At 49.2% G+C, this 72089-nt stretch overlaps 2 long non-coding RNA genes across 2 annotated transcripts; one reads left to right on the top strand and one right to left on the bottom strand.

The window, feature by feature from the left end:
* Nucleotides 1–10572: 10572 nt before the first annotated feature.
* LOC142254996 (uncharacterized) lies at nt 10573–12442 on the bottom strand. Its single transcript, XR_012727332.1, has 3 exons — nt 11762–12442; nt 10737–11069; nt 10573–10658 (listed from the first exon to the last, which is right to left on the bottom strand). It is a non-coding gene; the product is annotated as an uncharacterized LOC142254996 (long non-coding RNA).
* Nucleotides 12443–15253: 2811 nt separating this feature from the next.
* On the top strand, nt 15254–16517 carry LOC142254200 (uncharacterized). The gene is made up of 3 exons (XR_012727193.1): nt 15254–15328; nt 16021–16353; nt 16432–16517. It is a non-coding gene; the product is annotated as an uncharacterized LOC142254200 (long non-coding RNA).
* The last annotated feature ends 55572 nt before the right edge of the window (nt 16518–72089 follow it).

Genomic DNA, 72089 nt, shown 5'->3' on the forward strand with positions numbered 1-72089 from the left:
GTACAGGTCAAAGCACGGTAACAAGGAGTCAGATCAAACAGGAAATCTCACTAGAGCCAGTCACAGGCTGCAGAGCAAAACTATAACCAGCATTGGAAAGCTGGTACAGCGCCCAAATATAGTGTCTCCTGAAACTGGAACAAGGCTGATGGGAGTTAACACCTGACATGACCAGGCCGGATCTAGGAAACTCTGGAGCAAAGAATACTGTTCTGGATCACGACACCCAGCAGCTTCTCCCGCTTGCTGCCCTGGAGTGACAGGTCTCTCCCTACAAACCCATACAGGGAGAGACCTGGCAGTGGGTGGGGAGAAGCTACCGGAAACCCGCCTGTCTGATTAGTCTACCATGAGCTGTTTCCAGCGGCTTTTAACCTTAACTTTCCTCTGAAACACTGCAGTTGGGTATGACTAAGGGCCCTCTATGGGCTTGAAAAGTGTAGGAAAAGTATTTCTTTTATTTTTCTTGTCCTTGAAATTTAGCATGACCAAATAAATATTTTTTTAAGTTTTTTCAATTGCAGATGCTGGAATTATCAACTTTACCATATTCACATCCTTAAGAATATGTACATATCATCAGAAAATGACCTATTGTTTATTTTTCATACACCAATTGCAATTTTCACAATACTTCCTGTGCTTTCAGGAACATTTTTCAGCAAGATCTTTATCATCAGAGTCAGAATTATAAAGACAGGTAACATCTTTTTACACAACTGATAACACAGGATCCACCAATCACAATAGGTGGTCACGGGTGACCATGCTCTCCCTCCCTTCACAATGACCTTTGCACAGACTCATTAGATGTTTCAATATAAAAGATAGAATCAAGTTCTGACTATTATGGCTATGTACACTAATGATCAAAAGGGTAACAATGTTTTGAACTTTTGACTTTTAGTCTCTATATTTCACCATCCACTACAGCTTTGAATGTGAGATGACCTTCATGTTATAAACAATCATTTTGATTATCTCAGACATAGATTTGACTTGCAGCTACTTAGCATATGATTAGTTATGCAGATTATTGAAATGTCACTGCATTGTTATGGTTTTGCTCCTAGTGTTTGAAAACTCTTTTTCTTCCTGTATATTACAAATTACAACCTGTTCTCAGATTCCCTACTAGCTCAGTGTGTTACTAGGTTAATTCCCAAGCGAAAGTCACTTATTCAAATAGAGGGACAGCCATGAAGAATATTTCCCAAAAACAGAGAAACAGAATCATCCAGCTCATCGAGTGAGGTCTCTCACCCAAGAAAATTGCCAAACTGCATCATGTTAGTGCCAGGACAGTTGGAAGAGTACAAAATGATGTCCGCTCATTTATTCAAAAGCCAAGAGGTGGACGTCCAGGCAAAACATTGGAGTCAACAAGTTGGCTCATCACAAGGTCTATCAGTTCTGGAGCAATAAACACGGTGTTGGAAGCAGCTAGCATGCTTCATAATAGTGAGATCACAGACATCCATACAAGCATTGTGTGACGCGTGTTACATAAGTCTGGACTGGTGGCCAGAAAAATGGTTAAAAAGCCTGAACTTCAATATCATCATAAAAAGCATTGACTTAAGTTTGCAGAAAAGTATGAAATGTGGACAGTAAAAGATTGGAAATGATGGATTTGGAGTGATGAGATGAAAGTCAATAGACGGCTCTGATGTGTGCAAATTGGTCTGGAAGAAACAAGGGAAAAGGGGCTAACGAATCGAGAAATTGAAGGAACTGTCAAGTCCAATGGAGGAAGCCTGAATATATATGTTACCTCACCACCGGAGTCTGCTCCAGCGACTTCTGCTCCGATCGCCAGGCGACGCCGTGTTCCTGCCGTGGATGGTGCTGGTGATGGGAGAGGAGTTGATGCCAGCGGCACCGGTGGGCGCAGGCTCCGATCATCCACTGGGCTGGGTTAGCTTGGGATCTACAGTACCACTGGCTGACTGTGGGTGGCATGTGTCTTCCAGCTGAAGTTGCCAGCGTTCAGCTACAGCCAATGGGAAGACACCACACCCTTCTTATTCCCTCTCCTGTCACATGACCACTGCCAGAGATAGTTCTGATTTTCCTGGCTCCTGTTACGTCCTATTCTGTTTGGTGATTCCTGTGTGTTGACTTCTGCGTGTTTTCTGACTACCCTCCTGCCTACTGTTTTTGTACCTCTCTGCCTGATCCGGATTTGACCTCTGCTACGTTTGCTGACTACGTCATTGCCTGCCGATTCTGTCCCTATTCCGCAATTCCTGGTTTGACCCTGTCTGACTACTACTCTCATCGGACTGCAGCCTTCCACAGGTAGTGATCTCCAGGGCCCTGTGTAATTTTAAATCCCTGTATAGGGGTTAAAAGGTTTCAGGGTTCTGGGGGTCCTGCTTGGAGAGTGGCTTCCCTCTAGCCTCTCCTTTACAGCCCATCTGAGTCTGTGGATCCAGGCAGGCGTTACAATATTGGGTTGTTTCACAGACAAAGGTGTTGCATACTTGATCAGGATTGATGGTGGTCTCAATGTTGAGCCATATATGAGTATCCTACAAGAAGAGTCACTTTGTACACTCGAGTATTATTGGTATGAAAAGGACGACATAATGTTGCAACAAGGCAATGACCCGAAGTATATGTCAAGATTGGTGAAGAAATGGTTCAATGACAATGAAGTAGAGGTACTAGATTGGCCCCCACAGTCCCCAGACCTCAACCCAATCAAACACATGTGGGTAGAGTTATAGAAAAAGCTGTATACATACCCAAGGTTGTATGCAGGGGCAGACATACTATTGGGGCAACCTGTGCGGCCGCTCAGAGACCCAGGAGGTAAGGGGTCCATTTCCAGCAGCAGGTGCAATTTTGCATTTTTTGGAGCTCTTGGGCTCCCAGAGGCTCATATTCTTCTTGCACAGGAGCCCTTTTCTGCCTGTGTCCGCCAGTGATCTGATGTGTATAGCAAACTTCAGTGTTAAGCCATCCATTGTCTAAGTATTGGTTATAGTGATACGCTTGTTGTTGTTAATAATCAACCAAGTAGTGTTGGAACAACAGTATCTGTTGATTGACCATCTATAGTCCAATTAGTCCAAATACAATAACAGAAAAAAGTTACATAGATTGAGTTAGGCGGTATATCTGTCCTTCTCACCACTCGCATGAAGCGCTCCGTCTCCTTGTTGGTTGGGTGCAGCTTCGCCCAGCACTCCCCATGCATGTGAGCTCTGCTCTGGAATTACGATTCAATATCCGTCCCATTTCTATAACAAATGAATGTACCCAAACTGTGAGCAGCGCCATCCAGTGACACCACCTACATTATCTGTGAAGACTTCAATGGCCAATATGTTCCACGATAATGAAGCTAATAGGTTTCTGAACGTTTTCTATTTCGTCGGCTTATACGGGACAGAACCAGAACATTTGACTTGGATTGACATTATGTTACCCATAATTTACATAAATCCCAAAAATGGAATATATACCAATGTGATTCCTTATGGAGAAAATAATCCAGCTCACCTTTGCATGTAAGTGCTGTGATCCAAGGCACGGACAGCGTAATCCACCTGTACACTACAAATCAATGGAAGTGTGGCGCCCTGGACAAGCCAGGTCGTCACAGGTACTACAGCAACACACCCCACACCCCGGTTAGGCACACCAGTCACACACACAAATCCTTGTTGCCTCCCTCCAGGGGCTGATGTCCACACCACGTGGGGTGGAGCCAGGCGGTTGGCTCCACCCACCGAGGAGTTCACAGTCCTGGAGGCGGGAAAGGAAGAGAGAACAGGAAGGGAAAATGAAGTGGAAGGAGAAAAGTGGTAGTAGAGGAGCAGACTGACCGTGTCCGGCTACGTGTCCCGGGCACATAAAGCAAGGTTGGCAAACGGTGGTGACCGTCTGCAGGAGAGGCCGATTGATGCACAACTGTAAGGACCGGGGACGGGCGGTGGCCCGCCGGTACCGGACCGGGGAGCGAAGAGAAGCCATCACCATCCGGCAGTGCTTACGGACCCCGACCAGGCTTGGAGTCGCCGTTAAACCGGTCAAATCTATCAGTAACGAGAACCTCCGGGGTTCCTCAGCAGCAAAGACCCGACTGAAGGCAACTGCTCAACCGTGAAGGGAAATACAGCTACCACCACAGCTAGAGGGGCTCCTCTGGCAAACACACCGCTGGGGAGCGGGCTACCGGTGGGAAGCCATCGGGGCCGAAAACACACTACAGGTGCAGGGAGAGACAGTCACCGCCAACCTACCGGGAGTGACCATCGCAGCCGCCTGCGGGACCCGTCCATCCAGCCGTTTGTTTTACCAGAGACTCCGTGTACGTTATTGGCTGAGTGAGTACTACCGTGCCGTCTGGCACTGCGCTGCCCCCGCGACCCTGCACCTCGCCAAACCCCGTCATCCACTTTCCAGTCTCCATCATCGGGCCCCGGGACCACCAAATCCCCCTACCCACGGAGGGGAGAGAAAACATCTCGGCTGCTCCCTGTCATCGCTCCCGGGATCCCCGTCCAGAGCAGCGGTGGTGTCCCAACCTCACCACAACCGTGGGTGGTGTCACGGACAACATCTCAAAACCCAAACCATCCCCTTTTCACTCACGGGTGAGGAGCGCCGCTCGGGTTCCCGGATCCGGCCCACCGCTCGAGCCACTGAGCAGCAGCAGCGCCGGACCCGAGCGTTGGAGAGCGCAGCGCCCCGCCGCCCATGACAGAAGTAACTATCAAACTCTGACAGCGACATTTACCACACACTACTAGCATAGGGGACGCCATTCTATGCACCCATCAACGTGCCCGTGACATGATCGTGGGTTGACAGCTGGCAATCTGTTAAAGACCCCTGTACTCGTCATAGCAGCACTCATTTGAAACCTTCCTGTGGCCAGGCTTCAAAGAAGACTGTGATTTTTAATATATACAGCAATGCTATAGCATTGCTGTATATGGCACAAGCGATCAGATGATCACAGGTTATAGTCTACTAAAGGAACTATTAAGAACAGTAAAAATAAAAAAAATTTATAAAATATTAAAAAAAAACACAAAATGTAAAATCACCCCCTTTTTGCACCATTAAAAATAATGAAAAATACACTTGTAGTATCGTCACATTCAGGAAAGTCTGAATTTATAAAATAATTAACCCAAATGAATACAAATATTAAAGAACACCAAAATTACATTTTTTTTGGGTCACTGCAATGCCACAAAAAATGCTGTAACAAGCAATCAAAACATCATATCTATCCAAAAATAGTATCAATAAAAACGATGCATCCTGCTTCAAAGAATAAGTTAGCCATCATGACCTCTTATGAAGCTGCACACACTATTTAATCTTAATACGCGAAACGTACGTTATGTCTTTTCTTTCGTCTTTCCTGTGACCTGACGGTTTTTGCTACTATTAGACCTTGGAGTATGCCTTATGGGATTGCCTAATGTTCTGATTTCTGGTCAGTTCATTCCATCTTATGCGCACAATGCATTTGTTATTTTGTATTGCATTTTTTGGTTATATATATATATATATATATACATATACATATTATATATATTTATAGATATATCCGACTACTTACAGTTCAACAATATTATGACCCTTTAATATACTCTACTTCTATACCATGTAGTTTTGTGCGGCTTTAATGAGTCTACCTTGACCAGCAGTCAGATGGCATATCTACAGGTATTCACTAACTTCTCTAATTTGTATTATTTTTGGATGGTTTGCCTACTCTGTATTTCCAATTGTAGGTGTGACAATGTCATAATCGTTCAATCACCGTACTTGGTCATTTCTATCCTTATATCTTTTGATCAACAACTTCAGTGGTGATTTTATTGCACATGTATTTTATCAATAAAAATATTTTTGTAGTTTTTCACTAAATTGTTATCTATTTAATTTGTGGTTTTACACTCCTGTTCTCCTGCTAATCATTATTTGGAGTTTTGCCACTCTACATGTTTATTTGATTATCACCTCATGGCTTTGACATATTAGTCATGTATGTGTGGAATTTTGTTGCATCTATAAGGAGTTTGTATGTTCTCGCCGTGTTTGCGTGGGTTTCATCCAAGTTCTCCGATTTCCTCCCACACGCCAATGACATACTGATAGGGGATTTAGATTGTGAATAAATATTATTTTTATTATTATTATTAGAAGGAATACAGTGACCTCTTGTGGCTGGCAGTTAGCACTACAGACCACATAGCAGATACATCACAATACTACAATACAATCATGTGATCGATGTCTTCAGGGGGAACATGCAAACCGGATCACCTCCTTACAAGCTGATCATCCGGGGACTACTGGATATCGCATTCCCCTCACATCAGATATTGATGTGAGGGGAATGATGATGATATCCTAAGGGGTACTTTGCACTCTGCGACATCACAGGCCGATGCTGCGATGCCGAGCGCGATAGTTCCCGCCCCCGTCGCAGCAGCGATTTCCTTGTGATAGCTGCCGTAGCGAACATTATCGCTACGGCAGCTTCACATGGACTCACCTGTCCTGCGACCGTCGCTCTGGCCGGCGACCCGCCTCCTTGTTAAGGGGGCGGGTCGTGCGGCGTCATAGCGACGTCACACGCCAGGCGGCCAATCGGAGCGGAGGGGCGGAGATGAGTGGGATTTAAACATCTCGCCCATCTCCTTCCTTCCGCATATCCTACGGAAGCCGCAGTGACGCCGGTAGGAGATGTTCCTCGCTCCTGCGGCTTCACACACAGCGATGTGTGCTGGCGCAGGATCGAGGAACAACATCGGACTGTTGCGTCAGCGTAATCATGGATTGCGCCGACGCTGCAGCGATGATACGATTACGACGCTTTTGCGCTCGTTAATCGTATCATCTAGGCTTTACACACTACGATGTCGCATGCGATGCCGGAAGTGCGTCATTTTCAATTTGACCCCACCGACATCGCACCTGCGATGTCGTAGTGTGCAAAGCCCGCCTAAGGATATGTCAGCAATAAAATAGTGGCCAACCTTTTCAACCTTTTTAGATTTAGTCAGCATACCGTCCCCTTGTAGCATACTGAAAAAGTGAGATTGTTGGAATGTTTTCTACATGGTTAATTTTTAGGTTTCTATGCAGAGGCAATTATTTTCTATCCCTATTAGGCATATTTATTGCTAGACTGCTCACTATAATATCCACATTACTAGGTAGAAAAGATAATGTAATTGTTTTTATTGTAACAATGTGTTTGTCTTTAGAATAATGTGTTTATGGCGTATTGTGATAATGAGTAAAGAGAATGAAGGATTCAGGAGTTACAGTAATTTGTTTCAGATTTATTAGATCTACGGAAATCTCCTTTGTTCATGCCATGATTCAGTTCCAGAAAACTAGGGTAATAATCAGACTTTGATAGATTTCTGTTCTTTAAAGGGAACCTGTCACCAGATTTGGCAAATATAAGCTGCGGCCACCACCAGTGAGCTCTTATATACAGCATTCCAGAATATTGTATATAAGAGCCCAGGAAGCTCTGTATAACATAATAAAAAACACTTTTATAATACTCCCCTAAGGAGCGGTCCGGTCCGATGAATGTCGCTGCTCTCCGATCCATTGCCTCCTCTCTGCGGCGATTGCCATACTATTTCTTCTGAGGCCTATGTGCATGATGCGTCCTACATCATTCACACTGGCCGGCATTGAGATCCTGTGCAGTCTTTAACCTTTCCTCGCACCTGCGCATTACAGTACCTTGATCTGCCCTCAGCGGGGCAGATCAAAATGCGCCTGCGCCGGAGCGCAATGGCGTCCAGTATCCTGGGCTGGGTAGAAGGAGGATGGCGATTGCAGCAGAGAGGAGATGCCGGACCAGAGAACAGCGACACCCATCAGACCGGACCAGCCCTTAGGGGAGTATTTTAAAAGTGTTTTTAATATTATACAGAACAACCTGGGCTCTTATATACAATATTCTGGAATGCTGTATATAAGAGCTGAGTAGTGGTGGCCACAGCTTATAGTCACCAAATCTGGTGACAGGTTCCCTTTAAATAAAACAGGTCACCCACTTACACCTGATAGTCATCCAATTGATTGAAAACAATGTAACCCTAAAGGCTGCTTTACACACAACGATATCGCTAGCAATCTCGTTAGCGATGTGACACACCCAGATCATTGTTACGATTTGCTGAGATCGCTCATAAGTCGTTTTGTAGCAGTCACACATACACATCTCACAAACGACGCTACATCGTTCAGCAATATATTGTTTGACCAAGGTGGTTGTGTGGATGTTGTTCGTCGTTGGCAGGGTGTCAAATGTAGCAATATGTCTGCGGTGTTCCAAACGACAAACAATATTTGAAACTGAACGACGTGTCAACGATCAACGATTTTCACCCTATTTGCGATCGTTCGGAATCGCACGTAGGTGTCACACGCAACAACGCCGCTAACAATGACGGAAGTGCGTCACGAAAAATGTGACCCCGACGACATATCATGAGAGAAATCGTAGTGTGTAAAGCGAACTTAAGGCTATGTGCCCACGGGACAATGTACCCACGGACTTTGCCCCAGGTTTACCGTAGCTGCTCCCCAGAATCCGCAGCTATCCATTGCTGCGGGATTCGAGCATTTTTGTTGCGGTAAATCTGCGGGACAAGTGCGGAAATACCTGCGGACGTCCCGCCCTCTCTCTCCATAGTGGAGAGGCGGGACAGCCGCAGATATTTCCGCATGAATAATTGACATGCAGTTACATGCAGCTGCAGGACATCCGCAGCATATTTCGCAGCAGCACATACCGCAGCATTGATACAGCACTCCCCAAATCCCACAGGGCAACATGGGCAGTGTCTGTGTGACGCCCTGGACTAGCCAGGTAGTCACAGATAGACCGCCGCACTACACCTGTCTCCCAAAAAGGTGTCATCAGCCAACCATTAAAACGTAGTCACCTCCCTCAGTGCTTGATGAACACACCAGGGGGCGGAGCCTGGTGGTTGGCCACACCCACCAAGGAGTTCAGAGGGCCTGTGGCAGGAAACACAGGCAGATCAATTTTAGTGTTGAGCAGTGGAGGAGGTCAGGTCTGTAGGACAATAATTCGTATAGACCTGGCTCACTATGAATGCGGGTGCTCTAGGGAAACAGTCAATACTCCAAAAATACAAAATTATCCCCGGCACTCCAAGAGAAAAAAGAAACAATGTCTGGGTATTTTTGATGTTTTTTATTGTGAATAGTCTTATCTCGACGTTTCGGTCATACCTTGACCTTTATCAAGAGAATTAATCAGACTATAGAAAGAGAACATAAAAAACAGAAATTAATACATAATACAGGAGAAAAATTACCAGGAGACACAGCTCCGGTTATTTATATACATTGTACACAAAAGGAGTATACGTTACAATGGTAAGGTACAGAGTCAAAGATATATATAAGATAATAACATCTGTATACACCCAAGAAGAAAGAACAACATCCGAAGTAATTGTTTACCAACTGGAAACTTATCATGTAAGTATCAGAAGAGACTAACAGGTAGACGTACCTATGAAGCAGAGAAATCGGTATGTGCATACTACTCGAGGGAGGGAGCAATACGAGTCACCACTCATATGAAGAGGAACTTATCAGGTGCGTATGAGCGCTAGGTGAAAGAAAGAATCATTAACAAAGGAAACCTATGCAGTGATTCTTGACTGTGATCGGTGAATAAGTAATATGTGAATACCTGTGACTGAATAATAGACAATCGGGATCAGCCAGTCAATAGTCTATGGGGTAATCATGTAGTGGTATTCCACCGAGGTAGAAAGTCGTATGTCGTGACTGGTTGTAGAAAAAAGAGAGCGAAATAAAGTAAGTGAGTAAAGCATGAACGGAGAAGAGGAGTAGAAGAAGGAGGGGGGGGGGGAAGGGGGAGGGGGAAGGGTTGGGTTGGGGGAGGGGGGGGGAAGGAGAAAGGAAAAGATGGTGAGATCAGGCTGAAGGTAAAGATAAGTGTATATGAGAAGTTAAGACAAGGTACCTGTCCAATAATTGGCTACTGTATAGGTGCCATGCCAATCTTGTTAGTGAGCAGAGGACCTAATGGAGAAATTCTCGAATGAACACATCAGTGAATAGAGAGACGTGTCTCTAAAATTGGTTATACTCCATTCACTACCTGTCAAACAGCATGAAATGGTGTGCGGGAGGTAATGTGTCTCTGGAAACTTGTGACACCAATACATTAGCTATAAGACATATAGCCCACAATGCCAAATGTTCTAAAAATAGAAAGATCTCATGAGAAAAAAAAAAAAAAAAAATCCACAAACTGTATAACATCCAATGAGGTGAGTAACCTCCATCAACATGACTAATATTACTCACAATCTATGAGCAGCCGTGAAATAAGGTCGTATAGGAGACCTTCTTAAAGGAGTAGTGGAGTAGGTGAAATTGTCATGACAGTGTCGGTATTACACCTATGCTGCGGACTAGTGACATAAATAGACAGAGGTTAATGCAATGGTGTACTGATAAATCACCAGACCATGGACAAAACTGATAAATAGCATAACAATACCTCAAAAGGGAAACAGCCTATATGGTAACAGTGTCCTATGCCAGGGCTATGCTCAAAAGTGGTAACTTGGAAAAAGGTCAAAGACCTATGGAGAATAAAGAGAACCTGTTAAAGAACATAGATTAACGGTCACAAAAATGAAAGTAAAAGCTCTTACTGATACCTGGTGTATGAGATGATACAGGCTTGTGTCCAGGGGGAATGGTGGCTGGCTACTGAGTTGGTCTGTGTAACTGAGCCGTCTTAAATGCAGGTGGTGATGAGGAGATCGGCTCCAGGTGGAGCTGACTTGCTGCGCATAGGAACGGTAGTGGTGAAGGTTGGTACTGCAGCACTAGGTTTACATAGAGGACTATTAGGTGTTGTGAGTCACGTGAAATACAGTGAGAAGTGGCATACAGACCTCCGTGATGTGAGGGAGTGAGTGCCTCACATGTGACCACTAAAAGCACAGGGGTGAACCGGTGATGTGTGGAAATCACGTAGTGAAGAGAGCCTAAAAGAGGGGGAGAAAAATAAATTAGTAGGCATATGACAGGAAAGAATTTAAACCTGGAAAACATAAGAATGTAAGGAATTCACAAAACAACAGGTACCTTACAATTACCATAGATCTGTATCTAAAATCACTCTCGTAAAGTGATATTGATAAATTACATAACTAATCAGAGACATAAAAATCACAGTCATAAAAATGGGAAAAGAGGTTTATCTAAAAGGAGTCTACGGAGACCACAACTAGGACCTGAGCATGTCAGAGATGGACCTCATATTCTCGGTTCAGTCCTCGGGGTTCCAGGGTACCCAACGTGAAAATCCAATATGCTTCTCTTTCTTTTAATCTACGGACCCTATCGCCACCCCTACGTAATAGTGGAACATGCTCAATGACCTGAAACCTCAATTGAGCTACTGTATGATGGAAAGTGTCAAAATGATGGGGGATGGGTAGTAAAAGTTGCTTACATCTGATCGTTGATTTGTGTTTACTGATGCGATCTCGGATATGTTGGGTAGTCTCCCCAACATACCCGAGACCGCAGGGACACTTGATCAGGTATATCACATAGGAAGACTCACAGGTGTGATACCCTCTGATAGTGAAGTTTTTTCCAGTATGGGGATGTGTGAACTTGTTACCCTTGGTCAAATTATTGCATTGGAGACAGTGTAAGCATGGGAAGTTACCTGTTTTGGGTGGTCCCAAGAAAGTCTGTCGTGGTGAGATTGATGACCCTATGTCGGCTCGGATCAGACTATCCCTCAGGTTCCTCGCTCGTTTGTGACAAAAGATAGGGAACATCCCGAACTCTTTTATAGAGGGGTAAGCCTTCTGTAGTAATGGCCAATGTCTTGTAATGACCTCCTTAAAAAGTGGCGAAAAAGGGTGGTATGTCTGGACACAATGCATCCGTGGTGAAATGACATCATCATTGCGGGCACGGGTAGAGCGATTGAATGCCACGGAAGAAGGGTAGCCTCGTGAGAGGAATTTATCACCCATCTCACGAAACCTTGTTGCTTGTGTTTGAGGATCAGAAACGATCCTTTCCACTCTCTTATGCTGTGAAATGGGCAATGACTTTTTAATGTGTGGAGGGTGGCAACTGGAGTACAGCAGAAGGCTGTTCTTGTCGGTGGGTTTGACGTATAGATCAGTCGTGATAGTCCCTTCAGGGGATAGAATGACAAGGGTGTCCAGAAAGTTAATCTGGAAGGGATCACTGTGTACTGTAAAAGTGAGACCCGGACGGGCGGAGGAGATATATTGGTGAAAGGTATCCAGGGATAAGGAATCACCGTGCCATATGACAAAAATGTCATCAATATATCTCCTCCATCCAATGGCATGTTGTTTCCACAGCGAATGGCTGTACACAAATGTGTCTTCGAAATGCGCCATGTAGATATTTGCATACGGAGGCGCTACGTTAGAACCCATCGCTATGCCCCGTTGCTGCATATAAAACTGATCTTCGAAGAGGAAAAAATTATTGCCCAATACCAATTGCAGGAGATCAAGACAGAAAGAATGCTGTAGAGGGGACAGTGACCCATAAAGTTCCAAGAACCAGTTGACGGCTTGGATGCCATCGCTGTGTGCTATACTTGTGTAGAGACTGTCTACATCAAAGGTCACGAGAAGACAATCGGGAGGAAGAGAGGTGAAAGATCTGATATGAGACAGAAAGTCAGACGTGTCCTTTAGGTATGACGGAATCACAGGAATTAGTGGTGTGAGAATCTTATCCAGGGAGATGGCCAATGGAGAAAGGATAGATTCAGTGGAGGCTACGATAGGTCGTCCGGGAGGTTGCTGAAGATTTTTATGAATCTTGGGTAGAACATAAAAGACGGGTGTTACGGGGTTAGATTTAATGAGATACTCAGCCAATTTCTTGTCAATCGTGCCTTGTGATAAGTGGTAGTCAACAGTATCCCTGATCCGTTCGCGTATTTGAGGAGTGGGGTCTCGAGGGACGGGCAAATAAGTGGAATTGTCACGTAGTTGTCTATAAATCTCAGAGAGATAATATGTTTTGTCCAGAATGACAATGGATCCCCCTTTATCGGCTGGCTTAATAATTATACTTTTGTTATTCTGGAGTTCCCTGATGGCTGTATCTTCTTCAGGGGTATAGTTGTGTCTGATCTTGTATAGGCCCCTATCTATGTCCTGTAAAATCTTATTCATATCATTGGAAACCAGAGAAATGTAAGTCTCAACGGGATGATAGGACCTGGGGGGATGAAAGGTACTCATGAGACTGAGTTTAAGATCCCGGAGACTAAAAGTGCCAGAGCCCGAACCTACGTCCTCAGGGGTAGTATCCCCCTCTGAGGAGGCAAAATGGGCCTTGAGACGAAGGTTCCTGAAAAAGCGTCTCATCTCCTGGTCCATCCTGAAGGGATTGAACTTGGGAGTGGGACAAAACGAGAGACCCCTTTGCAACACCTGTGACTCAATGGGTGAAAGGTTATTGTTGATAACTTGGTATTTAACATTTCGTCATATAACCTTTCACCCATTGAGTCACAGGATGGACCAGGAGATGAGACGCTTTTTCAGGAACCTTCGTCTCAAGGCCCATTTTGCCTCCTCAGAGGGGGATACTACCCCTGAGGACGTAGGTTCGGGCTCTGGCACTTTTAGTCTCCGGGATCTTAAACTCAGTCTCATGAGTACCTTTCATCCCCCCAGGTCCTATCATCCCGTTGAGACTTACATTTCTCTGGTTTCCAATGATATGAATAAGATTTTACAGGACATAGATAGGGGCCTATACAAGATCAGACACAACTATACCCCTGAAGAAGATACAGCCATCAGGGAACTCCAGAATAACAAAAGTATAATTATTAAGCCAGCCGATAAAGGGGGATCCATTGTCATTCTGGACAAAACATATTATCTCTCTGAGATTTATAGACAACTACGTGACAATTCCACTTATTTGCCCGTCCCTCGAGACCCCACTCCTCAAATACGCGAACGGATCAGGGATACTGTTGACTACCACTTATCACAAGGCACGATTGACAAGAAATTGGCTGAGTATCTCATTAAATCTAACCCCGTAACACCCGTCTTTTATGTTCTACCCAAGATTCATAAAAATCTTCAGCAACCTCCCGGACGACCTATCGTAGCCTCCACTGAATCTATCCTTTCTCCATTGGCCATCTCCCTGGATAAGATTCTCACACCACTAATTCCTGTGATTCCGTCATACCTAAAGGACACGTCTGACTTTCTGTCTCATATCAGATCTTTCACCTCTCTTCCTCCCGATTGTCTTCTCGTGACCTTTGATGTAGACAGTCTCTACACAAGTATAGCACACAGCGATGGCATCCAAGCCGTCAACTGGTTCTTGGAACTTTATGGGTCACTGTCCCCTCTACAGCATTCTTTCTGTCTTGATCTCCTGCAATTGGTATTGGGCAATAATTTTTTCCTCTTCGAAGATCAGTTTTATATGCAGCAACGGGGCACAGCGATGGGTTCTAACGTAGCGCCTCCGTATGCAAATATCTACATGGCGCATTTCGAAGACACATTTGTGTACAGCCATTCGCTGTGGAAACAACATGCCATTGGATGGAGGAGATATATTGATGACATTTTTGTCATATGGCACGGTGATTCCTTATCCCTGGATACCTTTCACCAATATATCTCCTCCGCCCGTCCGGGTCTCACTTTTACAGTACACAGTGATGCCTTCCAGATTAACTTTCTGGACACCCTTGTCATTCTATCCCCTGAAGGGACTATCACGACTGATCTATACGTCAAACCCACCGACAAGAACAGCCTTCTGCTGTACTCCAGTTGCCACCCTCCACACATTAAAAAGTCATTGCCCATTTCACAGCATAAGAGAGTGGAAAGGATCGTTTCTGATCCTCAAACACAAGCAACAAGGTTTCGTGAGATGGGTGATAAATTCCTCTCACGAGGCTACCCTTCTTCCGTGGCATTCAATCGCTCTACCCGTGCCCGCAATGATGATGTCATTTCACCACGGATGCATTGTGTCCAGACATACCACCCTTTTTCGCCACTTTTTAAGGAGGTCATTACAAGACATTGGCCATTACTACAGAAGGCTTACCCCTCTATAAAAGAGTTTGGGATGTTCCCTATCTTTTGTCACAAACGAGCGAGGAACCTGAGGGATAGTCTGATCCGAGCCGACATAGGGTCATCAATCTCACCACGACAGACTTTCTTGGGACCACCCAAAACAGGTAACTTCCCATGCTTACACTGTCTCCAATGCAATAATTTGACCAAGGGTAACAAGTTCACACATCCCCATACTGGAAAAAACTTCACTATCAGAGGGTATCACACCTGTGAGTCTTCCTATGTGATATACCTGATCAAGTGTCCCTGCGGTCTCGGGTATGTTGGGGAGACTACCCAACATATCCGAGATCGCATCAGTAAACACAAATCAACGATCAGATGTAAGCAACTTTTACTACCCATCCCCCATCATTTTGACACTTTCCATCATACAGTAGCTCAATTGAAGTTTCAGGTCATTGAGCATGTTCCACTATTACGTAGGGGTGGCGATAGGGTCCGTAGATTAAAAGAAAGAGAAGCATATTGGATTTTCACGTTGGGTACCCTGGAACCCCGAGGACTGAACCGAGAATATGAGGTCCATCTCTGACATGCTCAGGTCCTAGTTGTGGTCTCCGTAGACTCCTTTTAGATAAACCTCTTTTCCCATTTTTATGACTGTGATTTTTATGTCTCTGATTAGTTATGTAATTTATCAATATCACTTTACGAGAGTGATTTTAGATACAGATCTATGGTAATTGTAAGGTACCTGTTGTTTTGTGAATTCCTTACATTCTTATGTTTTCCAGGTTTAAATTCTTTCCTGTCATATGCCTACTAATTTATTTCTCTCCCCCTCTTTTAGGCTCTCTTCACTACGTGATTTCCACACATCACCGGTTCACCCCTGTGCTTTTAGTGGTCACATGTGAGGCACTCACTCCCTCACATCACGGAGGTCTGTATGCCACTTCTCACTGTATTTCACGTGACTCACAACACCTAATAGTCCTCTATGTAAACCTAGTGCTGCAGTACCAACCTTCACCACTACCGTTCCTATGCGCAGCAAGTCAGCTCCACCTGGAGCCGATCTCCTCATCACCACCTGCATTTAAGACGGCTCAGTTACACAGACCAACTCAGTAGCCAGCCACCATTCCCCCTGGACACAAGCCTGTATCATCTCATACACCAGGTATCAGTAAGAGCTTTCACTTTCATTTTTGTGACCGTTAATCTATGTTCTTTAACAGGTTCTCTTTATTCTCCATAGGTCTTTGACCTTTTTCCAAGTTACCACTTTTGAGCATAGCCCTGGCATAGGACACTGTTACCATATAGGCTGTTTCCCTTTTGAGGTATTGTTATGCTATTTATCAGTTTTGTCCATGGTCTGGTGATTTATCAGTACACCATTGCATTAACCTCTGTCTATTTATGTCACTAGTCCGCAGCATAGGTGTAATACCGACACTGTCATGACAATTTCACCTACTCCACTACTCCTTTAAGAAGGTCTCCTATACGACCTTATTTCACGGCTGCTCATAGATTGTGAGTAATATTAGTCATGTTGATGGAGGTTACTCACCTCATTGGATGTTATACAGTTTGTGGATTTTTTTTTCTCATGAGATCTTTCTATTTTTAGAACATTTGGCATTGTGGGCTATATGTCTTATAGCTAATGTATTGGTGTCACAAGTTTCCAGAGACACATTACCTCACGCACACCATTTCATGCTGTTTGACAGGTAGTGAATGGAGTATAACCAATTTTAGAGACACGTCTCTCTATTCACTGATGTGTTCATTCGAGAATTTCTCCATTAGGTCCTCTGCTCACTAACAAGATTGGCATGGCACCTATACAGTAGCCAATTATTGGACAGGTACCTTGTCTTAACTTCTCATATACACTTATCTTTACCTTCAGCCTGATCTCACCATCTTTTCCTTTCTCCTTCCCCCCCTCCCCCAACCCAACCCTTCCCCCTCCCCCTTCCCCCCCCCCCTCCTTCTTCTACTCCTCTTCTCCGTTCATGCTTTACTCACTTACTTTATTTCGCTCTCTTTTTTCTACAACCAGTCACGACATACGACTTTCTACCTCGGTGGAATACCACTACATGATTACCCCATAGACTATTGACTGGCTGATCCCGATTGTCTATTATTCAGTCACAGGTATTCACATATTACTTATTCACCGATCACAGTCAAGAATCACTGCATAGGTTTCCTTTGTTAATGATTCTTTCTTTCACCTAGCGCTCATACGCACCTGATAAGTTCCTCTTCATATGAGTGGTGACTCGTATTGCTCCCTCCCTCGAGTAGTATGCACATACCGATTTCTCTGCTTCATAGGTACGTCTACCTGTTAGTCTCTTCTGATACTTACATGATAAGTTTCCAGTTGGTAAACAATTACTTCGGATGTTGTTCTTTCTTCTTGGGTGTATACAGATGTTATTATCTTATATATATCTTTGACTCTGTACCTTACCATTGTAACGTATACTCCTTTTGTGTACAATGTATATAAATAACCGGAGCTGTGTCTCCTGGTAATTTTTCTCCTGTATTATGTATTAATTTCTGTTTTTTTATGTTCTCTTTCTATAGTCTGATTAATTCTCTTGATAAAGGTCAAGGTATGACCGAAACGTCGAGATAAGACTATTCACAATAAAAAACATCAAAAATACCCAGACATTGTTTCTTTTTTCTCTTGGAGTGCCGGGGATAATTTTGTATTTTAGGTCTGTAGGACAGGCCTGTGACAGTCTGACAGGTGCCGGGGTTGGAGCCCGGGCACCTCTGGGTAGGAGGCAAATGGTGGCCTCAGCCTGCAGGAGCTGGGAAGATGGCTCGGTGGAACCGTGGTGGACCGGGACAGGGTAGTGGCCCGCCAGTACCGACCCGGGGAACCGACTCGGAAACCGGAGCACACAGTGGGGTACTCAGACCCTGAAACGAGGTCCAGAATCCACTGGACTGAGTTAATTAACTGATTATGGTCTGGACTATAGGTCCTTTCCCACCCAAGTCCCGACTGAAGACAACAGCCCAACGAGGGGGATAGAAAGCCAACGCACAGGCAGAGAGATCCCACAGGCAAGCGTCTGCGGGCAAAAGGGCTCTCCCAACATACACAAAGCCGGGGAGCGGACTCCCGTCGCTGAAGCGCAGGCAGTCCACAGTTACACAACACGGTGCAGGAGAAAGGCCAAGACCACCGAACCGGGTGGGGGACCAGACGCAGCCGGCTGCGGGCACCGACCACCATTAACTTGGTTTACCAGAGACTTGTGTGTGTCAATAACAGTGAGTACAACAGTGCCATCCGGCCGCGCACCGCCCTGCACTGCCCAGCTATCCCCAATGGGTCCCGGGGCCAACATCCCTGCCCACGGAGGGGTTAACAACTTGCTGCATAAACATCTCCCCCGGGTGCCCCGTAACTGCAGCGGTGGTGTCTACCTTCACCACATCTCGTGGGTGGCGTCATGAACTCAAGCACGGCTCCAGCCGTGCATCTACCTAACCCCCACCAAAAAAAGAGCCAGCATCCCCTTTAAGAGCGAAGTGACCCCGGGTCCGGAGGCGCTCGAGCCACCCACCAACGAGCCCGGATCCGAGCGGCTCGGCTACAGCCGAGCGCGGGGCGGTACATCTGTACTTGCGTAAACCTGAGGAATTATCTGGAAAATACAGATAAATCCGCGGGTTTTCCGTGGCAAAGTCCGCGGGTACATTGTCCCGTGGGCACATAGCCTAAAGGTTCACACACTTAAGCCACTGACAGACATGCAATATTGAATAATTTTCTTTGTTTGTAAATTGCAAAGCCTAATATTTTTCACTCACTTGATTGATTTGGTTCTCTATCTGCTTTTAGAACTTATGTGAAATTCTGATGGAGTTTTAGATCAAATTTATGGAAAAACAAAAATATAAGAAATTTTGAAGGATTCATCAACTTTCAAGCATAACTATTTGAAAGTCACCTTGACACGACCTTGACAATGACACCTCTTTTTTACATAATAATACAAGCAATTAGGGTTGAAAGACTAAAAGTAGTAAAATGATAGTTTAATTAAATAAAGCAAGCAGAGAAACTAGAGTGATCTAATAACTGTCGATAATTTGCAAACTAACATTCACAGCATCAGCCTCAGCAGAAATGTAGAAATGATTTTATAAATATACTTTGCACATAAAACAAAGCAGATTCAGTATGCAGAATGCAGACCAATGATTTATTCAGCCCAGAGGGATCAAAATTCTATATATATGTACATTCACATATACATGTATGGGAGGAAATGGATTTGTGATTGCCTCTCAGCTTATCTGTGCTGCCAGGGTTGCTGAAATGCTACTCACCCAGGCTGGGGAAACCCAATTGGATTTTCTGGGAGTAATTTGATCCTGTTAATGAGTTATGGCGTTCAGAAAGACACGACACCATACACATACACACACACATACACACAAAACACACACACACACACACCTACACACACATACACACACACACACCATACACACACACCATACACACACACACACACACCAATCACACACACACGTGCACACACACCAAACACACACACACACACCACACACACACCATTCACACACACACACACACACACAAACACCATACACACACACACACACACACACACACACACCATACACACACACCATACACACAAACCATACACACACACACACACACACCATACACACACCATACACACGCACGATGCACACACACCATACACACACCATACGCACACCATACACACACACACACACACCATACACACACCATACACACAGACACACACACACACACACACCATATACACACACACATTCATTCCTTACACATTGTGTTTGGATAATGCAGATAGCGTGCAATTAGTTTTTCATATGGAGATTTGTTGCATTTTCACCAGAATAATACAGTACACTGTAATAATGTGCCTAATACTGACTGATGTCCTGCCTGCCAAATTAGTGTTAAAAATAACGTGTCATTAGAAATTTTCCTCCTATTGAAGCCACTAGATTCCCTTTCATTGCAGCCATAAAGTGTGATTGCAACAAAAGTGCCCCAAAAATACTGTATGATACCCCACAGTAAATTCTTCCACAGTACCCTCCACAGTCTAATAACCCTACTGTACCCCTCTTCAACTACACCAGCAATGAATGGTGAATGGTGACCCTCAACACAGTAAGATCCCCAAATATGACCCCCACAAATCCCCCCATGCAGTACAATTGGTATAAATACAGTATAATGGCCCTTACTGTCCCTCCAAATCAGATAATGGCCCACACACAGCCCTCTGCACAGTATGACAGACCACAAACAAACCTGTATAATAGCTTGCACACAGAATAATGGCCCTCATATAACTCTAGATAATAACTGTAATTAAAGTATAAAGGCTCCCTCATAGTCTTCCAAATATTATATTTGTCCCACAAAGCCTTACATATAGTATAATGGGCCTCACATAGTCCTCCATATCGTCTAATGCACCCTATAGTGCTGCATATACATAAATACACTCCCAATATTCCTCCATATAGTATTATGCAGCCCCACATAGTATTATGCAGTCCCCCAGATAGTATTATACACTCCTACATAGCATTATGTAGTCCCCACATAACATTATGCAGGCCCCACACAGCATTATGCAGCCCCACACAGCATTATGCACCCCCACATAGTGCTATGCGGCCCCACATAGCGTTATATAGCCCCCACATACTATATGGGGCTGGCTTCATAATAATATTATACACCCCAATATAGTATTATGCAACACCCATCGTATTATGCACCCTTCACATTTCATTATCCACCCCCACATAGTATTATACACCCCCACATAACATTATGTACTCCCACATAGTATTGTACTCCCACATAGTATTATACACCCCCATGTAATATTATATAGCCCCACAAAGTATTATGCAGACCCATATAGTAGAATACACCCCCACATAGTATTATGCACCCCCACATTGTAAAATACACCCCCACATAGTATTATATACCCCCACATAGCATTATGCACCCCCATATAGTATTGTACAACTCCCACATAGTATTATGCACCTCTCACGTAGTATTATGCACCTTCACATAGCATTATGCGCCCCCACCATGTACTGAATAAATACATACTCACCTCTCCTCGGTGCCCGGCTGCTGCTCGTTGTTCCACAGCTGTGACTGTGCTCTGCACATCTCAACACAGCAGGACGCAGTAGTGACGTCACCACATATAACTCTAGATAATAACTGTAATTAAAGAATAAAGGCTCCCTCATAGTCTTCCAAATATTATAATGGTCCCGCAAAGCCTTACATATAGTATAATGGGCCTCACATAGTCCTCCATATCGTCTAATGCACCCCATAGTGCTGCATATACAAAAATACACTCCCAATATTCCTCCATATAGTATTATGCAGCCCCACATAGTATTATGCAGTCCCCCACATAGTATTATACACCCCTACATAGCTGTGCTGAGCTGTCAGTGTACAGACACGGTGGACAATGATGTAAGTGAGTGCTGTGCTTCATCTCATCATTGCTTTCAACTGTATCGGCATCTGCAATGCCGATACATTTGAAAGTGCGATCCTGGGTGGGGTCCCGGTGCTGGCGCTGACACCGTGGGCAGCTGCCGCCAGGCCCCCATAACTCACAGGCCCCATAGTAGTGGTGTGACCTGACTCTATTGGCGGTATGCCACTGGTTTACATACAAAATACAAACTGCAGTGAAAAAAATAACAATGACAGACTGGGACAGAAGGGGAGAGGGCCCTGCCCTTGTGGGTTTACAGTCTACAGGATAATGGGAAAGAGACAGTAGGTTGGAGGCTGCAGCAGCTCCAGTGGTGGTGAGGTGGCAGCAGGGTCAAACCTTCTTGAAAAGATGGATTTTCAAGCTCCATCTGAAGGTATCGTATGTTGGAGACAATCGGACATGCTGGGGCACAGAATACGCAGGAGAAATCTTGGAGGCGATTGGTTGAGGACCATAAAAGTGGGGAGGAGAGAATAGATCTTGGGAGGATCAGAGATTACATGTGGGAAGATATCGGGAGATTATTTTGGAGATATATGGAGGAAACAGATTATGGATGGCTTTGTAGATCAATGTTAGTAGTTTGAACTATATCCATTTGGAAATTGGGAGCCAATTAAGAGATTTGCAGAGCGGAGGGAGAGGACAAATAATGAGAAGAGAGGTGGATCATTTGACCAACAGAGTTAAGAATGGATAAGAGAGGTGCGAGAGTGTTGGCAGGGAAAGCACAGAGAATGATGTTTTAGTAGTTAAGGTGGGAGATGATGAGGGCATGCACTATCATTTTAGTAGATTAAGATAGAGTCAAATTTTGGAAATACTGTATTTATTACATTACCAGCAATAGACTGACTGAGACCCCATTTGTTTCTATGGAAATGTTCAAAGCGTGCGGTAATCTTGGCAAATATCATTGTGAGGTGAGATGTGATATAATTATGATTGGTGGATCCTGTGTTATCTTCAGTATTATAGAGGTATTACTTTTCATTGTAAACCTGGCTCTGATGATAAAGAGATTGCTGAAAAGTCATCTGTATAGAACAGGAAGTATGAGTGTAGTAGAGGGCTAAGTGGCTGGTGTGGAAAGTGAGATATTTCTGGGGGGTTTTTAACTATAAAGATAGTAGTATGGAAAAAATAAAATACAAACCTTATTTATACTGTAGGTAATTTTCTGATGATTCAATTTAAGATACTAATAGCCTCACTGCTACAGCTTTAACTGCTGGTCTGATTGTTGGAGATACAGATAGACATTGGAGGAATCCACAAATTGCTCTGCCTTTGGAATTTCTGATCTTCCCACAAAACCATCCCACAAAACCTTCCACAGAAACCCCAGTCTGCTGGTGGCCTGCAGAAAAGCAAAGTAGTGGCTATAGACTTAGTACAACTGAGAATTTCTGACACACCACCTATGTGCATGTGTGACACTTCACAGAGCCCAAGATAGGAGCTTCAATCCTAACCTGGTATACCCGTCGCCGTGCCAGTGGTTTGCAGAAGTCGTGGCCTGACCTGGTTCCATGGCCCCGTGGTGCACAGTAAAAGGGGCAAGCAAGGATTGTTCCTGGAGAATCTGTCACCAGTTACAGTGGTGACTGTGATCCCGGCTTCCTCTGCTGCAGACCCTTCCTCCGACCTTTCCTCCTCCAGGAGTGGAACGGATGATGTTGACTATGCCACCTGTGGTGTGCGGCCAGGGATAAGGCCGCCGCTGCAGGTTACCTCGCCAGGGAAGATGTTGGGGTGCAGCTGGGATGATATCGCTCCCCACAGGTGGAGCGGCTCCCGGGAGGGAGAATGGGGGGACTGGGAATTGCTGGAGAGCAAGGCGATGTCAAACAGAGTCAGAGTCACTGAGTTGCGGGTTTCAGACCTTTTACTCATTGGTCCTTGTGTCGCACCCAAGATGCTGGTCTTTACTGTATTGAGCTCCGGTCGATCCCAGGCAGGGCAGAGGTCGAAGTCTGGTAGGGCAGTCTGTGGGCTCCCTCCTTTTGTTCTCTAGTGTGGCTGTCCTCTCCCATTCCAGGTTTCTGCCAGCTAATGGACCGGGAACCTCCTAACTGGTGGCATCCAGTACCCACCTGGATCCGCTCTGTCAGCTTAGGGACCCTCACCCATCCACCAGCCCGTTCTTAGGTGAGGGAAGGGTGTATGTGTGGCGCTCCTAAGACTTTTGTCGCCACAGAGGTACTGCACCTCAGCCAGAGGTGTGGTATTCCATCCTGGGTAAGAAGGGGGTCATCTACCGGTTCACAGACAAAACCTGCACACACCAATTGTTAGGACACACACTGGGTCAGGGTTTAAGGCAGGTACCCCATTAATGCTGAGGAGCAGCGACCAGTATACCTGGTTATGGGGCCTTAAGTCCCATTCACTGTCCTAGAGGGGTGGAGCCTGGCAGGGGGAAGTGTAGGAGGAGTCAGTGAGTCAGTTAGGAAAACCGGTTAGTTCAAGTTTGAACTGGGCAGTGTGGAGAGTCTGTCAGAGAAGTGACAGTTGACAGGAAGATCTAGTCAGAGAGGACTGTAGCCAAAAGGAGGTTTTAGGTGAAGATCCTGGGGTCTTGTTAGGCCCAGGTGACCCAGATTGAAGGGATTCCAGAGTGCCACGGGAGGCCTCCGTGGACTTGTTCCACCAAGAACACCGGGGTGGAGGAATCTGGTCGCAATAACGGGGATGGACCCCAGGCTAAAGAAGAAAGACATTTCCTTTAGCAATCCGACGGCCCTGGAGGTTGCTTCCGGCACCCGAGTCCACAACCTGCCACCCATCACCTGCAAGGTGGAGCAATAAAAAGACTGAGGTCAGCCACCCTTTGGAAAAGCTCAGTGGCGGAGGCGCAGGACAGTCTAGTGAAGGTCGGCGCTAGTGAGACGGCCAGGAAGGACACATTGAGGGGTGCACTGGTACTGACCCTTGAAATATTCGGGATCGGCGGAAGACCGAAACAGTGAATCCTGGCCCACCACAGGGTAACCGGTCAGCTGCAGTATTGGAACCAACTGTGAGTAAAAACATCTTAACTGCAAAGCCCCGTGTCGTCTGCTTCTTCCTGCACCCATCAACATACATCATAGACTTTACAAACGGTTGCCCCGGGGTACCTGCTCCACCTGTGGGGAGCAAGAAACACCTCAGCTGCCACAAACCAGCCCCGGAGCTCCCGTCCAGCAGCCGTGGCTCCAAAGCCTCCATCCACAGGTGGCGTCACGAATCTTATACAAACTTTATTACCCTCTCCCCAATACCGCCATATTAATTGACTCCGCCAGGGTCACGGAGTCGGGCCCTGCCACCGCTGACTACCCCAGACTAGTCCGGCACGACACCGAGTCACCTAAGGCCCTGGGGTCATATGCACCAGTCTGGACCTTGTTGTTCTGCTGCTCTGCCCCCCCAAGAGAGCTCTGTCAGGGAGCTGCACACTGTGCATCCACACTGTCTGGTCCCTCAAGCCGCTCTGAGTTAAAGTGAAACTAAACTGTCTGTTCTATAACTCACTCCTGCACATGCCCCCACCTGAGAAAGGTTCCAGCCCACTGTTATGGTCACCGGAAATTCTCTTTGTCTCTGTGTGAGGCACCTGCTGTCTGTGTTTGCAAGGCTGGGTGATGCAAAAACTAAACTTTCCAGACTTTAACCTCATCCTGCTCAGGATGGACGGACATTATAAAATACATAGAATACAATACCCTGTAGCAACCAGTCTCAGGGGCACTACACATGAACCCAAAGGCAATAACAAAAATAATTATCCGAGATAATGAGTAGAACATAGTCTCTTGGCAGTGGTCTTAAACATGCAGCCCATAACCCTAGACCCGGCATCACCAAGGAACATGCAGGTTTGTCAGGCAAGACAATATAATTATGAAAAATTGGAATTCAGGCAAAGTTGGTAAAGTTGATGTCACAGGTGTGTTACAGGTGACAGACAGTCATGTGTTTTCGGGTCGTAGAAGGTCACTGTGATTTGCAGCACAGAATTCTCCCTGACTTTCCATTGTTCCTGCTGTCAATATTCATTGGTATGGGTAGCTTTCCTGCTGGATTCATCTGTCCCCCTTTTGGACCCAGCAGAAGCTCAACCTCCACCCAGCTGTTGTTTGTCAGTATTCCCTTAGTGTTTAAATACCCCTTTCTTGCTATGGACAGTGCTGGTGATATTTTCAGTTCATTCAAGGTGAGGTGGCAAGCAGGTGGTTTGTTCTCCTTGGGGTTTCATTGCAGGAAGCTCCCCTAAACTCCTATCTGATTCATCTAATGATAAATAGTTCATGGTGTTCCCCCTGTGTGTCCCCCTTGTGTCTTCTATAGTCTTTAGTGGGGTTGACAAAGAGCTCATCCCACCCGTTCCCTATTTAGGGCCCAGCACTAGGGATACCTAGAGTCAGATATCCGGCTCGGCGCATAGGTGCAGAACCTATCTAGGTTGGTGAGGTACCCCAGGGACCAGAAGTAGGTTCGGTCAGTGGTCACATCTTCCCTCTCCTTAGACACAGGGTTTCCCTTCCCTTTCGCTTTGCTCTTGGTACTTCCTGTACCTTCCCTGACAATTGAGTGATAAAACCTATGACAGCAATAACTAAGGCCATACTGTGTATAAAAGAGAGGATAAATTAATAATTTACAGGTAAGTTATTGATTTGGTGTTCTTAATAAAATGTTTATGCCACACTCAGTGTGTTCCTTCATAATTGCAATACACATTTATGACCGTCCATATATAATTTATAAAATAGGCATTTTAGGAAGAGGTGTGATTTATAGTGAGATAACAAAAGGCTTGTGAGGCTAACTGGATAATTTGTACTTAGCTACCTGAGGCGAGAGCACAACTCTCCATATTCTCTACTATTTAGATATTGAAACATCAGAAACAATTTTTCATCTAGAGTAGTTTGAAGTTTTTCATCCATCTTTTGAGAAACTTGCAATCCTTCCTCATCCTTCCCCACTATCCCGATGCTCTCTCTCTGTTTAAGCCCTTAGGCTGTGTTTGTTTTCGGTTCGCCTGGCCAACACCATCATGTTTCCTACTATGATAAGATACTGTAAGATCTAGGAGAAAAAGATGAAAATAATCATTGAAGCGAGACAGAAATCCACAGTGACTTGGAAATGTAAATTCCTCCCACACAGGAGCAAATCTAATCTGTGTTTCTCCTAGAAAGAGATGTGGTAGAGGGACACAGAAATGTAGAGGAGCTGAGGAAATAAGAAGACTGTTGGACAGACTAAAGGGCAGCTAGAAGAAGACAAACGTGCGGAAAGTAGAGTAGACTCTCTAGCCCTCCAGAGAGAATACTGTTGAGTACCGATGCTGCAAATGTTAAACTGACAGTTAATATGTTGTTATATCATGACACCATAAACCTTATGAAACATTTCCTATGGCTTGTGCTTTGTAATATAGCAACATGAGGTTTGCTGCATCATGGTATGAAAACTGTTATTTGCCAGATTAGTATTCTGTACTTACCTGGCACCTATTGAATATTTTGATAAGTGGTTATGACAGTGTTACGCACCTGTCCAGGCTATCCTGGTCTCCGATTCCATCTCCTATGGCCGCCAACCTCTGTTGTGCTCCACATCAGGTTTTGCATGTGTGCCGCCCCGGTAGGCCTCTGATGTCACGGTGGCGGGTCACGCTGTCTGAGTGGTGAAGTGGCTGTACCAGACGCGAGCGACAGACTATTGTGATGGGGGTTAAAAAAATATATAAAAAGGAGGAGAAAAAAAATGAATAGTTTGCAACACCAGTTGGGATGTTCGGCTTTGGTATGGCCAAGCACTGCAGGAGGTCCCCAGGAGTTAGGTGGTGATACAAAGTGCCAGAGGGTTGTCCACACTCCCCCCCCCCCCCAACTAGAGCTGGGTCCTGGGGAAGTTGAGGTAAGGATAGTGAAGGAGAGAATAATTCAGACAGAGACAGGATAGGGAGCTTCTACCTTTTACTGAAGCTCTACAGAAAACAGTCTGGAACTTTCCTTACAGGATATACGTACCAAGATGGTGATCTGACTTGCCCCAATGAGAGCTCATTTTCTTTGCTGTATCCTAGTGTATTCCTCTTACTGCTACTTCCCTACCTGGGAAAAAGTATCTTGAAATCTTTGGCAAGCAACTGGAATCCTCTAAGAAAACTTACTGTTGCTTGTTTTCGGATTAAATGACGTAGCTGAGCTCCTGGGCAATTTTACTGTTCCTTATAAAAGGGCTAATAGCAGTCTCTCAGTTTGCCCCTGATCCTGAAAGTCCAGGGGACCTAGGGACTGATACCCTGCCAATTTACAGTTGGCCCCTCCAGAGGTTTCAAAAGTTAACTCAAGCCAGGGCCATCTCCATTTTATACTCCTCACACACTCTCACCCTGACACCAACTCCAACTGAATTTACCTCACACTTCAGCTCCTCCCCTTTCTCCTTCTAGGGTGCACACACAAGCCTTATCAGCTGTCATGCTGGGTGTGGGGAGAGACACCCAGCAAGTGGACTCCTGGGAATAAGGGAGGCTGAAACACAACGAGGCGGGGTGACCAGGCGCTCCTGTGCTGACCCTGACACTTGAGGGCCCCATTCTTACCATCAAGCGACAGGTACCTATAAGGGTTAGGAGGTGTGGCCCGCCAACATGCCCCTGTCTCCTAGCCAGACCCAAGGACTAAATCCCACCACCCAACAATCCACGGAGGGAAAAACAAACACAAAAATAAACAGCAAATGGGGAAAAAGAAAAAACAACAACTTATCTTGAGAGGGAATCTTCAGAATAAACAGCAACAGTAGTCTGAAGCCACATGCACTCCTGAGCAAGCGACTTCTGCAAGTGAAGAGAACTCGCACTGGGAGAGTGAGAGGTCCCACGTTATAAAAGCCCTTAATTATCAGCTGGAGGATAAGCTCCTCCAACCTGGCAAGGAAACAGAAAAAAAAACCTAAATCAAGCCCTTAAGGGGACAGCATCCATTATCGGCTGGACAATCGCCGGGCCCTTATGCACCTGGTCCCAGCAGCCGCACCTGAAGATCCAGACACATCCGTGACTGTTATGATTCAGTGACCGAGGAGGATCAGAAAAAGGACAAAAAAAACTAGGAAACCCATAATGTTACCAGAGTGATTGGAGTCTTAGCGATCTGCAGACCTAATACTAATACACAACTAGAACTAGCCGTGGGACGTGCTTACAATGACCTGGTCGCCTCGACACAGCCGGAGAACTAATTATTCCTACAGAAAGAAATACAGGAAAGGCTAATCTGCCTCGGAGCAGTCCCCCAAAGATATAGATAGCCCCCCACATATAAAGATTACGGTGATGTAGGAAAACACAATACACAAGTAGAGAACAGATTCAGCAAAGATGAGGCCCAAACTATCTATCCAGGAAAGGACAGAAAAGAGCACTGTCCTTTCCTAGAAAATACCAACATGCCTGATATGGAAAAATACTGAGTCCACACGGACTTTTTCCCCACTATATCAGTACTCTGGTGTAACTGGGATCCAAGCAAAAACTAATATAGATGAGGGACTGAAATTAGTACCAAGCATGACAAACAAAATCTACTGCAGAAAATGAAGCAAGGCACACAGACATTCCCAGCAGGGAATGATCCAACTCCACACAGGCAAAATCAGGAAATAGGCCTTAGTATATAAACAGAAAAAAACAGCAAAATAGTGGAAACACAAGTAGGGGTACAAAGACCAAACTTATCTGAAAGGAGTTCTGGTAGACACAGAGGGAAGGGCTGGCTTGTGAATGTCCTTAGCACACAGGAGACAACATTGAGCAATGGCAAGGAACAAAGGAACACTACTCAGATATATAGGCCCAATCAGAATCCCCTGATTGCCAATCATTCCCAGCTGTCTGGCCTCCATTCAGCAAGTCAACTCCACTACCAGGGGCTCTATGTCATCATCTCACTTTCTGTCTTAAGCCTGCTTTACAGGGGACGACCGATCGTGCGATTTCACGATCGATCGTACCCGCCCCCGTCGTTTGTGCGTCACGGGCAATTGATTGCCCGTGGCGCACAAACTCGTAACCCCCCCGTCACACATACTTACCTCCCGTGCGACGTCGCTGAGGGCGGCGAACATCCACTTCCTGGAGTGGGAGGGATGTTCGGCGTCACAGCGACGTCACGCGGCGGCAAAGCCAATAGAAGCGGAGGGGCGGAGATGAGCGGGATGTAAACATCCCGCCCACCTTCTTCCTTCCACATAGCCGGCGGGAGCCGCGGGATGCAGGTAAGCGATGATCATCGTTCCCGTGGTGTCACACGGAGCAACGTGTGATGCCACGGAAACGATGAACATCCGGCGCCATGTTTCATAAACGATTTTATGAAACCTAGCAACGAGTACACGACTCACGATTTGTGAGCAATACTGCGTTGCTAGGAGGTGTCACACAGGCCGACGTCACAAGCGAGCTGGATGTGCGTCACAAAAACCGTGACCCCGACGATCTATCGCACGATAGATCGTCTCATGTAAAGCACCCTTTAGGACGAAGACTCTAGAGTCCTGTGCAGTAGCACTGCTTCGTTGAAGTGGCAACAGGCGCTGATGAAACTAATTTGTTTAGGTGACAAACAGCACACTGCCGCAGAGTTGTTGAGAGGTATATCAGATCAGACAAATCTGTGGCTCTCACCACTGAGCCTACAACCAGAAATGGTCATGTGTGATAATGGCCGTAACCTATTGCGATAATGGCGGCTCTGAAGCTTGGCAAACTCACACACATACCATAGCTGGCCCACTTGCTCAGCTTAGTGGTTCAGTGGTTTCTGAAAACTTACCAAGACTTGCCTGAGCTACATGAGAGGGTACACCACGTGTGAGCCAATTTTCGCAAGTTAAGCCCGCTCTACACACTACAATATATCTTACGATGTGTCGGCGGGGTCACGTTGTAAGTGACGCACATCCGGCATCGTAAGGTACATTGTAGTGTGTAACAGCTACGTGCGATTGCGAATGAACGGTAAAACGTTCATCGCACGCACATCGTTAATTCCTCATGAATTGAACGTCAGGTTGTTCATCGTACCCGGGGTAGCACACATCGCAGTGTGTGACACCCCGAGAACAATGAACAGATCTTGCCTGCGTCCTGCGGCTCCCGGCCAGCAATGCGGAAGAAAGGAGGTAGGCGGGATGTTTACGTCCCGCTCAGCTCCGCCCCTCCGCTTCTATTGGACGGCTGCCGCGTGACATCGATGTGACGCCGAACGTCCCTCCCACGCCAGGAAGTGGATGTTCGCCGCCCACATCGAGGTCGTATGGAAGGTAAGTACGTGTGACGGGGGGTTACTCGTGTGTGCGACACATTTAACAAATTGAACGTGCCGCACATACGATGGGGGCGTTGCAAATCGCATACGATATTGTATGCGAAATTGCAATGTGTAAAGCAGGCTTAAGCTACAGCTGCCGCCAGTCTGGCAGTGCTGCAGAGCTTGAAAGTGCGTCCTCTGCCTCTGGAGTGCAAACCTATGGATGACCACTCTTGAGGATCATGGCAGAAATTGGAGCAGTTCAGGGTGAGAAATCTGGTAGAAATTGACGGTAATAATTAGTGAATCCCAAAAATTGCTGGATTGTCTTAACTCCATCAGGAAGAGACCATTTCTCTGGATCCTAGGAAAGGAAGAGAGGTCTACTCAAAGATGCACTTCTCAAACGTGGAATACAAACAGTTCTCCTGGAGTCTCTACAGAACCTGGTGAATATTCCACCTGTGGGCAGATTGGGAGAGAACACCAGGATGTCATCCAGGTACACCACCACACAAGTGTAAACACTGTCTCAAAAGATGTTGTTAGAAAATTCTTGGAATAGCTCAAAACAGAGCTTAAAGTGCCCCCCTCCTCCATAATGGAAATTTATTTTGTGGCATCCCAATTGGCTATGCAGCTTTTCTTGATCAGCAATGCGGATACACCACGTATCCTTGTTTTCTGTGCATCTCAGACTGCAGAGCTCATAGACTGCTGAGACCCACACCCCGCAAACAAGACCCTCCCATGTCCGATTAACCACTCCGAGACCAAATTAACCAAAATACAAACTTTATTAGGAGAGCTTTATCAAAATTAAACAACTCTCATCTTTTATTGTGGATGGAGGTTGGTCACAGCACAATTAACCATTATTAATCAATACTTTCAAACGAAACTTTGTGCCAGGCCGGACTTCCGGCGCACTTTAGCTTTCGTAACCGAACAACTGTTTGGCTCAAAACCGCTGTGACTTGAAAAGATTAAGCAAAAGATAGGGAGGGAGGGTGGGACAGCAGCGTCCGGATCTCACAAGGTGAGGAGAGACCGGAACCAGGAAGAGGGGGAATATTTATAGGGGAAAGAGTGGGATCATGGGAACATTCCCATTGGATAACACCCCTGGAAGGGGAGGAGGGAGAATCGGACATGAGAGGGAACTTAACCCCTTACTACCAGGGCACAGCAGTCAGGGTGCATTCAGTAAAACACTGACATGCCCTATAGACTGCTGAGACCCACACCCCGCAAACAAGACCCTCCCATGTCCGATTAACCACTCCGAGACCAAATTAACCAAAATACAAACTTTATTAGGAGAGCTTTATCAAAATTAAACAACTCTCATCTTTTATTGTGGATGGAGGTCGGTCACAGCACAATTAACCATTATTAATCAATACTTTCAAACGAAACTTTGTGCCAGGCCGGACTTCCGGCGCACTTTAGCTTTCGTAACCGAACAACTGTTTGGCTCAAAACCGCTGTGACTTGAAAAGATTAACCAAAAGATAGGGAGGGAGGGTGGGACAGCAGCGTCCGGATCTCACAAGGTGAGGAGAGACCGGAACCAGGAAGAGGGGGAATATTTATAGGGGAAAGAGTGGGATCATGGGAACATTCCCATTGGATAACACCCCTGGAAGGGAAGGAGGGAGAATCGGACATGAGAGGGAACTTAACCCCTTACTACCAGGGCACAGCAGTCAGGGTGCATTCAGTAAAACACTGACATGCCCTATAGACTGCTGAGACCCACACCCCGCAAACAAGACCCTCCCATGTCCGATTAACCACTCCGAGACCAAATTAACCAAAATACAAACTTTATTAGGAGAGCTTTATCAAAATTAAACAACTCTCATCTTTTATTGTGGATGGAGGTCGGTCACAGCACAATTAACCATTATTAATCAATACTTTAAACGAAACTTTGTGCCAGGCCGGACTTCCGGCGCACTTTAGCTTTCGTAACCGAACAACTGTTTGGCTCAAAACCGCCACGGAGGAGCAGAGGCCCTAGATTGTGCTCCGACCCCACCCATAAAGTACAAAGCCTGATCAATACCATCTTGCGGCGGGAACCGAGGTCATTTCACCGGGCGTGAATGACGAGGACCACTGGAGTTAAGGCAGACCTGGCAATCTCCACAACTTCAGGTATAACTTGAGCCCATATGAGACCCCTGATGCCTCTCCAATTCACCTCGAAGCCACGAAAGCCAAATATAGGAGTGGCCCAGTAACCAAATTACAGACTTAGCTGCGCCTAAAAGGAAAAAACTGTTAGTGACACGTATACAATAAGGCAAACCTGTTTAAGTAATTGATTAAAGAAGCAATAATTCCGGACTAATACATTTCGCAAAACATGCAGAACACCACCGGCCTATGCATTGGGCAATCCCGCCCAAGCGGCCTCAGTCACCGCCCCTATCCAAAGGAGTGAGTACCAAACTCGCTGGCGGGCAGACCCAGAAACGTTAAACATTTACGAAAAACCGCTAAGAATTGGAATCTCGTCAGAGGGGAACCGTCTTCATGGACTAGAATGAAGAGTTACCATGGCGCAAAGTGATGTAGTTACGGATCAGTCTAACAGGGCACACTGGGCCAGGAATAGAAACAAAAATAACCAGCAGCCATTCCCGGTTTGATCAGTTTTAGATTGCCGAATTCTTATCCTTAAACCCCCATTACCCGATGTGATGTCGTCGTGCCGAAGGCCCCCGTGGGTGCCTCCGGCAGGAGAAAGCAACTCAATAATGCGAAATGCGCCAAAAAGGCTATAGCAAAAGAAGCAGAGAAAAGAGCAGACTCGAAAGGAGGAGGACAAAGGGCGGAGATGTGTCCGATGATACTAGGAAGAAGGCTAAAAGAAACCGGCCTTCTGCGCTCAATTCTAGGCTGCCCCCTGCCCCACGCCTTAACTGCTTGTTGGACTATTAAAAATTTAGTAATGTCCAGCCAACCTCGTAGTTTGAAATGGAAAGCAAGCTCCGACAGCTAGTACAGGTGATACAGGTACTGGCAGGTAACATCCAATCTGGCAGAATCAAATGTAGAAACCGTGTAATTTGCTGCGAAAAAACTAACCATTCCACCCATGCCTTACCGTAAGCCAGCCGGGGCCCCTGAAGACGTCACCAACGGCATCAGCTGCATTCCAACAGATCCCATATGCTGTGTGGGCACGATATTCCCTCTGTTTGGGCGAAAGGACAGAGCTGTCGGAACTTCTGAAATTGAAAACGGGAAAGTGAGTCGGTGATAGTGTTGCACCTGCCAGGCACATGGCGAGCCCGGAACCAAATATTGAGCTCAAAACTTGAAGCACAAAAATTTAAGTAATTTTATAACTGGCAAAGAGGATGAAGTCAGGTGATTTATCGCGTGCACCACCCTCATGTTGTCAGTCCAGAATCAAATCCGTTTATTTCTGAAGGCTGGATCCGAAATCGCGACCGCTGTCACAATGGGGAATAAATTGAGGAGAGTTAGATTGGACACGAGACCATTGGCATGCCAAGATTGGGGCCAATGCTCATCACACCATTGAACACCGGAAATAACACCAAAACCCAACGATCCAGATGCGTCGGAAAAGAGTGATAACTCTTCATTGGAGACAAAGTTATCCTAGAAACAAGTTTGCCTATTGTACCTGGATAAGAAATCGTTCCAAATGAACAAATCAGCCCATAGGCGGGAAGTAATCCTGGTACGGAGATGGGGAAGCCAAACTCCTTTTGTAGCCAGTGATAACCTCTGGGAAAAACCTCTGGGAAAAACTCGACCCATTGGCATGGCGAGACAGGCAATACTAGAAGGCCCAAGAAAGATTGCATCTGACGGAGGGTCACTCTACGGACCGAACAAAAACCCCATGATCAGTGAGCACAGATTCAATAAGAAAAATGGGGGGGAGCCAGCACTGCCTGTGAATGGGATGCAAGTATGACAAAATAAAAAGTGTAACATTCACAAATTCATTCCTACTGTATCAATTCAATGAGATTTTTGGCAAATAATTGATCAATGATTTGAGCCCCCCTGCCCCGTCACGGCAAATCTCTATAAGGGGGGTCCCTACACTACAGTATATAATATACATGCGTACCATGTGGTCTCGTGTGATGTGTAGGACCATATAGGAACACCACCTACCTGAGAAGTGTCAGAACCGCTCCCATGCTGCATGGGCTGACAACTGCGAATAGAGAGGCAGTCCAGGTGCCTGCCACTAGCACAATGTCTGAACTAGCCCCCACAGTGTCAGACCAGCAGACATGGATGAAGGGCGGAACAGCCCCAGGCAGGTGGTGCTTAAGTATTAATGCCTATGGAACAGGAGGCGGTGGCTGCATGTGAACAGGCACCAAACATAAATTTTGATGGTGACAGAAGGAATTTGCAAACCACACTGGGCGTGCGCGGCATGGCGGTGGTCAACCGCCTGACCAGTAAACGAGAAAAATGGGGGGGAGCCAGCACTGCCTGTGAATGGGATGCAAGTATGACAAAATAAAAAGTGTAACATTCACAAATTCATTCCTACTGTATCAATTCAATGAGATTTTTGGCAAATAATTGATCAATGATTTGAGCCCCCCTGCCCCGTCACGGCAAATCTCTATAAGGAGGGTCCCTACACTACAGTATATAATATACATGCGTACCATGTGGTCTCGTGTGATGTGTAGGACCATATAGGAACACCACCTACCTGAGAAGTGTCAGAACCGCTCCCATGCTGCATGGGCTGACAACTGCGAATAGAGAGGCAGTCCAGGTGCCTGCCACTAGCACAATGTCTGAACTAGCCCCCACAGTGTCAGACCAGCAGACATGGATGAAGGGCGGAACAGCCCCAGGCAGGTGGTGCTTAAGTATTAATGCCTATGGAACAGGAGGCGGTGGCTGCATGTGAACAGGCACCAAACATAAATTTTGATGGTGACAGAAGGAATTTGCAAACCACACTGGGCGTGCGCGGCATGGCGGTGGTCAACCGCCTGACCAGTAAACGAGAAAAATGGGGGGGAGCCAGCACTGCCTGTGAATGGGATGCAAGTATGACAAAATAAAAAGTGTAACATTCACAAATTCATTCCTACTGTATCAATTCAATGAGATTTTTGGCAAATAATTGATCAATGATTTGAGCCCCCCTGCCCCGTCACGGCAAATCTCTATAAGGGGGGTCCCTACACTACAGTATATAATATACATGCGTACCATGTGGTCTCGTGTGATGTGTAGGACCATATAGGAACACCACCTACCTGAGAAGTGTCAGAACCGCTCCCATGCTGCATGGGCTGACAACTGCGAATAGAGAGGCAGTCCAGGTGCCTGCCACTAGCACAATGTCTGAACTAGCCCCCACAGTGTCAGACCAGCAGACATGGATGAAGGGCGGAACAGCCCCAGGCAGGTGGTGCTTAAGTATTAATGCCTATGGAACAGGAGGCGGTGGCTGTGTGTGAACAGGCACCAAACATAAATTTTGATGGTGACAGAAGGAATTTGCAAACCACACTGGGCGTGCGCGGCATGGCGGTGGTCAACCGCCTGACCAGTAAGGGCCAGTCCTGACATTGTGCTGGTGTGTGTGGTTCTGCCACACACACTGGCACCTGGGCTGCCTTTATTCGCGGTTGTCAGTCCTGGCAGCATGGGAGCGGTTCAGACATGTCTCAGGTAAGTGGTGTCTTCATATGGTCCTGCTCATTATATGAGACCTTTTGGTACATAATAATTTATAATATAGCGTTAGGGACCCCCCTATAGAGATTTGCCGTGACGGGGCAGGGGGGCTCAAATCATTGATCAATCATTTGCTAAAAATCTCATTGAATTTTTACAGTAGGAACGAATTTGTGAATATTACACTTTTTATTTCTTCATTGTTGCAAGCCATTCCTAGCAGTGCTGGCTCCCCTCTCTCCTTTTAGCACAGATTCAATACCTTATCATCTGGGAGACGAAAAAACCATCGCGTTTGAATCTATCTCAATACCAAGAAAAGAAAGGATCGGCAAAGGACCGACTGTTTTTTCCTTTGACAACGGGACACCGAATCTTGACATCAAGCTGCAAAACGTATGTAATAGAAAGTGGCAGTGAGTGGAATCTTGGGGGCCTACAAAAAGAAGTCATCAAGATAATGAGTAACGGATTGAGAACCGGATTCAACTTGTACAAATAAATTCCAAAAAGAACTAAATAGCGCAAAATAGGAACAAGAGATTGAGCATCCCATGGGAAGGCACGTATCGTAGTCATAACAACCGTCTGCAAAACATCCCAACAACTGGTAGCAATCAGGGTGGACCGGGAAGAGGCGAAAAGCCGACACAATATCTGACTTGGCCATCAGCGCCCCCGGTCCCGCTTGCCAAACTATACCCACAGCTTTGTCAAAAGAGACCTATGTGACTGACGTGTCCAATTCAAGTATACCATCGTTGACGGATGAACCTCTCGGGTGAGACAGGTGATGAATTAGACGGAATTTTCCTGTTTCCTTCTTAGGAATGACCCCAAACGGAGACACCCGAAAGTTGTAAAAAGGTATCACCTTAAAGGGTCCCTTAAACCTGCGTTTATCTAACTCGCTGTTTAGTTTATCAAGCAAAACCTCATGGAGTTCCGTCGCCGACTTTACATTCCGGACAAAAACGGGTTGTCTGTTAAGGTTAAAAAGGGGGTAAAGAATCCAAAAGTGAAGCCGAAGCGCAGCTGAGCTGCCGCCTCTTTATTGAGGTACCGATCAAGCCACGGCCCCGTCTCGGATACGCTCACTGGTGTCTCGATTTTCAGGTGAATTTGACGACTTTGTTGGCAATTTTGCCGCAGGGCGGGAGCATTTTGCTGCTGCATGGGGGCCTCCGCAGGTAGAGCATTCAAGCTTATACCTGCAGAGACCAAAGAATCGGCAGTGCCGCTGGGTCTACGCATGGCCACTGAACTGGAACCGGCAGAGCTGCCAGGGGCCGCCACATGAAAGGGGACTTTAGGAGTCATCATGAAGCGCAACCAGGAGTCCGTAGCTTTAACCCCCCACCCTAAGTGTGGTTGATGGGCCAGACGACGCCTGAAATCTTCGTCATAATGCCATCACGCAACCCGCCGTGCGCCTTGTACACGTTATATATGGAGTCAACATATATAAAAAGCTCAGGACAACGGTCAGGATGTTTCTGACTTATGCACACCCTAATACGAAAAAAGGCTTGCAGCCAATTATTAATAGTTTTTGTAGTTTTTGCAACCCTGGGGTTTTTTTTTTTTTTTTTTTAAAAGGCCGTTCAGCAGAACCCTCTCCTTGTCTACAGTAAATTGATCAGTGGAAACAAGCGACCAAATGTCTATATAATCATTTGCCCAAATTTTTTTTTTTTTTTTTACAGTCTCTGGGTCAAGGTGAGAGCCTAAGGAGGGGTGGGGGTGGGGGGGATACCGCAAAAGAATGTATCCTTATGTATATCAGCCCCAGGAGGGGGCTCGTATCTCTTTTCAGGTGGATTTCAGAGTAATAAAGGGTTAACCAGAATTTTTAATTTTTATTTTTTTTTTTACTCGGGGTATTTAAATGGGCTAACAGAGCTTTTAATGACATAGCTGATAGCTGTAGTATCGGCACCTCCCCAAGCCCCAGAATAATTGTACTCACCGACCGCTGGAGCATCCGTGGGATTCACCGATATATCTTGAGCCGCTACTGATCCGTCGGCATGTGGTTGAGCCACATAGGGTTCGGCATCTCCCTGGCGGCATGATCTGCGACGAGATTGCCTGCTGGATGTCCTGGAGTCGTCGGATGAATCAGCCGTGGTTGATGGCGAACGCAATCCTGATAACCGAGACCGACGGCTTCTGCGAGAGGATGTGGACCGTCGCTCTGAATAGGCAGAGCGGCGATCGCGATCCCTACTGGATCGTCTGCGTCTATATAGGCTACGGGAATGTGAGGAGTCAGAGGAGTCGGAGGCAGCGGAGCGGTGTCCGCGCCCAGGCGTTGCCTACCATGGGCCGTGCTTTCAGCACCCGCTGCATCGTGGACAGGGAAGACCCGGGGTAGGTTCTGCAGCTCCGGGGGCAAGGCCGATGTGACGCCCTGGCACAGCCAGGTTGTCACATAAAGAGTTAATCCTCCTTGGTAATATGATCTCACACTGGTGCAGCCAAACAAGCACAGCCCCCAGTGTAAGGGAAAAGCAGAGGAGAGGGGAGGGGCTGGAGCAGAGAGTGTGGAGAGGTCAGAGAGAACAGAGGTCTGGAGTTCAGCTCCCGGCTGGGAGTGAAGCGTTCTCTAAGAGGGCCGGGGCAGGCCGTAGTGAGGAAGGGGCCAGAACAGGTAGCCGGAGCTGGGCGGTGGCCCCTCGGTACCTGGGTACCCGGATCACTACAGGGGAGTAGATTCCCCGTCCCCGGCTGAGGAGAAAGTGGAAGAGAGAGGAGAGAAAGGCACTTGGCTGCAGGGAAGAACAACAAGGGCTGCTGCACCGTGTGTGGGACACTAACACCCCGTACCAAAGGCTGCGGACACCGGCAATTCTTAGTTCACCAGTGACTCCGTGTGACTTTCTTGTGAGTACACCCGTGCCCTCGGGCATCGCACTGCAGCACTGCGCCCTGCTCCCTGCTTACCCCATCACCGGGCCCCGGGACTACCAACCCCCTACCCACGGAGGGGAGAAATAACATCTAGCTGCTCCATACCATCCCCGGGACCCCCACACTGAGCAGCGGTGGTGCCATCACCACAACCGTGGGTGGCGTCACGAACTATAACAATTCCCCTTACTAAATTCCCATTTACTGTGGAGCCTGGGATCACAGACCGGGTCACGCCATCGTGATACCCACAGAAGTGACTCTGTGGCCCGGATCTGAGTACCCCTGGTCCCCGGGCGAAACATTTGGCGTCACGAACAGGATCGAACCCATCCAGTTACCTGGAGGAAGTGCGCCTTATTCTGGACTGTCAGCGGTGATCCGCTGCAAAAATCTTGAAATCCGCCATTTTAGCCGCCATTTTAGGCGCCAAAAACAACAACTTGGCGCCTTCTTCTCCGAGCGGTGGGCGCGAAAAAGAGGCTCCGCCCCCTGAGAATGCGGGCGGAAGTGAAGCTCCGGAGGACCGGAAGCGAAAAGAGAAACTTTAAAAGCTGCTGGAAGGACTGCTCCCGAGTACCAGGGGGGAGCAGAAAGAAGGAACCGCAGCTTATGTGACGAGGACTGTAACGGCAGGGATGCCAGGACTCTGCCAGCATTTGGTTCCTGGAGAGGCCGCCGCAGCGATGCACCGACCCGTTACCCCTGTTACCGGTAGCGGAGCCCGCAGCACCTGTTGGGGAGGACCCAGACCTGGGGTCCCCAGGCCTCACCTTTGTCACCACCCTGCCACCGGCCCCGGCAGTCCGCCCGGCCGCGACGGAGATGACAACGGCTCCGGCAGTCCGCCCGGCCGCAACGGCAGCGAAGTACCGGTCCCGTTGACCAATTTGGGGCTGTTCCTGGACTGGGGTCAAGGGGTGCTGCCTGGGTTTTAGGGGCAGCACCAAGGCTAGGTTGTTTGGGTGGGTGACTGAAGGACCCGTTACACAGTTATTATTAAAAGTGTTATTTGTTGTTGCAACGTTGAAGCAATGTGCATCCCGCTGTGGGAAGATTGAAAATGTTTAAAATGTTTTATTCTTTTCCAGTTTAATAAAATGTCGGTGCCTAGCCGGCCCGAGGACGGGCCGTGTTTTACCAGGGGGGTGTGTGACGCCCTGGCACAGCCAGGTTGTCACATAAAGAGTTAATCCTCCTTGGTAATATGATCTCACACTGGTGCAGCCAAACAAGCACAGCCCCCAGTGTAAGGGAAAAGCAGAGGAGAGGGGAGGGGCTGGAGCAGAGAGTGTGGAGAGGTCAGAGAGAACAGAGGTCTGGAGTTCAGCTCCCGGCTGGGAGTGAAGCGTTCTCCAAGAGGGCCGGGGCAGGCCGTAGTGAGGAAGGGGCCAGAACAGGTAGCCGGAGCTGGGCGGTGGCCCCTCGGTACCTGGGTACCCGGATCACTACAGGGGAGTAGATTCCCCGTCCCCGGCTGAGGAGAAAGTGGAAGAGAGAGGAGAGAAAGGCACTTGGCTGCAGGGAAGAACAACAAGGGCTGCTGCACCGTGTGTGGGACACTAACACCCCGTACCAAAGGCTGCGGACACCGGCAATTCTTAGTTCACCAGTGACTCCGTGTGACTTTCTTGTGAGTACACCCGTGCCCTCGGGCATCGCACTGCAGCACTGCGCCCTGCTCCCTGCTTACCCCATCACCGGGCCCCGGGACTACCAACCCCCTACCCACGGAGGGGAGAAATAACATCTAGCTGCTCCATACCATCCCCGGGACCCCCACACTGAGCAGCGGTGGTGCCATCACCACAACCGTGGGTGGCGTCACGAACTATAACAATTCCCCTTACTAAATTCCCTTTTACTGTGGAGCCTGGGATCACAGACCGGGTCACGCCATCGTGATACCCACAGAAGTGACTCTGTGGCCCGGATCTGAGTACCCCTGGTCCCCGGGCGAAACACCGACACTGTATGTGATGCGTGAGGCAAGGCTATCCCCTCTGGTGCCGCTGGGGGCAATACCAGCACCTGCGGAGCAACAGGATGCAAAGCCATCCCAACAGTAGCTGCAGGAGCAGCAAGCGGCAAAGCCATCACCGCAGCTGCTGCATGAGCCAGAGCCATCACTGCTGCCGCCGCAGGGGGCAAAGTCATTCCCCCACTCATGTCCATGTGTTGAAGAGACAACTGGGGAGATAACATTGTAGTTGAGGGAGCAGCTGCCCCCACCCTGCCTGCTTCTCCATTAGTGCATTGTGGCAGGGGAGGTAAGAGTAGATGATTGCATCCTACTAGCAAACTCCTCTGCTGAGGAGGATCTGCAGCTATTATTTCCTCCCATGGCCGTGTGTGGGGGCACTATTACAGGTGGAGTGTTGGGCTGAAGCAGCAAGGATGGGGTTAAGCCTTGCCTCCGGAGCGCAGGGATTTGATTTATTAATTACAGCGGCGCCGCTTTGCCTGTAGGACAGGAGAGGCTTGCGGCCGCCGCGCGTGTTACTGTGGTCGGGCGTGTGGGCATTACTGAGTGGGGGAACGTGCACGGCGCGCACGTGATTCGCGCGCACGTGGGGCGCGCGCCCGCCCCACGCGCGTGCGCAGTGTGTGACTCAGACACTCCGTTGGGCGGCTTAGATGAGCAGGCCGCCTGCCGGCCAGAGTTTGCGTCTGAGCCTCAGGAGGAGGGGAACGCTGCTCACCTATAATAGCAGCAAGCCACGCGTCACCCTCCTTCCTGATCCTGTCCCTGACAGCCTTGTCCAGCATGTCAGCCATCTCTCACTGGGAACGACAGCAGCGTCCGGATCTCACAAGGTGAGGAGAGACCGGAACCAGGAAGAGGGGGAATATTTATAGGGGAAAGAGTGGGATCATGGGAACATTCCCATTGGATAACACCCCTGGAAGGGTAGGAGGGAGAATCGGACATGAGAGGGAACTTAACCCCTTACTACCAGGGCACAGCAGTCAGGGTGCATTCAGTAAAACACTGACATGCCCTATAAGAAGTAATGAGTGAAGAGGAATTGGCCTTCAAGATCTCAAAGTGTTTAATTGTGGATATCTAAGAGGTTCTGTAGCTACTTCTAAACTGAATTGGTCCTCATGGACACAGGCGGCTCCACTGCAGTCAGGGACTGGCTGTGTTCACAGGGACCAATTCAATTTAAATGAATGTTTAAGTCAGTACAGGGTGAGCGATGTCAAGAAGTATCCAAGCGGAATTACAGTGTCAATATTAACTTATAACTGGCACCTCCCTGCAGAGTGCTGGGAGTTTAAATAGAGTGTGTTCCTGTAAGGGGTAGTCGGACCACTGGTAACGAAGAAGCAGTTTTCCCCCCTGAAGATGCCCCACGCTGGGGTAGCCAGAGATGTTGATGTGATGTTATTTGTGTTTATAGCAGTAACTGGTTTCCCCACTAGGTGTCAGGGTGGAACAGTGGTCCTGTTGGGAACAGTATAGGAGAAGGAGGGGCAGGACAGCCTAGGGGGAGTTTTAGAGGGCTCTGTAGCAGAGTGAGTGTAGTTAGTGCAGAAGTGTGTGTAGAGACAGAGAGAAGCAACGGGGCAGAGTGTGGGAGCGACACGTGGCAGATAGCCAAAGGAAGAGAAAGTGCCTCGAACACGCAGACAGAAATACTCGGGTAAGACCCGTATGTGCCTAGACAGAGAGAAACAGAAGTGTGTGGGTAAAGCCCATAGTAGTGGAGTACGTGTATAGCTGAAGAGACAGAAGTAGACGGGTAACGCCCGCAGAAGAGAAAAGGAAAGTAGTCCCCCGCCAAGAATTGTACTGTGAACCTGAAGGGTTGGTGTGCCAAAACTGTACAGCAAGATGTTCAATAAAGTGTCTTTTGGTTTACCAACTGAATGTCTGCGGCGTTTTACTGAGCCTGAAGAAGAGCCCCTACCATCCACACTCTGCCCCACAAACGAAACACATGCTTTGATAGTGACGGCCGGGCCGGGGGTTAGCCTGATGCAACAAAGCGGCCATGACAGCACCCCCCAAGGCACCCCCTGCCCTCGTTACAAAGTGGCACTGCGAGCAGGGTGAAGCCTGTCTGCAAGGGACTCCGACCCAAAAATGTGAGGAAGACCAAGTGGTGCCTAAGGCGTTGGACCGGTCACAAGATGACGGTAAGATGGCCGCCGTCCTCATAGACTCGGTGGAGGCGCGAAAAGTTGGCGCCAAACGCAAAACACTGAGCTGGCCGGTGAAGAAGAAGAAGTGCAGAGTGTGCCGCCCAAAGAGGGGAGGTACTTGACCCAAGATGCTGCAGAGGACTAGAGATGTGGGCGGCGTTGCAAGAAAGAAGAGGCGTCGCCTACGCTGGGTCGACTTGGTGGGCGAGGCCAGGGGTGGAGTGCATGCAAGAGCGGGAAAAGAAGGACCGCCTCCACCTTCCCTGGCACCATTACAGTTAGAGCAACAGGAGACGCCGACTCAGTGGACTGCGCCGAGCAAAATGGAAGCACAGACAGACAAAAGAGCTGAAGCAGGCGTGCTGGTGACAGCAGGTCGGGGGAGAGGACGCCCGAGGGGAAGCTTAGTGGAAGAGGCACCTACCATCCAGTTGCCGGCCGTGACCGGAGTACCGGAGAGGCCCGCAAAGGTCACGTGGGTTACCTCGTGGGATGCCGTTACCGGGGAGACGACCACAGAAGTCCGGGCCACCTACATGACCCAACTGACGCTGGGAAGCGGGACACTCGGAGCATCCTTCCAGAGTCCGGAGGCGGCTGCGTCGGTCAAGGTAGGGCCTCCGCCCCCACCAGAAGTCCAGGCCCCGGGCTGGCAAAACATCCCAGCGTTTGAGGAAGATGAGTGGGGGTTAATCTGGGAGCCAGTGAAGCCGGCGCCCCTAACCCGGCGACAGTCCCCACCGCCCGAAATAGATCCGGTACAGGAAAGGCTCCTGGCCGAGACAGTGGCGAGGGAAATAATGGCCGGGTCCCGCAGTGAGGAATTTGACCGGCAGTGTAGCATTGGCACAGTGGTCAAGTTTAACCAGGCCGAGGGATACGGGTTTATAGAAGATGATGAGACCGGAGAACATTTCTTTTATAATCGAGTCAATTTGGACACCGAGGGGTTACCGCAGCGACTCCATACCCTGTATCCGGGTGAGAAGGTAAAATTCAGAAGAGAAGTGGGTTGCCGGGGCCTGTTCGCAGTGGGAGTGACCCGGATACCCACTGTCCAGGAGGCCGCGCAGTGGCAGCAGGAGATAGAGTGGGAGGATTGCCAGTACAGGAGGCGTACGCAGCAGAGACCGGTGACCGCTGAAGTTTGTCGGCCAAGAAGCACTCCGGCGGCACTGCCAGAAGCGGCTGCTGGGCCGGTAGCCGAGCCGGCAGAAGGGGATCAGGTGAAGGAAGCACCGGCGATCTTGGCGATTCGCCAGAGCATGGTGTCGCATCCGGTGGTTGTTGTTGGTAGCCCACAGCCGTCCCATCCAGCTACCCCATCACCCCCGCCGGGGGCTGAGGGGCCAAAACCGGAGACAGGAGAATCAGAGCCGCAGCCAAGTTACGAACCGTTCCAAAGGCTGCGCCGCTTACCAGGCCAATCCCTCTCCGAGTATGTGAGGACCCAGCGGGCTGAATGGTTGCGCGCCTACTACCCTGCGTGAGATCACAGTAACCAGAGGTGAAGGTCATGGATGTTCTTGAGAACCGGTACTGTTGAAAGCCGGTGAATGTTTTCAGTTGCAGCAATGTTTAAGGTACTGCGCCCGGGAGGAGCCTGATGCCGGACTGTGCAGGGACTCCCTCCGTGACTGTTAAGAAAATCTTATTGCTTGTTGTTTCCTGCCCACGTAAGACCGGGAGCGCTGGGATAGCCTCCGGGCAGAAGGTCAGCTAAGACCGGGAGCGCCTGCGGAGGGCATCCGGGCAAAGATGCTACTAAGACCGGGAGCTCCCTTGGAGGGACTCCGGGCACTGTACTCAAGTGCCTTTTGATGTGTTGTGAAGATTGTGCTCTATAGTTTGGTTTTAAAAGTTTTATGAGATAAAGTGAGAAGATTGCTTGACACCCGTGTGTATGTGTTTTTGGTCAGGTTTTGTCTTGCAGGTCCGAACCTTGCCGGGAGGCTGAGGTTAAAGAGGGGAGGAATGTAAGGGGTAGTCGGACCCCTGGTAACGAAGAAGCAGTTTTCCCCCCTGAAGATGCCCCACGCTGGGGTAGCCAGAGATGTTGATGTGATGTTATTTGTGTTTATAACAGTAACTGGTTTCCCCACTAGGTGTCAGGGTGGAACAGTGGTCCTGTTGGGAACAGTATAGGAGAAGGAGGGGCAGGACAGCCTAGGGGGAGGGTTAGAGGGCTCTGTAGCAGAGTGAGTGTAGTTAGTGCAGAAGTGTGTGTAGAGACAGAGAGAAGCAACGGGGCAGAGTGTGGGAGCGACACGTGGCAGATAGCCAAAGGAAGAGAAAGTGCCTCGATCACGCAGACAGAAATACTTGGGTAAGACCCGTATGTGTCTAGACAGAGAGAAACAGAAGTGTGTGGGTAAAGCCCATAATAGTGGAGTACATGTATAGCTGAAGAGACAGAAGTAGATGGGTAACGCCCGCAGAAGAGAAAAGGAAAGTAGTCCCCCGCCAAGAATTGTACTGTGAACCTGAAGGGTTGGTGTGCCAAAACTGTACAGCAAGATGTTCAATAAAGTGTCTTTTGGTTTACCAACTGAATGTCTGCGGCGTTTTACTGAGCCTGAAGAAGAGCCCCTACCATCCACACTCTGCCCCACAAACGAAACCCATGCTTTGATAGTGACGGCCGGGCCGGGGGTTAGCCTGATGCACAAAGCGGCCATGACAGCACCCCCCAAGGCACCCACTGCCCCCGTTACATTCCCACCCAAATCTCACATCTCAGAGCTAATCACATCAGCCAATTAGCTGCACTGCAGAAACACAGAATTCCCTGACTGAATGGCTTAACCAAGTTACAGCCATACCAATATGCTGGACTGGACTGACCTTCATTGCCCAGCAATGGTAGCATTTCATCCTCCTCCATAATTAGGGTTGTCCACAGTGCAAGAATAGCCCCACCTGGAGAGCAGGTCCATACAAGGATGTAACATTGTGTAGAATAGTTTATATGGTCTTTAATCTCAAAGTACCCAAAGTATTCTCCTGTTACGATACTCCGTGCACTTTTACAATATTTTCACACATTAACAATTATTGGAGAAACATGTATGTGCACTCTTTGCTTCCAAGTTCCACGTGTTTGCTCAGTTTTTTTTTAATTTCTGTGTTAAATGAGAGCATGCAAATTGGCTACCTGTCTAAAAATTAACCTAGGTGTTTAGGCTATGTGTGCACGTTGCGATTTTTTCCGCGGAAACGCTGCGTTTCGAACTGCACCATAACTGCATGCGTTCAGCTTCCCCAGCAAAGTCTATGAGAAAGCCGAAAAATCAATGCACACGCTGTGTTTGTAAACGCAGCGTTTTGGATGCCCAAAATCGCTGTGGAAAAAAAAGCAGCATGTCACTTCTTTTGTGCGTTGTAGCTGCGTTCTCCACCCATTGAAATCAATGATGTGCGTCAGAACGCAACCAAAATGCACTTGGACTGCAGTTTTATTGCGTTCCGCATGCTTTTTTGACAAGCAAAACGCAGGTCTTTTCAGTCTCTGTGATGTCGGTCAATTTCTGCCTGTGGATGTCGGTGAATCTCCCTCTGTCTGTCGGTCGGTCTCTTTCTCTGTCAGTTGGTCGCTCTGTCTGTCTCTCTGTCGGTCGGCCTCTCTGTCTGTCTGTCCCTCTCTCTGTCCGTCGGTCAGTCTTTCCCCCTCTCTCATACTCACTGATCCCCGATCACCGGCATGGCGCTGCACGGCGTTCACACTGCTCCGGCGGCTTTTCCTCTTTTGAAAATGCCAGCCGCTCATTATTCAATCTCGTATTCCCTGCTTTCCCCGCTCCCCCCGACGCCTATGATTGATTGCAGTCAGACATTTCCCCACGCTGAGTGACAGCTGTCTCACTGCAACCAATCACAGCCGCAGGTGGGCGGGTCTATATCGTGCAGTAAAATAAATAAATAATTAGAAAAAAACGACGTACGGTCCCCCCCAATTTTGATACCAGCCAAGATAAAGCCACACGGCTGAAGGCTGGTATTCTCAGGATGGGGAGCGCCACGTTATGGGGAGCCCCCCAGCCTAACAATATTAGCCAGGAGCCGCCCGGAATTGCTGCATCCATTAGATGTGCGGTGATGTCGGCGGTAATGTCGGGATATGTGCGGTGATGTCGGCGGTAATGTCGGGATGTGTGCGGTGATGGAAGCGGTAATGTCGGGATGTGTGCGGTGATGTAGGCGGTAATGTCGAGATGTGTGCAATGATGTCGGCGGTAATGTCGGGATGTGTGCGGTGATGTCAGCGGTAATGTCGGGATGTGTGCGGTGATGTAAGCGGTAATGTCGGGATGTGTGCGGTGATGTAAGCGGTAATGTCGGGATGTGTGCGGGGATGTAGGCAGTAATGTCGAGATGTGTGCAGTGATGTAGGCGGTAATGTCGAGATGTGTGCAATGATGTCGGCGGTAATGTCGGGACGTGTGCGGTGATGTAAGCGGTAATGTCGAGATGTGTGCGGGGATGTAGGCGGTAAAGTTGGGATGTGTGCGGTGATGTCGGCGGTGATGTCGGGATGTGTGCGGTGATGTAAGCGGTAATGTCGGGATGTGTGCGGTGATGTCGGCGGTAATGTCGGGATGTGTGCGGTGATGTAAGCGGTAATGTCGGGATGTGTGCGGTGATGTAAGTGGTGATGTCGGAATGTGTGCGGGGATGTCGGCGGTAATGTCGGGATGTAGGCGGTAATGTCAGGATGTGTGCGGTGATGTAAGCGGTAATGTCGGGATGTGTGCGGTGATGTAAGTGGTGATGTCGGGATGTGTGCAGGGATGTCGGCGGTAATGTCGGGATGTAGGCGGTAATGTCAGGATGTGTGCGGTGATGTAAGCGGTAATGTCGGGATGTGTGCGGTGATGTAAGTGGTGATGTCGGGATGTGTGCAGGGATGTCGGCGGTAATGTCGGGATGTAGGCGGTAATGTCGGGATGTGTGCGGTGATGTAAGCGGTGATGTAGGGATGTGTGCGGTGAAGATGATAATCAGTCTGCCACACACAGACAGAGCTGCGGTATGACAATGAAGTCGGGTGCAGTTCACCCAAGTTCATTCTCATCGCTCGTCTCTGTGTGTGCTGTCAGCCGGCATGGAGCAGAGCTGAATTACCGGGGGACCGCACTGTCAAAAATGCATCCAAAACGGATGCAAAACGCATGGAAAAAGCATCCAAAATGCATGCGTTGTGGATGCATTTTATTTTATAAATGCAGTGTCCAGTCTGCAAGAGGGTGCGTTCTTTTAAGCACTGCAGAGAACGCAACGTACGCACATAGCCTAAAGGGGGCTTTACACGCTACGATATCGTTAATGTTTGGTCACCGGGGTCAAGTTGTTAGTGACGCACATCCGGCGTCATTAACGATATCGCAGCGTGTGATACTTACCAGCGACCTTAGGCGACCTCAAAAATGGTGAAAATCGTTCACCATGGAGAGGTCGTCCCAAAGTCAAAAATCGGTAAGGGTTGTTTAGCGTTGTGGTTCATCGCTCATGCGGCAGCACACATCGCTGTGTGTGACACCGCATGAGCGAGGAACATCTCCTTACCTGCCGCCGGCCACAATGAGGAAGGAAGGAGGTGGGCGGGATGTTACGTCCTGCTCATCTCCGCCCCTCTTCTTTGATTGGCCGGCCGCTTAGTGACGTTGCGGTGACGTCGCTGTGATGCCGAACGTCCCTACCCCTTGAAGGAGGGATTGTTCGGCAGTCACAGCGCCGCCGCCGACCAAGTAAGTATGTGTGACGCTGCGTAGCGATAATGTTCGCTACGGCAGCGATCACAAACAATCGCATGCGTGACGGGGGCGGGTACTTACACGGTCGCTATCGCTAGAAATTGCTAGCGATATCGCTACCGTGTAAAGCCACCTTTAGTGTCACACTGTCTCTCAAATAGGGATCATTCATTAATAGGCTTTTTATATCCCTATACGCAGAATTATTTTTGGGAATAAAACTACATGAGCAATTTAAATATTATCTAAATCTAATATATAAAGCTGAGTGTATGTATGTGTGTATGTGTGTGTGTGTGTGTGTGTGTGTGTATGTGTGAAGCCCCACAGGTGTTGTGTCGGTGCATTACCTTCAGGGACTCCACTCAGCTGGATCTTGTCACAGGTAGGAGATCTTCTTCTTGTCGTGACGCCACTCTCAGTATTGCGGCCAGTAGGGACCGCCACTGCAGGTTGAGGGTCGCCTGGGGCTGCTGGTGTGTGCAGTTAGTTGGAATAGCCTCCTGAGAGTGAGGCAAGCCCCAGGGCCCGGTGTAGGTGCGTAGTACCACAAGGCGCAGAATGACTCAACACAGGCAGGATGTCTTTCAGGGTTTTTACTCACAGTTGATAGGGTGAGTAACCCGGGCGTAGCTGGGATGAACCAAGTGGGAACCAGGTGTCCTTCAGGCTGACTTGTGAGGGTGACTACTAACTCGCCTTCCTTAGCCCTTGGTGGTTTGGGGTAACCCCGACTTTGAGTCCCTATGGGGGTCACCCAGGGAAGATGCTGCAGCCTCTCTCCCCTTCGTTTGCCGTTTGCTTGTCGCCTGGACCAGGCCACTCCAGCTGCTTGCCTCCTGTGACCTATGGGCCCTAACTGTGGCTACGTGGCTGCGGCTTTTGTAGTGTTGTGGCGTGGGCTTTGAGAGCCCCACACCGGCAGGTTTAGCAAAAGAAAGCTGGATCTATCTCCGCTTCGGGATCTGCCGCCCGTTTGGGCCTGGTACTCTCTAGCAGTCTCCTTACTTCCCACTCCGTGCTCTCTCTTTAGCTGAAGATGGATTTCAGGTAGCCCTCCTAGTTGACCGTTCTCCCCCGTCAGTAGCCACTGCGCGGGCGCTGTCAGACTGCACAGCCCCAGGGATCTGCTCCTCCCTCGAGCTCCCTGGACTCTACACTGCTCTGGCTCACTGCCCCTCCTCTCCTGTTCTTGCCTACGCCACCTAGCAACCAGATTCTCTTACCACACCCCTTGAGAGGAGATGGAGGCTTTTGGCCCCCTCCACTATTCCAGTGAAGGTGAAGGCTTTTCCCCCTCCTGGGATCCCCAGGGGTCCTCTCATGGGTACATGTGTGAGACCTGATCACTATGCGCCTGTGTTCCACACCCCGGTCAGCCTTCTGGATTACCTGTATTGTACTGTCCCCAGCATGGGTGCAGTACTCAGTGGTGCCTGACCAGGTCAGGGGCGCCACATTCCCCCTTAGTTATCACCAGCACGTCCTCGGGCTGCAAGACAACATTTTAAAAATGCATAAAACATTAAAACATGTAAAACATTTTAAAAGCACCAGGTACCATACATCACCACCCTCCACCCACAAGTCCGTTAACCCACCCAAACCCTTTCAGGAGGCAGGTCACCGGTCCTTTTGGTAACCAGATCTGGGCCATCTACTTCCCCAGACCTTTCCTCCAATCTGCCTCTCCCGTTGGCCGCGGCTTCAGCCACTTCTGGCAGGATGTAGAGGCGGCTTTCATAGGCTGGTGGTTTCAGGGTATACCTGGCTTGGTGGATCCGCGCCTTCAGCCTCTTCTGGCAGGATGCAGAGGCGGCCTCCACAGTTGGTGCTGACCAGGTACCCTCTTTGTGGTGGAGAGCCAGGCCCCATAAACAGGCATGCTCTCTGGTCGCAGGCGAGCCAAGGCCCTATATACGGACGGGCTCCTCCTGGTTGCAGACGAGCCAAGCCCCTAAACAGGCTGACTCTGGTGGTGGTGGTGCCCTCTGGTGTAACTATTTACACTGCGAGAGTTTGTGGCTATAGCCAGTTCATAGCCTTAAGGTTTATGGTTTTCTCACACAAGTTTATGTGGGCACATACTTAAACGTAAACGTTGCAAAACTTCCAACTTTTCAAAACTTTAACTTGCTGTATGCTTTACTTTATGCAGATTCCTCTACTCTTCCATACCAGGGCTTGGGCCTGTAGGGCTGCGGCACCTGTTGGTTTCTTGATCTCTTTCTTCTTCAGTGTCTCTGTCTTCATCTTCTGTTGTGACTGCAGGGCTTCTGCAAGGACTTCTAGAACATGGTGCAACATCTAGGGCATACCAGCCTCTTTCTCCCTGATGCATAGTGAACTCCACTGAGTCTCCTATCTTCAAATTTCTTCCAGGATGTCCTCTGGGCAAGTGGGCTCTGACGTCTCGTCTATTGACAAAAATGCCCTCTTTGATACCAGGTGCAACGATGAACCCGTATCCTGACTTCAGGCTAAAGTCTTCCACAATTCCTCTGCAAAGGGGTCCTCTGACCTGTGCCTTGGCTCTTCTCAGGAACCGTTTTTCTTGTAGGTCTCTGGCCGTGATGTCATCTCTCTGCTCTGGGGATGGCGGTGCAGGGGAAAACTGAGTTCTGCTGCGGCGCTGTGTCTTGCGGGCTGGATTCTGCGAAGTGCAGCTTACAAGCTCCCAGGTGGGGCGGTTGGGCAGGTCTTCTTCAGCAGGAGGTGTCAGGTCTTCCTCGTCCCAGCGGGAATATGGCAGCATCTCCGGCTCTGGGACTAGCACTGCTGCTGGCTCTGGGGGCAACTCCTCAGCTTCTTGCCCTCCTCTCCCCCTTAGTTCTTCGCTGCACTCTGGTCGTGGCAGCGCTGGGGATGAGTGTTCCTCAGCTGGCCCAGGCGGTGGACTCTTCGGCGTGGTTGCCGCAGGGGTTGCCTTAGGGGTGTGCGGAGGGAGCATGTACTGGTCCACCATCTCCTGTGGGAACTTGGCCTCCAGGTCAGCCTTCAGCTGCCAGTATGCGGGGTCCTCACCTACCAGGGATTTCCTAGTAGGGACTTCCTTAGACTGGGGAGCGGTGTCTGCTCTGGCCCTGCAGGCCGGGATAAATGGTGATGTAGTCTTTTCTTGACGGGCCGCGCAGGGCATCGCTGCGGCGGCCTGGTCTTGGCGGGCCGCGCCTGGCATGGCGGCGGCCTGGTCTGTGCGGGCCGAGCCTGGCGTGGCGGCGGCCTGGATCTGCGTCGCTGTTGCGGCCAGTTCTTGGCGGGCCGGACTGGGCATTGCAGCCGCGGTCTGACTTGGCGTCGCATCCTCAATGGGGTCCGTGCAGGTGGAGCTGGGCGTCGCTGCAGTGATCGGGGCTTGACGGGCCGCACCTGGCGGGGCTGCGGCCTGGTTCAGCATCTCACTTGCGGCTCGGACGAGCGTCGCTGCTGCGGTGGGGTCTTGGCGGACTGGGCTCAGCAGGGTGGCAGCCTGGGTCAGCGTCACACCTGCGGCACGGATGAGTATCGCCGTGGCAGTCGGACCTTTGCGGGCCAGGCGGGGTGTCGCTGCGGCGGCCTGGATTTGGCGGGCCGCACCTAGCGTGGCTGCGGCCTCGCTCAGCGTCGCCGCGCCAGGCGCCTCTTCTGGGACCGCGGTCGTGGCAGCAGGGGTCGGAGCACTTGCGCTGGCCGGGGCAACTCTGGACTCACCCATCGGTGGCACCATCGGGATCTGAGTCGTCGCCGCTCGATCTGGCATGCGTCGCGCGGCTCCCTCCTCGTAGGTCCGAACCGCCGCAGCCATCTCCAGAAGCTCCGTGCGTCCCTCACTGAGCTGTCGTATAATCCTGGCCTCCAACTGATCGCAGAAGATAGCAAGCTCCCGGCACCACCAGGCAGCAGAGCCTGGTTCTGGGTATCCACGTCCGGACTCCATTTCTTCTCTCTGCAGCAGCAGGCTTGTGGCTCCCTTTCCTTCCCACCGTCTCTGGACGCTTCCGCTCTCTTCACAAGCGAGGTCAGAACTCTGCAGGGGATCTCTGGGTAGCCACACCTCTTCGTGGGCGGTAACTTCTTCCAGCGCGGGCTGCTGTTGTTTTTCAGCGCGCTTTTCATGGTGGCAATATGGCGGCGCTTCCAATTTTTCAAGTGGACCGCCCAGGCACATGGTCACCTGTCTCAACAGGTCTAGTCCTTATCCTGTTCATGACGCCAGATGTGAAGCCCCACAGGTGTTGTGTCGGTGCATTACCTTCAGGGACTCCACTCAGCTGGATCTTGTCACAGGTAGGAGATCTTCTTCTTGTCGTGACGCCACTCTCAGTATTGCGGCCAGTAGGGACCGCCACTGCAGGTTGAGGGTCGCCTGGGGCTGCTGGTGTGTGCAGTTAGTTGGAATAGCCTCCTGAGAGTGAGGCAAGCCCCAGGGCCCGGTGTAGGTGCGTAGTACCACAAGGCGCAGAATGACTCAACACAGGCAGGATGTCTTTCAGGGTTTTTACTCACAGTTGATAGGGTGAGTAACCCGGGCGTAGCTGGGATGAACCAAGTGGGAACCAGGTGTCCTTCAGGCTGACTTGTGAGGGTGACTACTAACTCGCCTTCCTTAGCCCTTGGTGGTTTGGGGTAACCCCGACTTTGAGTCCCTATGGGGGTCACCCAGGGAAGATGCTGCAGCCTCTCTCCCCTTCGTTTGCCGTTTGCTTGTCGCCTGGACCAGGCCACTCCAGCTGCTTGCCTCCTGTGACCTATGGGCCCTAACTGTGGCTACGTGGCTGCGGCTTTTGTAGTGTTGTGGCGTGGGCTTTGAGAGCCCCACACCGGCAGGTTTAGCAAAAGAAAGCTGGATCTATCTCCGCTTCGGGATCTGCCGCCCGTTTGGGCCTGGTACTCTCTAGCAGTCTCCTTACTTCCCACTCCGTGCTCTCTCTTTAGCTGAAGATGGATTTCAGGTAGCCCTCCTAGTTGACCGTTCTCCCCCGTCAGTAGCCACTGCGCGGGCGCTGTCAGACTGCACAGCCCCAGGGATCTGCTCCTCCCTCGAGCTCCCTGGACTCTACACTGCTCTGGCTCACTGCCCCTCCTCTCCTGTTCTTGCCTACGCCACCTAGCAACCAGATTCTCTTACCACACCCCTTGAGAGGAGATGGAGGCTTTTGGCCCCCTCCACTATTCCAGTGAAGGTGAAGGCTTTTCCCCCTCCTGGGATCCCCAGGGGTCCTCTCATGGGTACATGTGTGAGACCTGATCACTATGCGCCTGTGTTCCACACCCCGGTCAGCCTTCTGGATTACCTGTATTGTACTGTCCCCAGCATGGGTGCAGTACTCAGTGGTGCCTGACCAGGTCAGGGGCGCCACATATGTGTATTAAAGAATAGGGAATCCTCCATCAGGCGCCGGCCGTGCACAGCATGATAAACCCTTAGCATGCTGTGTGCGGCCGGTGCCTGACGGTGGATTCCCTTTTCTTTATTACGGCTAAGTGGTTTGGGGACCCACGCATGTGCAGTGGCGGCAACATCGCGTTGCCTCGGTTACTGTGCTGGGCGGGTTTCCGGCCGAGCCGGAACAAGAAGGAGGTCATTTGGTCACATCCTCCTGTCATGGCGGCGCCTGCGCCGGAATAAGCATGTACTGGCAAAAGCATACTATTGTAATATACGAAGATGCAGAGATATGGGCAGAGTGAAAATTGGGTGGAGCAACGGTGACGTCATTTCTGCCTATCATGGCGGCGCCCACGCCGCAGTAAACAATAAACAATAAACAGATGGGAGTGATTAGTTCATTATGTGCACACATATGTGGGTATATAAAGGCCATGCACGCTATTGTAGATACTCCAGCCTTCTGATGAAGCCCAGGTGAAACGCGTTGAGGTGCGGTGGGATGTAGGACACAACAATCTACTAGCCAGGTCTGTGGTTTTGATATGTATTAAAATAACTACTGCATATTACTGTCGTTAAGGTTATTGGTGCCAAGTACTTTGTCCGGGCCAATGTGGCAATCTAGTTACTCTATGATTTAGTATGGTGGATTGCTACACTGAACCTGGAAAGCCCATATAATTGATATTCCAGAATAGAGTTTGCGGGGTTCTCTTCTTAGTATTATTCTATAGTTACTCTATATTAGAGACCCGTTTCTCCTGGTCCATATGGGATTATTATGTACTGTCACCATAACTTGATGATATGCAAACTCACGAGTTTAATATTAACCATACATAATACTAAAGAACATTTTAGGACCTATACTAATAGGTGTTTAGTATGGTTATTATCACCTATACTATAGACTATTTGGTGGTCTCACCCACCCTTTCCCAATTCTGGAGGGTTATATTCTGCAGTCTCTTTCCCTACTATGCCCATTGTTGTCATTGTGTGTTTTATTGAGTGATTAATACAAATGAAATTTTTATGGATCTGTCACCATCATTAGTATTCCTTTTGGGATGCCAGTGTTTTAAATGATATGCAGGATGCTATTTTATTTATTTAATCGTATGAATGTATACTTTACCATCATATAAAAATAAACACCAGACAATAGACAGTGACTGAAAAATATCAAAAGGATAAAAATCAAATTTGAATATCAAGATTTTCTATATATGCAATAACGTTATCATTTACAATATAGAAATCCTTCTTGTCACCATGGTAGGATCTCAGGGGTCACTCCTCAACAATGTGCTGGATAGTTTGACGATCTGCTCCACAGTCACAGGTCGGAGAGTCATATTTTCCCCACTTATACATAAAATCTGCACAGACGCCAAAGTTTGTTCTGATATGATTTAGAGTAACCCATGTTTTCCTTGGTAGATTGAAGCCTGGTGGAGGGTTTTGTAAATTAGGGAACATTTGGGTATCACCGTGTACTACATTGACCCAAAGGTCTCGCCATTTCTCCTCTAAATTGAAGTCTTGTTCATGCAAGGTGATTGCAGTTCGGATGGGTGGGTGTCTTGATTTTAATCGTTGTATTGTAACATCTCTGATATTTTGATGTATTGGAAGTTTTTCATTATTCACTACTTTAGTGTATTCTTTAAGTAGGAGCTTTTGTCTTCTTAGATTTGCGGGTGCGATATGACTCAGCACAGGTAACCAGTGAACAGGTGTAGGTGTTGCGGGAGGAGGAGGGGACGCTGCGCTCACCCACTGCTCGGGTCCGGCTGCTGCTGCTGCTGCTCAGTGGTGGCTCGAGCGGTGGGCCGGATACCGGGGACTCGAGCGACGCTCCTCGCCCGTGAGTGAAAAGGGGAATGATTTTGGGGATTTATTGTCCGTGACGCCACCCACGGTTGTAGTGAGGTTGTGACACCACCGCTGCTCTGGACGGGGATCCCGGGAGCAATGGCAGGAAGCAGCTTAGATGTTGTTTTTCCCCTCCGTGGGTAGGGGGGTTGGCTGTCCCGGGGCCTGGTGAGGGGAGGATGGCAGGTGGGTTACGGGACCTGGTGAGGTGCAGGGTCGCAGGGGCAGCGAGCGCGGTGCCGCATGGCACAGTGGTACTCACTCAGCCAATGACGAATACAAAGTCTCCGGTAAAACAAACGGCTGGATGGACGGGTCCCACAGACGGCTGCGGTGGTTCTTCTCCTGGTAGGTTGGCGGTGACTGCCTTTCCCTGCACCTGTGTTGTGTTCTCAGTTCTGGTGGCTTCCCACCGGTAACCCGCTCCCCAGCTTGGATGGATGCTGAGGGAGCCCCTTTTGCCCGCAGGCTCTGGCCCTGGGAACTGTAGCCTTGGCGGTGACTGTATTTCCCTTCACGGTTTGAGCTGTTGCCTTCAATCGGGTCTTGACTGCTGGGAAACCCTGGAGGTTCCCTTTGCTAACGGATTTGACCGGTTTTACGGCAAGTCCAAGCCTGGTCGGGGTCCGTAGGCCCTGCCGAATGGTGCTGGCTTCTCTTCGCTCCCCAATCCGGTACCGGCGGGCCACCGCCCGTCCACGGTCCTTACGGTTCACGTCAATCTGCCTCGCCTGCAGACGGTCACCACCGTCTGCCAACCTTGCTGTATGTGCCCGGGCCACGCACCCGGGCACGGTCAGTCTCCTCTACTACCACTTCACTCTTCCACTTCCCTAACTGATCTGACTGCCTTTTCCCGCCTCCAGGACTGTGAACTCCTCGGTGGGTGGGGCCAACCACCTGGCTCCACCCCCTGGTGTGGACATCAGCCCCTGGAGGGAGTCAACAAGGATTTTTGTCTGACTTCGGTGTGCCTAGCCGGAGTGTGGGGTATGTTGTTGCAGTACCTGTGATGACCTGGCTTGTCCAGGGCGCCACATTGGTCTAATAGCACCAGATATTATACGCAAAGAGTTGTTCAGCTGAGTGTCAATTAAGTTTACATGACAGCTATTTAACCATGCTGGAGCACAGTATTCTGCAGCAGAGTACACCAGGGCAAGAGTAGATGTTCTCAAAACAGATTTTGCCAAGCCCCAGGAGGATCCACAAAGTTTCTGAATAACATTATTACGTGCTTTCAGTTTCTGTGCCAATTTAATCAGATAGGATTTAAAAGTTAGACTTCTATCAAGGGTTACACCTAAGTACTTAGGATTGAAATTGTGTTTAACAGATTGGCCTTCAAATTGTACTTTAAGTTCAGTCTTAGCACTTTCATTGTGTAAATGAAAGCAACAAACTTCCGTTTTTGATGGGTTAGGTTTTAATCTCCATTGTCGGAAGTACTTTCCCATTACACTAAGATCTTTTGTAAGAACATCCTCTGCTTCCTCCATTGTTTTGCTTACCATAGCAAGTGCCCAGTCATCGGCATATCCAAATTTCCGTGACACTGTTTTAGGAATATCAGCTAGGTACAGGGCAAACAGGAGAGGTGCCAGCACTGATCCCTGGGCCAGTCCGTTGTTTAAAGATTTCTTACAACTGGTTGAATCGCCCATAATAAGATGAAAAGTTCGATTTGCAATCATATTGTTCAAGAGGTACATCATTTTCTTACATGGAATCACCTTAAAAAATATATATAAAAGTCCTTCCCTCCACACAGTATCATATGCGGCAGAGAGATCGATAAACGCCACTGAAACTTTCTTGTTCTTCTGGAATTCAGCTTCAATGAGAGTTGTCAAAGCTAAGACTTGGTCACTACAGTTTCGAGCAGGTCTGAAGCCGGCTTGCTCTATAGGTATTGAGTCGAAAATCTTTAAACTGATCTGATTGGGGTGCAATATTAGTCCGCCTCCACGTGGTGCACCCTAGGTAACGCTAAAGGACTAACAATGTTGATGACCAAACAATCAAATTATATCTAGATTTCCTGGTCAGTATATCTTACATCATACCTGCAGGATGCTATCCTAATATTTTAATTACAAGATGTAGACCGTGTGGTTCTTTTATTAGAGAAGGGTGCCCAGACTAAGTTTTGGAGAATGGTTGGCACCGGAAAATCTAGTAACTGGACTAGTACCGAGCACGGCGGGGTACTGGACTCTAGATCAGGGAGTATCTTCAAGCAACCTGATAATTAACCTGTGGAGGATAGTCTCTTCATGAACTTTCCCCAAGAGCTCAGAGATCGAAGGCACCCACACAATGAGGGGGATAGGGCTTTCCAGCTTATGCGGCCCACTGAAATCCCAAGTGTCAGCTATCAAGAGCACAGCTCCTCTAACTAATCGTAGGGAGCGGGACCCCGAAAGCTTCAGGCTAAGGGGTCACTCACAAAAGTCTAAACATAGTGCATGGAGGCAGGTCCAGAACCATCAGCAATACTAATTGGGACGGATTCCCGGACGAGCTCCCCCGATTGGCAGCGGCACCCAGAGACTTGGTTTACTCCTGTGTCAGAGTCTGCTTAAGGGTCACACCAAATCCGCACAGCCTGAGTGAGTACGCTGCGCTCCCCTGAGTGTGCCCGCCTGGCCTGCACCACGCTTCCCTACAGCTCCACCATCCCGAGTCCCAGGGCCTCCCCTACCCGTGGAGGGAATGTTATCTGGCTGCCTCGCTCCATCTCCCCCGGGTACTCCCCTTGGCAGCGGTGGTACTCCCCTTACCGTGAACCACGGGTGGCATCACAAACACTAACCCCCCTGTAAATAGTCCCCCTTTTATTTTCAAGTGGCCGTAAGCCCCCGGGTTCGGAGACCCTCGAGCCACAGCAACCCCCGATCCGAGCAGTCCGACTGCTGCAGGGGCGGTACATAATCATATGAAAATACAGGAGATGCAGAAGTTGGTGGATGTTAGAGACCTTGTGTTCCTCCATCTTCTGTTTGAGGATGCCCCAAAAATGCACCATAGTGTTTAAGTCTGGAGACATGCTTGGCCAGTCCAGCATATTCTCCCTCAATTGCTTTAGCAAGAGAGTGGTTGTCTTGGAGATTTGTTTGGGGTTGTTATGTTGGAATACTGCCCTGCAGCCCAGTTTCAGAAGGGAGCAGATCATGCTCTGCTTCAGTGTGTTACAGTACATGTTGGCATTCATGGTTCCCTCAATGAACTGTAGCTCCCTACAGCTGGCATCACTCATACAGCCCCAAACCATGACACTGCCACCACCATGCCTGACTATAGGCAGGACACACTTGTCTTTGTCCTTCTCACCTGGTTGCTGCCACAAACGCTTAACACCATCTGAACCAAAAAAGTTTAATTTTATTTCATCAGACCACATAACATGGTGCCAGTAATCCATGTCCTTAGTCTGCCTGTCTTCAGCAAACTGTTTACGGTCTCTCTTATGCGTCATCTTTATAAGAGGCTTCCTTCTGGGACGAAAGCCATGCAGACTAATTTGATGCAGTGTGCGGTGTACGTCTGATTACTGACAGGCGAACCCCCCACCCCTGTAACCTCTACAACAATGCTGGCAGCACTCATATGTCTATTTTGAAAAGACAGCCTCAGGATATGATGCTGAGCATGTGCTCACAAACTTCTTTAGTTGACCATGGCGAGGCCTGTTCTGGGTGGAACCTGTGTTGTTAAACCGTTGTATGGTCTTGGCCACCGTGCTGCAACTCAGTTTCAGAGTGTTAGCAATCTTCTTACTGCCTCAGCCATCTTTATGCAGAGCAATAATTCTTTTTTTCAGATCCTCAGAGAATTCTTTGCCGTGAGAGAGTGTGAGGGATAACACCAAATATAACACACCTGCTTCCCATCACACCTGAGACCTTGTAACACTAATAAGTCACATCACACCAGGGGGGGGGAAATGGCTCATTGGCCACAATTTGGCCATTTTCACTTAAGGATGCACTCACTTTTGGTGCCAGCGGTTTAGACATTAATGGCTGTGTGTTGAGTTATTTAGAGGGCACCAAATTTACCCTGTTAGCTGTACACTGACTACTGTACATTATATCAAAGTGTCAGATCTTCAGTGTTGTCCCATGAAAAGATATAATAAAATATTTCCAAAATGTGAGCAGTGTATTCACTTTTGTGATATACTGTATCTAAAAGAAGTTATGGTCGCCATATTGGGACACAAGTTGCCCTACGGGGAGCTGAAAGTGCATTATTCCCAGGAGTCTGTGATTCTTCAAGAATGAACTTTGTCAGTAGGTGAGGAGTCGTACCGACATGACCACTCCAGTGGAGTCCTCACAAGTCAACTCAGAACTGAGAGTAGCTGTGAGCGGTTGCAGCGTTACACCTCAACCGATGCGGCCCTCACAGGGGAAGACTAGATCTGCCAGGATTGTTGACTGGACAGTTATGAGATACAAGAGTATGAAGTGCTATTGTATGTAGCTGAGAAGTGCTCATGCCTTGTTAAAGGGACTCTATCAGCACAGTATGACTGTTCAAGGAAAGTACAGGCACTCATTCATCATGGCGGGGCAAATAATTTAAATCCACCTTCTCATCTAGCACAGCACTCACTTCCTGTTGAATAACTTGTTTGGTCTGAAGGCGGGGAGACAGAAGCTGGACTTGATTGTATGACTCGCCCACCTCAGGGCTATGGGACACCCGGTGCCGGGCCGGACTAGTCCGGTGGTAGTCAGTGGTGGCTGGGCCCGGCTCCGTGGCCCTGGTGGGTGTCAGTTGAATATGTGGCTGATGACTTTAATGTTTGTGTTCGTGACGCCACCTGTGGTATGCGGCTATTAAGCCGCCGCTGCTGTGTGAGGCCACCGGGATGATGTTATGGCAGCAATGTTAGTACTGCTCCCCACAGGTGGAGCAATGCCCGGGGCACAGTTGGTGCTTGTGGAAGTCTATGGTGCTGCGTGACTAACACGGTGCAGGGCCGACAAGCAATGAAAGAAACAGGCACAAACAGTAGTCTCTTTACCTTCTCCTCTTTTACTCGGCAGAAACTTAGTCCAGGGAGACCGTCACAGATGGTAAAGATGGTCCGGCCGGCCTGGAAGTGCCTGGGGTGATCTTTGGCCAGTTGAGTATGAGGCCTACTCCTTAATCTTTCTCTGCTGTTTTAGGACACTGCACTTTGGGTTAGCAATTGCCCTCTTGCTGCTGGGACTTGTTGTTCGTCCCCTCTTCTGTGTGGTAGACTGCGCAGGCCCTCTCTGGTGCTTCTCTGCTGGAGCCCACACCAGGCCCTTGGGATGCAGCTGTACACTCAGATTGCTTCTGGGCCAGGGGGCTTACAGCTCTCCTGCCCTCCGGATTCAGCTACCAGGGATGGATTTTATGCCCTGGCAACTACAGACTCCGATGTCCGAGTCTCTGCTGTGCCTCACTGCTCCCCTTGCTTCACTGGGCCAAGCTATCCCAGCTCTAGGCCCCAGTTTACAAGGCAGCACTACTCTGCGTCTGCACTCTTTCACTCCTGTCTCCAAACTAACTAACACTTCCTCCTTCCAGCCAGACTTAAGGAATGCTCCCTGAAGTTCCAGGTTCAGAGCTCCCCCTGCTGGCCGGAGGGAGAACTGTGTTGAGTGTTAACTTACTGGCCAATAGATCTCCCAATTACCTCCAGGCTCAGCATTAACCCTTTTGGGAGGGCAATGCTGTTGTGGCGACCAGGTCCTGGGGCGCCACACTCCCCCTTAGTTAAATTCAGTACTCCCGGACTGTAGAGACAAACATGACATGTTAGAACATTTCATCCCATTATGGGAGGCGCAATTACTTTAACGTTACAACCTTAAACATTACTATAAGAGTCCAGTGTGGCTCCCTGCCGGGTGTCCATTACACTGCTCCATGGGGGACCCGCCGCGTTCAAACCCCCAACGTAGGCTCTGGGCGTGCGTCAGAGCATTGATGACCCCACTCTATGCACGCCGGACGGGTTTTTCTTCAGGGGTGTTGAGCACACTGGTGCTAACTATGAACAATTTAGGTGTTGGCCACCCATAGTCCAGTGGCCCAATTGTCCATTTTCACAATCAAAGAAAACGAAAACATTTTGTACACAACATGGCAGACATTTTGCATAACTATTTACATCCTAATAAGTACTCTTTCCCTTATACAGTTGACTCCCTATACCTTAGAGGGGGTTGTCCCCGAGTGCTGCGCTGGGACCTACGTAGCTCTGGTGTTTGCCCCTGACTACGTGGTGCGTCTTCTATCTCAGCACTACAGGTGGGCCTAACCCCCATAGGTAAGCGTGATGGTTGCCTTTGTGATCTAGGAGTCGCCAAGGGTATGACAGGTTCACCACTGACAGGGGGTTGATCCTCCTGCTCCACTGCTGGCGTGTCATCTCGTGCCGGAGCGGACGATTCTTTAGGTGGATCCGGAACCTTTTCTGTTTCTGGCTCGACCAACTGCGGAAACGTCAAAACTGGTACCACTATGGCATTGTTTATTCGGGTCCAAGTTTTGGGGAACTTTCCAAGGATGGTTTGAATCATCTCCCCTCCTTTCTCTTGACTTTGGGGACTTCCTTGTACTCCTTCCATTTCTCTTTGGATTCTGCACCGTTCAGGGCACGCTTTCAGGCGGTCTCGGGAAATTGCTTGATAGGTCTTGCCTTCATCTTTGCTTATGAGGCATACCTTACTATTGTCAAAGTTGGAGGGGATAATGGTGTAGGGCTCGTTTTCCCACTGATCATCCAATTTATGCGTCTTCCGCTTCTTCTTGAGGACTTGTTCTCCAGGTGCTAAGGGAGTTGCTGGGGCTGTTTGATTGTAATGCTGTTCTTGCCTCGTTCTTGCTTGAGACAGGCTCCTCTCTACGCACTCCTGGACCTTACGGTACCGCTGCTGCCGTTCTGTATCCCAATCCTCTATTTCTTGAACCGCCTCAGGCGACACAGTCCCCATCTCAAAGTCTACAGGCAACTTGCCTGGTCTGGCTCGCATCAGGTAAGCGGGGCTGCAGTTGGTCGAATTCACTGGGATGTGGTTGTACAGGTCTACCAGATCTGGCAACTTTTCTGGCCATTGGTTCCTTTCCTCCAGCGGCAGGGTCTTCAGCATATCAATAACCACATGGTTCATTTTCTCGCACAGTCCATTGGTTTGGGGGTGGTACGGTGTGGTTCGGATTTTCTTACAACCGTACATGTTACAGAACTCTTGGAACACTTCGGCCTCGAATGCAGGACCCTGATCAGTCAGTACCCTTTCCGGATAGCCGTGAGGTCGACAAAAGGATGCCTGGAACGCTCTAGCTGCTGTCCTGGCTGTCTGGTCCTTCACAGGCACTACTACCAGGAAACGAGAGTAATGGTCCACAATGGTGAGGGCGTACACATAGCCTGACCGGCTTGGTGTTAACTTCACGTGGTCCAGGGCCACCAACTCCAGGGGCTGCTTTGTGACAATTGGCTGTAGGGGAGACCTTTGGCTGGCATCGTCTTTCCGCCTCAGGTTACACGGGCCACAGTCTCGGCACCACTTCTCGATCATCTTTCTCATGTGCACCCAATAGAACCGATCACGGAGTAGGGCTTCCAACTTCTTCCACCCGAAGTGTCCTGCGTTATCATGATACGCTGCTAGGACCATTGGAGCATCTCTCTGCGGAACCACTATCTGCCAGACAAGTTCATTTGTTCGATAGTTGACATATCTCTTGCAGAGCTTGCCTTGGTAGGTGAACAGTCGTCCCCTCTCCTTCCACAGCTGCTGGGCTTCCTCTGGAGCGTCTGGGCCAAGATGGGTCTCAGCTTGCGCTAGCTTCTCTTTGACCAATCGCACGGCCGGGTCACCGTTCTGTGTTTCTTCCCAATTATGGTGGAGTAAGGGGTTGACCGAGACCCCGTGCTGGCTTGAGCGCTTCACTCCTACAGCATGCTCACACTGGGACACACCTTGGTGATGGAAAGCCGGTAACTCTATCTCTTCGAGTTCATCCATGTCTTCTCCAGACTCGGGCAAGTGAGGCATTCTGGACAGCGCATCAGCATTGTTATTCTTCTTGCCAGCCCGATACTTGATGGTAAAGTCAAAGTTAGACAGCCGGGCCATCCATCGCTGTTCCATCGCACCTAACTTGGCTGTTGCCAGGTGTGTCAACGGATTGTTGTCCGTGAAGATGGTGAACTTGGCCGATGCCAGATAGTGCTTGAAGCGTTCAGTCACTGCCCAAACAATAGCGAGGAACTCCAGCTTGAAGGAACTGTAGTTTTCTGGATTCCTTTCTGCGGGCCGAAGCTTCCTACTGGCGTACGCTATCACCCTCTCTCTGCCTCCCTGTACCTGGGACAGAACTGCTCCCAGTCCCACGTTGCTGGCGTCTGTATACAGTACAAACGGTTGGCTGTAGTCAGGGTAGGCCAGAATTTCTTCTCCCGTGAGAGCCCCTTTCAGCCGGACAAAGGATGTTTCCAGTTGGCTGCTCCATTCAAATGGAGGGCTCTGCTTCTTAGCCTGCTTTGGCTGGCCCACCAGGAGATCTTGAAGGGGCGCTGCTATCTTGGTGAAACCATCAATGAACCTTCGGTAGTAGCCCACCAGTCCAAGGAACTGCCGCACCTCCTTCACTGTGGTGGGTCTTGGCCAGTCCTTGATTACAGTGACTTTCTCCGGATCAGGTGCCACACCTTCTGCGCTGACCACATGACCCAGGTACTGTACCTTTGGCTTCAAGAGGTGACATTTGGACGGCTTGATCTTCAGGCCATATTTCGACAAGGATTCAAACACTTCTGCTAAGTGCTTCAGGTGGTCCTCATAAGTCTTGGAGTAGACTATTACGTCATCCAGGTACAACAGCACGGTTTCAAAGTTGTGATGGCCCAAGCAGCACTCCATCAACCTTTGGAATGTCCCTGGGGCGTTGCAGAGCCCGAATGGCATACAGTTGAACTCACAGAGACCCATTGGTGTCGTGAATGCAGTCTTCTCTTTGTCCGCCTCTGCCACGGGAACCTGCCAATACCCACTGGTGAGATCCAAGGTGGAGAAATAGTTAGCTGACTTTAAGGCTGTTAGTGACTCCTCTATTCTGGGCAGTGGATAAGCATCTTTATGTGTAATGCGGTTAATTTGCCTGTAATCTACACACATTCTCATCGTACCATCTTTTTTCTTTACGAGCACTAGTGGAGCTGCCCAGGGGCTACAACTATCTCTGATAACCCCAGCCTCCTTCATTTCCCGTAACATTTCCTTGGCACACTGATACTGTGCGGGGGGTACAGGGCGGTATCTCTCTTTAATGGGATGATGATCACCCGTGGGGATTTGATGTTTAACCCCTTTCACCTGCCCAAAATCTAGGGGGTGTTTGCTGAAGACCCGCTCGTACTCCTGTACCACCCGGTAAACCCCATGCTTTTGGTGCGAGGGGGTGGAGTCGGTGCCTACATGTAATTTTTGGCACCAGTCTTCCGGCTGCCCCTTGGAGCCATTGTCTTCCGCCTGGTCGGACGGGATCAAGGGTTCCACTGCTTTAATGGTATTGTTACTGACAGTGTACAGTTTTGCTACAGTGGCGTACCGGGGCAATTTGGCCTCCTCCTCCCCACAATTCAGGACACGGACGGGCACTCTCCCCTTGCGGACGTCCGCTACCCCTCTGGCTATCAGGACTCCAGGCCTACTGTCTGAATACACTGGTTCTACCAAGGCATGGTAATCCTGACCCTTGAGGCCTATTGCTGCCCGACACCATATCAACATTTCACTTCTTGGGGGTATTACAATGGGGAGGGGGTCACTTACCCTCACACTGCCAATTTCTCCTCCGGCTAGCTCTACTTGCTGCCTCCTCATCAGGGCTCTGATCTCCCTCTGTAGGGCACGCTGCTGCCCGGAGCTGGCAGTTTCAGACGCCTGTTGCAACAAAATTATCACTTCGGCAATACAATTTTCTATCACATTTGTACCAAGGGTTAGCAGTGGGTCAGATTCTTTGCGATCAATATCTACAATTATCATCCCCTGACATGGCAATTCCACCCGCCCCACTTTAATGGTTACTTCTTTGTACCCAATTTGAGGTAAGGGCTGACCATTACTGGCCACAATCGTTAAATCATCATCTGGGCCATGGTCAATGTCTGAATCAGCCCAATATCTTTTGTACAGTTTGTGGGGGATGGTTGTTACCTGGGACCCCGTATCCAGGAGGGCATTCAAAGGGATCCCATCCAGCACAATGGGAAGGACCGGTCGTCCTCCCACATACTTGCTGCGGCTGGGGTTTGAGCCGGGCTTCCTCACACCTGGGGGTTGGCTCCTGGCCCCAGGCTCAGCCCGTTTAAAGGACAGCGTCGTGCAATGTGGCCCGCCTGGTTGCAGTGGCGGCAGATCGGTTGTCCTGTTGAATCATACCGGTCTGTGTCTCTGCCTCGGGTCGGCGGAATCCTCCTCTGTCGCATCCATGGGACGTCTTCTGGGCTGGAGGCCAACTCGATTTTTGCAGGCGAGGGGGTCATTTGTAGAGACTGCACGGTCTTGGCAAGGGCAGCCACAGTCTTGGTCAGCTCCTGGAACTGCTGTCTGAGCTCTGCCGTGGGATCCTTATCCAGGGACTGCGCCTCAGCCCCTGCAGTGGCTCGTGTTGCAGGCACCACCCCGGGGTACGTGATAGCAAGAGGCCGGAGGGGTACTGGGTCATTCGGTGTAGATTCTCTCAGTACCCTGATGGCCTGGTCCTTAAACTTTGCAAAGTCCAGAGCAGGGTTCTGCAGGACCATGATACGCAGCTGTGTCCTGTGGGCGTCTGACAGGAGCCCTTCTATGAACTGCTCAGTTAGGAGTTTGTCTTCTTCACGTACACTCTCTGGGTCCACCTGTTTAACTGCTTTCAGGGCCTCCTGCAAGTTTAAGGCATAGTCCCTTATGCTGTCTGTGGCCCGTTGCTTGCACCCAAAGAATCTCATCTTTATCTCTGCTGCGGTGCGGGTGTCAAAAGTGCTCTTTAGTTTGGCCAGTATCTGGGCTGCTGTCCCTTTATCTGTATCAGGCCAGGACTTCGCTTCACGCTGGGCTGCGCCGGCTAGCTGTCCCATTAATATGCCCACCTTCTGGCTCTCAGTCAGAGGATACACCCGGAACAAGCTGTGCAGGCTTTCTCTGAAGTCACTCAAGGTATGGGACTCCCCGGAGTACTGCGGCAGCCATTCTGCTCCTGGTATGTACGGCATGGTGATCGGCATTACCGGCGCTATAGTGGGGGCTGGGGCGACGGCGACTGGGACTACTTCGGCCGGTGCTGCGGCGCCCTGGGCGATGGCAGCCACCTGCTCTCCCTCGGATTCGGACATCTTCCTCCCCCTTAGTGAACCTTACCAGGCTCCGTTCACTTTTCAAATTTTCTTCCGGGTCGCGCGGGGTTAACAGCGCTCTGCTCTGATGGCGCGCTCCCTTCGCGCTCTTTGTCAGGCACGCCCCCCTTCTTCCTGCGCTCGGCGCGGCTAATGGCGGCGGCAATTTACAACCAGTACACAGTCTTTTACACAGTTCTTCAGGCGCACAGTACCCGGTGTGACCGGGCACGAAATCCTGTTCGTGACGCCAAAAGTTGACTCGCCCACCTCAGGGCTATGGGACACCCGGTGCCGGGCCGGACTAGTCCGGTGGTAGTCAGTGGTGGCTGGGCCCGGCTCCGTGGCCCTGGTGGGTGTCAGTTGAATATGTGGCTGATGACTTTAATGTTTGTGTTCGTGACGCCACCTGTGGTATGCGGCTATTAAGCCGCCGCTGCTGTGTGAGGCCACCGGGATGATGTTATGGCAGCAATGTTAGTACTGCTCCCCACAGGTGGAGCAATGCCCGGGGCACAGTTGGTGCTTGTGGAAGTCTATGGTGCTGCGTGACTAACACGGTGCAGGGCCGACAAGCAATGAAAGAAACAGGCACAAACAGTAGTCTCTTTACCTTCTCCTCTTTTACTCGGCAGAAACTTAGTCCAGGGAGACCGTCACAGATGGTAAAGATGGTCCGGCCGGCCTGGAAGTGCCTGGGGTGATCTTTGGCCAGTTGAGTATGAGGCCTACTCCTTAATCTTTCTCTGCTGTTTTAGGACACTGCACTTTGGGTTAGCAATTGCCCTCTTGCTGCTGGGACTTGTTGTTCGTCCCCTCTTCTGTGTGGTAGACTGCGCAGGCCCTCTCTGGTGCTTCTCTGCTGGAGCCCACACCAGGCCCTTGGGATGCAGCTGTACCCTCAGATTGCTTCTGGGCCAGGGGGCTTACAGCTCTCCTGCCCTCCGGATTCAGCTACCAGGGATGGATTTTATGCCCTGGCAACTACAGACTCCGATGTCCGAGTCTCTGCTGTGCCTCACTGCTCCCCTTGCTTCACTGGGCCAAGCTATCCCAGCTCTAGGCCCCAGTTTACAAGGCAGCACTACTCTGCGTCTGCACTCTTTCACTCCTGTCTCCAAACTAACTAACACTTCCTCCTTCCAGCCAGACTTAAGGAATGCTCCCTGAAGTTCCAGGTTCAGAGCTCCCCCTGCTGGCCGGAGGGAGAACTGTGTTGAGTGTTAACTTACTGGCCAATAGATCTCCCAATTACCTCCAGGCTCAGCATTAACCCTTTTGGGAGGGCAATGCTGTTGTGGCGACCAGGTCCTGGGGCGCCACATGTACGCTGGGCTCACGTGATATCACAATCTCATGTGAGCTCCGGGAACGCGAACAGCGGCACTGCTCAATCGGCGCCTGTACCGGAAGTGAGTACAGGCTTTATTATTTTACCTGGGGGAAACATAGAATCAGAAGGGGTTGTGTCCTAGTAGTGGACAATTCCTTTAACTAAAGTGGAAATATGTTTTTAAAATAGCAGAAAGGTACAGTTTATTTTCAGGAAATTCAAAACTGGTACTAAAAAGGGCTGGCTTTAACTTTAGTAAGAAGTAAGAACATAATAAAAGAGAATTCTAGTTTTGATGAATTTCTCATGTTTTCCACAACATTGAGATGCATGTGTCGTATGTGTCCTGGGACAACCGCAGGAAAGAAACCCTTCAACAAACAGAATCAACAATTTCACCTGCCACAGATCTGATGTTCTCAGATGTGTGGGGGGGAGGAAGGAAAAGTGAAAAGCAGAACACGGAGGGAGGGGAGGAAGAAACCGCTTGCAGGTAAGTTCACAAAGGAGAAGCCGCGCTCCAGTACAGAGAGTTCTGCTGTTAGCTGAAAAAGTGCCAAGTGGCGTTACAAAGAACCATAGAACCAAAAGTTTCCATGAGAAAATTCCCTTGTTTGGCACATATTTAATGCTCTGCACAGAGTTACTAATGATAAGTGTATGCAAGAGGATCATAGCTCCTGTAAATACGCTCTGTACTGCACACACCTACTAGACAAATAAATCTGTCTGCTCGCCTGAGGTGTAAAGTCAGGAGTTCAGAGCAGAAAACAAACAGCATAAAAAATAGTGTATCCAGTCCTCTGGAGTCTGCCCTACAGTACAAGCTACATTCAATTTGCCAGGGAAAATGATTGCTTCATTGTCCATATGTGTATTGTACTTGCTGCTAAATTAAAGGGAACCTGTCGGGTGCATGATTCACACAGAACCACGAGCAGTTCTGGATGCATATTACTAATCCCTGCCTAACCGTCCCAGCATTTAATAGATCTTAACAAAAAGTATTTCTAATGATCCTTTATGATATGCTAATGAGCGCAGGGACTAGTCACAAGGGCGTTAATTAATGTACTCATTCCATCCTCTTAGTGTGCTGCTCCTGCAGCGGATCGAACAGCTCGGATCCGTTGGTGGTGATTACTCGTGGCTCGAGGGTCTCCGGACCCGGGGGCTAGGGGCCACACTCAAATGGAAAAGAGAGTATTTACAGGGGATTTGGTATAGTTTGTGACGCCATCCGTGGTGTATCGTAATTGGGAGTACTGCCGCTGCCATTGGGAGTACCCAGGGTGATGGAGTGGGGCAGCTAGATGACGTTGCCCTCCACGGGTAGGGGTAGGCCCCGGGACTCTGGATGGTGATGCGGGGATGCAGTGCAGGGGTCAGTCGAGTACTCACTCAGCAATGAAGCAGACGCTGACAACATGGTAAACCAAGTCTCTGAATGCCGTTGCCTCTCGAGAGGAGCTCGTCCGGGTCCCGTCCCCTGCAGCACTGCCGGTGGTCCATAACCTGCCTCCTGGCACAAAAGTTTTAGATTGTCCGTTGTGGCCCGGTAGCTTGGAGCTTTCTGGGCCCTGCTCCCCACTATGGCTAAGTGAAGGAGCCTGCTCTCAGGAGCTCACGCTTGGGATTTCAGTGGGCCGCTTGCTAGGAAAGCCCTATCCCCCTCATTGCGCGAGTGCCCCTGATCTCTGAGCTGGGTGGGAACAGTCTGTAGAGGCCCTGTCCTCTGCAGGTTAATTGCCAGGTTGCCTAAAGCTTCTCCCCGACCTAGGGTCCGTGTACCCCGATGTGCCTTTGGTCCTGGACTGGTGATAGGACCAGGCTGCTTACTGTCCTCCTTGATGGGTTCCAGGCACCTAGCCTCAATCCCCTGCGACCAGGGGTCCGACTCCTCTTGGTCCAGACCACCGTCTGCGACCTAGTTTACTTCTCCGCTGGGAGCTCCAACTCCCAGCTTCCTCAGAACTCCTCACAGCTTGAGGGCTACCACTGAACTGACTTGACACCTCCCACCTCCCTGCCTGACCCCTAGGTGGGCGGCCCTATTCCTGCTTAAGCAGCCCACTGGTGTGCCTGACAGGTGTGATGCAAAGTGTATCTAGGATTTGTGAATGCTGGTGGAGGCAGTACTGCAGGATGGAGACCCAGAACCATGGGGGATTGAATACCGCCCGGGTAAGGCAGATTGTGCAGAATCCTGTGATGACCCGAAAAGTCCAGGGTGTCACATTAGCGTGTAAGCACTCACACAGGGGCGTGCTAACAAACTATTCAGTGCCCATTGCCCAGCGACATCGGCGGTGACGCGTGAAACTGTGTCCGCTGTCACCGCATCAGACTGCTTGGTAGTGCACGTGACCAGAAGTCACCGCATTTCCAGTCATGCACTAGACCTCTTTGAAGCCGGGACCCGTAAACCTAGCTTCATAGTGCACATGACCAGAAGTCCGGAGACGTCTGATTATACGCACTGAATCAAAA

This window comes from Anomaloglossus baeobatrachus, chromosome 10 (genome assembly GCF_048569485.1).
Source record: "Anomaloglossus baeobatrachus isolate aAnoBae1 chromosome 10, aAnoBae1.hap1, whole genome shotgun sequence".
Taxonomy (NCBI): Eukaryota; Metazoa; Chordata; class Amphibia; order Anura; family Aromobatidae; genus Anomaloglossus; species Anomaloglossus baeobatrachus.